The following is a 70,895-nucleotide window of genomic DNA, read 5'->3' on the forward strand; positions in this document are numbered from 1 at the left end:
GGGCAAGTCACTTAACTCTCATTGCCTTGCAAAACAAAAACAAGAAACCCCCAAACCCACACCCAATGCTATGGGAGATATTTGCTCCTTTAAATTACACTCTATAATCTACCCAGATCACATGAGATAATATTGGTAAAGCACTTAGCACAGTGCCTGGCACATAGCAAGTACTATATAAATGTTAGATATCATTAGCAGCAGCAACAGCCATTATCATTGACAGGAGGGGGCTGAGGGATGTGGGAGACTCTGCCTCAGAGCATACACTGAGACATATGCTGCTTGGACATAGACTCTGTAAAGGCTAAAATTCTAGCTAAACTATCTAAAATATCTAATGAGTGGTCGCCAAATTAATTATAAGCTTTAGCAAGAGTTAGGCTTTTAAGCATTTATTAAGGAGAATAAGAATTTGGTAAAGAGAGAGAGAAAGGCCTACATTCATCTATCTCTTAAAGGCAGAGCACATTTCTAGCTCCCTTCTCCACCGGAGTCCTCAGGAAAGAGAGCGAGTCAGAGTGCCAGGCTCCTCCTTCTTCCTCCCACTAGCAAATGTCACTTCCTGATGCTAAAGAAAAGACGCATGGTCTTGCCCTCAGAGACCTTCACCTCATGGTGGAGCTTTTCTACAATAAGTCTCCAGCCGGCAGCATCATTCCAATCGTTACAACTGCCTTGCAATGGTATCATTTCCCACCGGGCTTATGAATTCTCCCATGTAGAGAGCTTCCAGTGTGGACATTCTCTCAAGCCATAGACATCAGCAATTTCTCAGTAACTTAATAGTTAGAGAGAATTAGTTGCCCAGGGCACAGAGAAGTTAAGGAACTTGGCCATAGTCACACCGGCCAGTCTGAATTAGAGGTAGGACCTGAACTCAGGTCTTCCTGACATATCCCAAGGCCTCCCTTCTCTCCTCTATGCCATGTGGACTTTTAGTGACATCATTAATAAGTAATAATACCAAGCCCTTCTGTAACATTATAAAACCATTCTGGTTTTAGAAGGCATCCCATACTGGGATGATTGATCACTTGGGACACAATGGATTGGCCAATAAGGAGCTGAGCTGATGCTTCAGTTCTGGTAGTGTTACTTTGCTGGATTCTATCTGATTGCTGCCTCCTTGTCTTTGTCTATTCACTCCTTGTACATTAACTTTTCTTATGGAATAGTAAAGAGGCTGTTTCCTTTGGTGCCAAGTTTTGCCAGATGTAGTTAATGACATTGCTTGGGTTATGCCTGAAACTGGAAGTTGCTGTGCCTAATATGTCATGATGGGGTCTCCCGAGCAGTTCCTAACCAAATCATGGCATTGGATGGGAAACTTTTCTGTAGTCTGGGGTGGGAGGCAGCTGTAGAGCCCCTGAAGGAAGCCCATTGTTGGTGGCAACCTTGTTTGATAGCTTTTAAAATTCTCTGAGCAGGTTTTTCCTATCTTGGATGTTGGGCTAGGGCTCATCAGTCCCAGGGAGGTTTTCTGTCTTCCATGCTGCCCTCAGGAGGCAGGGGAGGCTGCTACAAAGAGAATGACCTGTCTGACACTGACCATTCTGCTCTTCTGCCTCTCCAGGAAGTCCACAACCTGCAGTGCCAGCTGGGAGACAAGCTCCACATTGAGCTGGACACCGCTCCACCTGTGGACCTCAACCGGGTGCTGGGTGAGATGAGGTGCCAGTATGAGGCCATGGTGGAGACCAACCGGAATGATGTGGAGCAATGGTTCATGGCTCAGGTGAGGGTGGTGGGGCTCAAGGTGGGGAAGTGGCTGTTGGCTTCCTGAGGTACTTGTAACTGACCCTGTCCTTGTGACTCCACTGTGTTTCAGTGCGAGTGCATCAGTCTCCAGGAGATGTCCTGCTCAGAAGAGCTACAGTGCTGCCAGTCGGAGATCCTGGAGCTAAAGCGCTCAGTGGATGCTCTGGAGGTTGAGTTGCAGGCTCAGCATAAACTGGTAGGTTTTTTCCTCTTTCTAACTCCTATATGGTCACTTCAATACATTTTCCCTGCCAGCTGTCTTGCACTGACTAATTCGCCAATTTAAAAACAGGTAAGCACTTTAAACCTCACATCCATCTCCTTTAGAATAATGTTCTCAAAAAATGTCTGTAGAATGTATCCAATTCAATCAGTTGTTAAGTAACAGGCACAATGTTAAACACAGAGGAAACAAAAAAGAAGCAAGAGACAGTGCTTGCCCTCAAGGGACTTTCGATCCAATGGAGAAAATCGTTGTTGTTCTGGAAGAAGACCATAAATGACATTGGGGCAATGTCATGACTTACATCAAATTGGATTTAAGTGAGGAAGGGCTGTGCAAGGTCACCAACCTCACTCTCTCCTCCACAGCCAGAGACAAGATATACATCAGGATGACAGGAGATGGCTCTGGATGTTTAAGGCAATGGGGGTTAAGTGACTTACCCAGGGTCACTCAGTTAGTAAGTGTCTGAGGTGAGATTTGAACTCAAGTGCTCTTAGACTCCAGGGCCAGTACTCTATTCACTTTACCATCTAGCTGCTCCAATGGAAGAGATCATAAGCAAAGGGATATATACCAACAAGCTATTTATTAAGTGCCTGCTAGGTGAAGGTACTTGTGCTAGGAACAGAGAAAAAAATGAAGAAATTAAGGAAATGGTATCTGCATTCAAGGAACTGTGTTCCTCTAGAATAATTGGCATATTTCAAGCAAGTTAAGGCTTGTAATGTACTTTGCATCCATTAGCTCATTTGATCAGCAGCTAGTTGGAGGCAGAGGATAGAGTGGTGAGCATGGAGTTAGGAAGTTGAATTCAAATCCCACCCCTGGATACCCCACTTAACCTCTCTGCCTCAGTTTCTTCAACTGTAAACTGGGATCACAATAGCACCTACCTCCCAGGGTTGTTGTGAGGATCAAATGAAATCATGTTTGTAAAGGACTTAGCACAAAGCCTGGCTTATAGCAGATGCTTAATTAACACTCGTTCCATTCCATTTCATCCTCTTGTCATATAGGTGTTACAATACCCATTTTATGGATGACAAAACTGAGATTGAGCAAGTAAAAGTGTCAGAGGCTAGAATGTAAACTTAGATCTTTCCTTCCTAAATCCAGCATTTCATGCACTTCCTCACTACACCATGCTGCCTCTAATGAATAAACATGCCTGCTTTGAAGTAATATTTATTGGCAGGGTGCTATGAAGCATTATCTTAAAAGTCTATGATGAAAGGCAAGTTCAGACACAGGGTTCTTCCAACTGAATTATAGAGGAGACATTTATAGAACACCTCCAGGTCTACAAAGCACTTTGCCCACATTATGTCATTTGGTCTTCATAACAAGCTGGAGAGAATCAGAAACCACATTGCTTCAGGGTTACCTTCATAAAACTAGAGATTTAGTTATAGAAGGGACTGCAGAAGCCATCCAAAACAGCTTCCTCATTTTGCAGATGAGGAAAATGAGGGCCTGTGGTTAAATGACTTGTCCAGGGTCAAACAGATGATTAAGTCGTGGAGGTAAAACTTGAACCCAGGTCTTCTGACTCCAAATGCATTGCCCTTTCCCCATGTACAAACACTGTTTCTTAATCCCCTATACCTTTGCTAATATTTGGGGATTGGATGGGGGTTACCACAGAAACAGAGTGTGGGAGTAGATGGCTTCTACTAATGACTTCCTTCTCCCTCTCTGTGGCTAAAACGTTGCCTGAGATTTTGGCTGAATCAGACTGCTTTTTTTTTTAATTGGAAATTCAGTGTGTGGTGTGGTGGATTGAGTCCTCAACTTGGAGTCAGGAAGAACTGAGTTCAAATCTTACTTTTTACATCTTGTGTATTAAGTCACTTAATGGATCTGAACTTTCCTCACCTGAGAAATGGGGAGAATCATGCTTCTAGTATCTATCTCATGGGAGTAAGGCGGGGATAAAGCGTATGAAGTGGCGTGTGAAAATTTTCACCTCTCATTGTTCCTTCTCATTTCAGAAAGAGTGTTTGGAAAACTCCTTGTGTGAATCTGAGGCCCGCTATAGCACCGAGCTGGCCCAGATGCAGTATCTGATCGGCAACGTGGAGGAACAGCTGGCTGAGATCCGGGCTGACCTGGAGCGGCAGAACCACGAGTATGAGGTGCTCCTGGACGCCAAAGCCCGGCTGGAGTGTGAGATCTCCACCTACCGAAACCTGCTGGAGAGTGAAGACTGCAAGTAAGTGTCCTACTGTGCAGAGAGTGGCCCTCTCAAAGCAATATTCACAAATGTGGGCATGTTTGTACCTTCCTTCCTTCCTTCCTTCCTTCCTTCCTTCCTTCCTTCCTTCCTTCCTTCCTTCCTTCCTTCCTTCCTTCCTTCCTTCCTTCCTTCCTTCCTTCCTTCCTTCCTTCCTTCCTCAGTCTCTCTTTGTCTCTTTTTGTCTATGTCTGCGTCTGTCTGTCTGCCTTTGTCCTTGCCTTTCTTTCTTTGTCTCTCTCTACCTCTCTATCTATCTCTGACTCTGTCTCTGTCTCTCTTCACATCACACTAGATTGGAAGTCAGGATGCTTGGGTTGTCTGTTTGGCTCTTCCACTATTTAGCCATAAGACTCTCTGTCTCTCTATGTTGGTGTCTGTCTCTGTTGCGTTCTCTCTCTCTCTCTCTCTCTCTCTCTCTCTCTCTCTCTCTCTCTCTCTCTCTCTCTCTCTCTCTCTCTCTCCCCCTCTCTCTCTCCCTGCCCCCCTCCCTCTTTCCCTGTCTGTCTGCCTGACAATGTTTCTCTTCACATTTTATTTCCCTACTCAGATTCCAGACTGGGTGTCAGGACATTTGGTTTCTAGGCTTGACTCTGCCATTCTTTATCTATAAGACCTGGGGCAAATCACTTCCCCATCTCTTTGTCTTAGTTTCCTCCTCTGTAAAATGAGGGGGTTGGATGAGCTGTTCTCTAAAGTCTCTTCCAGCCCTGAAGTTCTAGGATTTCTAAATGTTTTAACTTTCCATTTGTTTCACAACTAAATGTCTAAAACCACTTCTTCTCCCTACAGGCTTCCCTGCAACCCATGTGCTAACCCTGTATCCTGTGTCCCTTGTCCACCTCCTGCTGCCTGCACACCCTGTAAGCCTTGCCTTCCCAGTGCCCCACGACCTATCTGTGGTCCCTGCTCATCATCTCGATGCTGAAGTTCTGACCAGCCTAACACACTGCCCTATGGAAGAATCTTCATCTCCTGAGATATTTTTCCATGGACCAATAAAAGAACCACTTTATGCCTTCTAACTTATGGAACCTCTAAGACTCCAGCCTTCCCTTCAACCTGAATGAGTAAACACATGCAACTCATGTTTTAAAGTCTGGAATCTTCTCTCCCTTAATATGGGATACCTTCATCCCAGGCTACATGTATATGCATGTTTACTTTCAGGATATATCCAGCCTCCTATTTTCTATCTTTTGCTATTTCCCCACCTTCTGTTATACAAACAAAAATCTTTATTTATTAATAAACTTCTTTTCCACAGCATAATTACATTAGTCCTCATTGACCATAAGTAATCAATTGCTTGTGTGAGCCTCTGAGGTGCTTTATGGGGATTGGTGGATTGTTTCCATAAACTTAGCATTTGTTTGTTTGTTTGTTTGGTATAGGGCACTAGAATACAGGTGCCAAAGTTTGTCAGAAATAATCAGGAGAAAGACGTGAGGCTATATTATGCAGAGGGCACACATTTTCCTTTAGGACTTAACTAAAATGAATCCTGGCAGAGGGAACTTCAAGTCAGGCCAGTGGAAATACAAACTCAGGATTGTCATAGTAAGGCTGGGAGCTTTTGGCAAACTGAGTCTCAGCATGACCCTATTTGGGATTTTCTTGGCAAAGATACTGGAGGGGTTTGCCATTTTATTTTCCAGCTCATGTTGCAGATGAGGAAACCAACACAAACAGGGTTAAGTGACATGCCCAGGGTCTCACAAGCCAAATTTGAACTCAGGAAGATGTGTGTTCCTTATTCCAGGCCCGGAATTCTATCCACTGCAGTGCCACCTAGCTGCCATTTGTTTCCATAGGTCAGAACTAATAGCAATAGGTGGTCATTACAAAGATGCAAATTTAAATTTGATTTAAGGAAAATCTTCCTTACAATTGGAATGATCTAAAAGTCCAATAGATTTCCTTAAAAGGTGATGGACTTCAAAAAAGAAAAAAAAGAGGTGATGGGCTTCTCTTCACTTGAGATGTTTAAGCAAAAGCTTTTTCATGTATTTTATACAGGAGATTCTTGTATACACATGGGTATAGACTGCAGCTCTGAAATTCAGTGATTTTGTAAACTAGTCTTTGCCATTTGACCAGACCAAATAGGCCCACTCAATACCACTTTCCCATGGCTGTCATGCTTTTTCAGGCCACACATTAAAACAGGCGAGTCAGAAGGCCCCAAAGGTTCTGCTGATACCTGCTATGAATCAGGTGTTCTTGCTGTATGGTCACAGTTGTGTTTGAAACAATGGCTTTCAAGGGGTGAATGGTCCAGAAAAAATTCTCCTGGAAGTTCCTTTTGTTCACCATTGCTTTTTGTGCCTTCTAGTCACAGTGTCTTGCTTAGAAATTCCCATCCCTGTGGGATTATGATTGATTGAATATCTTCCATGTGCAAGACCAGCCACTGTGACTATAGGTGAACACACAGAATCATAGAGAAGTGTCTATGGGAGACTCTTAAGTGTTATCCAGGTTTTTCTTTCCAGCTCCAAACATCAGAATTCTCTCTGGCCAATGGACATAGGACATGGCTGATTTGGGAGGCTTTGGGACTGGTGTTCAGGACTTGCTGGCCTTTTGGGAAAGCTATGGCAGGGTCCCGGGCCTTGCCACTTATTTGGCTTTTGCTTAGTTTAGAACAGTGATGACACATCCCTGAAGCTCCCACCAAGAATGAACAATTGCAAATAGTCTTAATTTAGCATCCAATTTAACCACTCCTCTTCCTTTGTACTTAAATAGCTCCTTTAATCTGAGTTCAAAGCTTTTACCCAAAAGAACCCACTCATCCTCCCAGCTTCATGACTGAGCTGTTAGGTAAACATGATTATTCTCATTTAAGGGAGAGAGTGAGTCAATGGAGGAACGAGGAGCTTCCCATGTCGCCCTAAAATGAGTCAGTATTAGAGTAGTGACTGAGCTATATTTCTCCAGGTCAAGTCAATGCTCTCACTACAGTTTTTTTTTAAATACAACCCCATAACATTTAAATTGGAGTTTTGATGACACACCTCAGGAAGTGGATTAGAAGAAAGGTCCAGCATAGGCCTAGGGGATTTCCCTGGCATCAAAACAACACAGAGAGGGACCTTTCCATGGAATTTTGCATGCATTTTCACTTACTGCCCATGCTTGCTCCATGGATTTTCAGTCTTGTAGAAGGAGAGTATGCTGTTTTCAGAAAGGATCTGACAGACCATCTAGTCCAATATCTTAATTTTACAGAGAAGGAAACATAGGTCATAAGGGGAAGGGACTTGCCCAGAGTCAGACATATGCACGGGGGGGGGGGGGGGGGGGGGGCTGAGAGCTAGGTGAGGTAATAGGATTATAGATTTAGAGTTAGAAGGCACACTAGAAATCTAGACCATTTTACAGAGCTGGAAAGTGAAACCCACAGAGGGCTGACTCGCCCAAGGGAAGATAGTAAGTGAATGGCAGAGCCCAGATAAGAACTCAACTGTAGGTGCAAAATTACAAGCAAGAAACAAATGAATTCCTCGTTGTCTAAAGTCTCTCTGGCAGGAAGATGGGGTCATAAGCATTTAATCTCCAGACTCTAGTTGACAGCCCAAGGTTTCTTCACCTCTTTTGTGTCATGGACCACTTTGGTAGTCTGGTGAAGCCTATGGACCCCTTTTCAGAATAATGTTTTCAAATCCATAAAACAAAACATATAAGATTATAAAGAAGCCAAGAATATATGTGTATATATATTTTTTCCCCATGCAATTTCGGGGATCCTCTGAAATCTATTTACAGACTCTTTAGGAGTTTGTGGATCCCACAAGGCTAGAAAGCTCTGCTCTAGAGAGAGGTACAGCTTTTTTTTTTTTTAAATGAGAGAAGCGGGACTTGGGTAGTTGTACAGCAAAGAAAGATATAACAAATGAAAATTCGATACTCTCATGGGGGCTCAGAGCTCTGTTGTTAATAACCAAGAAATCACAAAATCACAGAATCTGAGCTGGAAGGGACCTCATAGACCATCAGTTTTAACCCTTGATAGAACAAGAATTCCCTCTACTATATACTTAAGAAGTGGTTATCCAGTCTTTACTTGAATATTTCTGATAAGAGCAGGAATCAACAACCTCTTGTGGCAGTTTGTTCCATTTTGGGGCAGCTGTAATTATTAAATTTTTCAACCTCCCCAATCCATGTACTATTATACATGGTGTGATATGATCCAGGGAGTCAAAAAGAGTTGGACACGACTGAACAACTGGACAAATTCTTTAAAAGTTTTTTTCTTATACCAATCCCAAATCGACCTTTAGACAATGCTTACTGATACTGGTTTTATTTTCTGTGCCCAAGCAAGACAAATTTAATCCTTTTTACACATGATAGCTCTTCAAATACTTCTCTTTTCTCCATTTTTTTTTTGCGGGGTAATGGGGGTTAAGTGACTTGCCCAGGGTCACACAGATAGTTAAGTGCCAAGTGTCTGAGGCCAGATTTGAACTCAGGTACTCCTGAATCCAGGGCCGGTGCTTTATCCACTGCGCCACCTAGCCGCCCCCCCAAATACTTCTCTTTTCCAGGATCAATGTTTTTGGTTCCTTCAACCATTCTCATATGGCAAGATGTTGTCTTTCTTCAAATAAGATAGTATTTGTAAATACTGTAAAGCACAGGGGCTGGCAGATAATAGGCATTATATAAATTCTCATTCCCTTCCCTCAGCCTTGCCTTATTAGACTATGAGCTCCCTGAGGGTAGAGCCTGTCTTTTGCCTTTTTTTTTTTTGTATCCCCAGCACTTAGCACAATGCCTGAAATACAGCAGGTGCTTAATAAATAATTGTCAACTGATTGACTGTTTGATGTCCTCTGCATACTCTCCAGCTAGTATCTGATGATGGTACCAAATGGCCAAAGATGATAACTCTACCCCTGACTTCTGCTGAAAATGTGGTGAAAATGGGGGGAGGGGGAAGAGTAGGAGAAAAAGGGTAAGAAATTCACTTATAGGGAAGCTAAGTATTATTCCATTTTTAGACCTATTCTCAGATTCTGGGATATTGTGGCTCTGGCAAATTTTACAGGGATAAGGAAAGGTTTAAGGATCTCACCAATAAAAGTGCTAGTAAGTCATATAACCTTTGCTGGGCCTTAATTTTCTCTTTGAAATTATGGACTAGGGGCAGCTAGATGGTGCAGTGGCAAAGCATGGGCCCTGGATTCAGGAGTACCTTGAGTTCAAATCCGGCCTCAGACACTTAACACTTACTAGCTGTGTGACCCTGGGCAAGTAACCCTCATTGTCCTGCAAAACAAACCAAAAAAACCCAACAACAACAAAAACTGAAATTATGGACTAGAGAGTCTCTAAGTACATCTGCTAAAATCCTGACTGATTTTGAGTTCAAAAGGTCTTCTCAGTTCTTCATCATTCCCATCATTGCCATTATCATTACCCTCATCACCATTATAAACATCACCATCATCATTATCATGATAGCAGATATTTGTTTTGCATCTGCAAAGCACTTTATATTCATGATCTCATTTGACCCCATGTGAAATTGATACTACAGGTCTCTCTATTTACTCTATTTTCCAGATGGAGAAACTGAGGCCTCAGTTAAGTGACTTGCCCAGGGTCACACAGCTAATAAGCACCCAAGGCAAGATGTAAACCCAAGTTTTCCTGATTTGAAGTTCAGCATTGTCCCCTTCCCATACCAACAATGAAATCCCAGGATGAGGACATGGACATTTAATTTCTATAATACAGATTCTTTACATATCACTGACTATTCACCTTTCTGTCTTTCAACCAATATGATGCACCTATCTACACTGAGTAGGAAGTCATTTTCTTTGGCTACAACTATAACCAAACTGCCCCAGCCTTCTACAGTCTCCCCACCTACCTCTGAAACATGTGTGCAGTCATTTCTGATCATTCACTCTAAGCTACTCTGTCAGATCGCTTCTGATTCTAGGTAGGATTCAGTCCTTAGAGACCATCTTAATCCATCACTCTCATTTTTATAGAAAAGGAAACTGAGGGCCAGAGAAGTTCAGTGACATTGCCCAAAGTTACAAGGTAGTAAGTAAGTAGTGGAGCTGAGATTCATATCTTAATAACAAGAAGAACTGGGATTCATATCTAGGTTGCCTAATTACATTTCTCTATCCCTCATGCATCCCTCATCTCTGACAGCTAGGTGGCGCAGTAGTTAGAGCACTGGGCCCGGAGTCAGGAAGACCTGAATTCAAACCCAGTTTCTGACACTTAAAAACTGTGTGACTCTGGACAAATCACTTAACTGCTGTTTGCCTCAGTTTCCTTCATTGTAAAATGGGGATAATAATAGCACCTACCTCCAGAGGTTTTTGAAACCTTTTTTTAATTTATCAAATAAGGTATTATTTAGTGTTTAACATAGTAATTTTTCCCTTCCCCTTGCTCCAGTTAGCAGATCTCTAATGTTCTTTGACCATTTCTATGGCCATAATCTCTTCTATCCCATACCATATTCTGGATGCTCTTTCCTTTATTCTAAACTAATTTTCATGTTCAAAAATCAAAGAGGGGTTACAACAACAATCCTAAAGTATGGCAGATAGCACTCTCTTCTCTTTCTTTTATATATATATATATATATATATATATATAAAATAAAAGTAGCAGAAAAACCTTAATATTGGACATTATTATATTTTGGATTCCTTGAAGTGTGGAGCTAAGAAAGGTTGTTTTTCTTAGCATGGTTTTATTGTCAGTTCCTTTAAACTTATCAGTAAGCTATCTAGAGAGTTGGACAAAAAAGAAAAAAAAATCCCATTGGGATGCTATTAAATAATCTTAAATGTCATAAAAAGAAGCCAGGTCCTTGACCAAATGTATGGGAACTTATTTATATTAAAATGATCCAATTAATTAGAATGTGATTCAAACCCTACCTCTGAGACATACTCTCTTTGTTACCTTGGAAAAGTCACTTAAACTCTCAGTTAAGTTAACTGAGTGCTCAATTCTCTGGGCAACTGTGTAAGATCATAATTTGCAAGAAAAGGCACCACCCTTCATGGGTTGAGGGAGTTTTATCCCCTTGGAATTTCTTATGCCAATGAAATCAAAGGTTCAGTTTCTATTCTTATATAAATACATACGTTACATTGTTTTCTAGAGTACATGATATAAATATACACTTTCAAATGTTTATTGAGCATTCCCTTAGTTCAAATAATATCCTGTTCCTTCCTCTAAGTTCCTCTCACTTCCTATATCCCTTGGAGGTTTCCCCCTTGTTTGTTTGTTCATTTGGAAACATGAGCTATTCAGAGCCCCTGATCTCTCAACCACTGCAGCAGTCAATGTTTGTATGTATGGATGTGGAGTTGGGGCTGATAGTTGAGCTTTAGTCTCAGCTCAGAGACAACTCTTGACTCTTTCATGCCCAAGTTTTCTCAATTATTAAAGGAGCAAAAGAACATGATTCATTTGGCATTTTGAGCATCTTAGGGAAAAAAGGACGAGATACCCAGAAAATGTTGGAATTATATCTACTTACCATTGAGATGTTGAAAGCTTTGGGTCGGTCTTTTCCTCCCCTCTGTATCACTTGCTTTTTGTTGTCATCCTAGCAATGCAAGGAGTCCAGAAAGCAGCAAGCTCTTTCTTCTCTTCTGTCCAGCATCAGTAAAGATTGTTTCCAAGAGGTTGCTAATCACTTTTCACTTTAGCAGACCCAGTTGCCCCTATGCCTGGCACTCCATGTCTCATTTAGCTATTCCTCTGCTTAGTTCTCACTCCTTTCTGCCCACAAGTATTAAAAAAAATGACAATGAGGTTCTGAAAGAACTCTTAGTTCCCAATAACTGCTTGGCTGGAGACACTAGCATATTTTCATCTTCCAAATCCCCTCCTAACTATTCTACTGAGATCTTTAACCTTGGCTGGACTAACTTTTACAACCTTGGACTCCCTGGAACTTCTGTTAGCATCTTCTCCCAGAGGCCACAGACATTCTGTGGTTTCTATGATCTCAAATCCTTTCAAGAGATGGCTCCACTCTTCTCTCCCTTGGGGCACTTAGCAGCTTGGACCACCCTGCTTGCAATCGATAGATACTCTTTTGGATTTCTTCTTCTTTCACTTCTCCAACAGAATATATGTTTGTCGATGGTCCAGTTTTACTGTAGCATTGGTTTCCTTTTGCCAATTGAAAATCCTCAGAAGAACTTTTCATCTTAGTTTTTTCTGGATGTCTTCATTTCCATCTTCTCCTTCTTCCTGGCTTATCCAATATTTTGTTCAAATACATATATATTTGAATATATATGATATATATTTGGCATTTTAAGCATCTTGGGAAAAAAGGATAAGATACATACACATATATGTATACATTGCTTCTTGTCAGTACAGTCTTGTAATCTTATTGTTCTGGCTCCACACATTTCCAGCCGACCAAGGTTTTCCTGAAGCTACAGATGCTGATGCATAGTTAAGATAAGAGATATCCCCATGCAAGCGATGCCAACTAGAAGGAAACTTGAGACATTTTGTCCAAACATCTTGTTCATCATTGCCCATCCTGTCACCCCTCAAGCAGAAAGGTGAGTGCTGGACAGAGTTCTCCTTTTTGGAAAGTAAATGCTCTGGAGTACATTTGGGTGGGTGGAGGGAGCTGTTGAAGTGCCAGACTTGGACTCTTCACCTCATGTGGAGTTCTCCCTTTTCTGAAGCAGCTGCCACTCGGCAGATCTCTCCATACCACATAATTGTAGGTGGTTACAGATTCCTGAAGGAGTTGGGATGGCTTGGAGCCCCTCTTCAAGTTGGATGCTTTCAAGTCAAACAATCTCCTATCCTTGTTTTGAAAAGTCTAGGGAGCATTTCATTCAGAACCAAGTCATTTCCCACCCTTTAATTGTCTTGGGGGAGAAACACAGAAATAGCAATTCTGTCGTAACTACAGGTACTCTTTGTAGTTCCATTTGTCTTTAATCTGAAGTGTATGCCAACAATCAACGATAATGACACTGACCTGCATGGAGAGAGAACCTTTTAACTGAGGAACAGACAACTTAATGAGGATAACAACATGAATGCTTGTTTGCCATGGAGACAGGCAAAGTGCAAGAAGTACAGGTTTATATCGTAAACCTGGCAGAAAGCTAAAGTTGAAATCAGGGTGCCTGTGAAGTAAAATAGGTGTGTGGCAATCAGACATAGATACTATCTAGTCAAGCAGTAGTTTTCCTAAATGTGCTCAGAATTTGGATCTCTGAATTAAAAAAAAAAACATCTCCAATTTATCTTGTGTTTTTTCTTCTTTGTACATACTTGTTTGCATCTTGTCTATCCCATTAGATTGGGAGCTTCTTGAAGGCAGGGACTGAGTTTTTGCTTTTCCTTATAATTCTCAACACATAGCAAAGTGCTCGTTGACTTGACTTCGATCCTAGAATCTGAGAGTTAGAAGGGCATCTCGTCCAACTCATACATATAATCCTCACCAAAGAAATGCCTGAAAAATGAGGTCCTATCATCCCCTACAGTGACTTCAAATGCCTTCAGTCCCTTGTCCTGCTTGACTTCTTAAGAACCCCAGCTACTTTCAAGGCTTGCTTTGGTGCTACTTTCTACATGAGACCTTTGCTGTTTTCCCCAGTTGTCATCACCCTTCTTCTCTTTTTGTGTTTATTTATTTATTTTGCAGGGCAGTGAGGGTTAAGTGACTTGCCCAGGGTCCCACAGCTAGTAAGTGTCAAGTGTCTGAGGTTGGATTTGAACTCAGGTCCTCCTGAATCCAGGGCCAGTGCTTTATCCACTGTGCCATCTAGCTGCCCCCTCTTTGTGTTTATTCTTATCTATACTTTATTTCTGTATATCTGTGTATATATTATATCATTCCAGCAGATCATAAGCTCCTTGAGACCAGAAACTCCTTAACTTGGGTCTTTGTATCTCCAGTGCCTTGGAAATAGGCAGATCTTAATAAAGGCTTATTGTAAGAATTCTATTACTTCCCTCAGTTTCCCTTTCTCTGGTGAGGATCTTACATTCAAACAAGTTAATTGCTTAGCCTGGATATTCCTTTGACCCCTTTTCTGCCTTCTCTTTTGCTTTTCCCCAGGACATTCCACTTACCTGGACAGTCTCCATGTCTTACATTCACCAAGTTGCCTTTTGCCCCCTATTTCAAAATGAGTGTGTTACAATCTAAATATAGCTAGATTTAGAAACAGGGAACCTGGGCTGGAATCCCAGCAATGCTCCTTGTTACATTTGTGATTGTGGGCAAGTCACAACCTATCTGGGTCTTAGTTTCCTCACCTTTAAAAATGGGGGCATTGCCCTCAATGACCTTGGAGAAATCAATCAATAAATCCTTACTAAGAACCTAACATTTTCTAGGTGCTCTACTAGGTACTAGAGATACAAAGATAAACATTAAATAATCCCTGCATTCAAGAAGTTCATAGTCTGCTAGTCTTTTCTGGCTTTAACTCTATGAATCTAAAATGTTATGAACTCAGATCTCAAGTTCTCAGTCTTTTTGAGCCCCTAACTTACCTTCCAAGTGCCCACTTTTAAACTATTCTCTTCCTCAAATACCAGTATTTTTAGAAGTTTACAGAGGAAACCATACCTGTTCTAAATCCTCACCAGTACACTATGGTCTTCTTGCATATTCCCTTCAAATGTCAACATACACATGCCCATGGAATATGGTGGGCTCAGTGCTCAAGCCTCTCAAGATTGTGGATCTAATGATTGATTTGAAAAACAACTGGGGCAAATGCCCATCACTGTCACTTCATACAAATTCATTCCCCCTTCCAAGTGACACAAATGGAATGCCACCTGAGGGAACAACACCTATTTAATGAGGGCAGGTATTTGGGTATGGAGAGTATTTTCTCTTTGAAGGTGTACCACAAAACTCTTATTTCATGGGTGTACAGGAGTCCTGACTTAGCAAGAAGCCCAAGTAAAGTCTTTTTATGAGGTGAGGGACTCTTCCAAGGAAGGTAAAGAACAGACTGATGGGAAGGGCTTTTGAAAATCAGTGAAGAAGTAAAAAAAAACACAACACATTGGCTACTCTGTCCACACCCATTGCTAGGGAACTATAAAGGTTCCTTGGTAAACAGAGGTCCCACAACCCTGTTGGCTCTGGAGACAAGGCTTCTGTATCCAACTGAACTACCAGTCACCCTACTCACCACCATGCCTTACAACTGCTGCCTGCCCAGCATCAGCTGTCGCACCAGCTGCTCCTCCAGGCCCTGCCTGCCCCCCAGCTGCCACGGCTGCACCCTCCCCGGGGCCTGCAACATCCCTGCCAATGTGGGCACCTGTGGCTGGTTCTGTGAAGGCTCCTTCAATGGCAATGAGAAGGAGACCATGCAGTTCCTGAATGACCGTCTGGCCAACTACCTGGAGAAGGTGCGCCAGCTGGAGAGGGAGAATGCCGAGCTGGAGAGTAGGATCCGGGAGTGGTGCCAAGAGCAGGTGCCCTACGTGTGCCCTGACTACCAGTCCTACTTCAGGGTCATTGAGGAGCTCCAGCAGAAGGTAAAGACACAGAGCTTAAAATATGGTGATTAAGATGAGGGTATTTTGTAAATCTTTTAGTCTGTGTCTGAGAAGCTGTTTATTGATTTCAGAACATGGAGCTTGGGGCAATGTCTAGACTTATTTCTTGGCCATTTTCAACTGAAAAATTTTTTGTTCAAAATTAAGATTGCATCTATATTTTAAAATCTTGCTCACTGTGTAACTTTTCATTCCAAAGATCCTGTGCACCAAGGCAGAGAATGCCAGGCTAGTGGTTCAGATTGACAATGCCAAGCTGGCTGCTGATGACTTCAGAACCAAGTGAGTTGATCAGAAGGGGTCCCTTGTCTTCCCTCTTTCCCATTTAGTCAATAGACATAGATGCCTTAGATATCAGATGGCAAGCCAGGAATGCTCCTGCCTAGTGTAAAGGGACTGAACAATGTCCTCAAAAGTTGGGATCCCACCTTCCAGGTTAGAAAGAGTCCATTAAAAAATATCCTGGTTCAGAATTGCATATCGACCTATTGACTAACAAGGGATCTTGAGTATTCTCTGCCTCTTCTGCATAATCTGCACAAAGGGGGAAGCATGTAACTCTTGCATATTTTGGTTACAAGTGTATCCTGTGGTCATAGGTATGAGACTGAGTTGTCCCTACGCCAGCTGGTAGAATCTGACATCAATAGCCTACGCAAGATCCTGGATGAACTGACCCTGTGCAAGTCTGACCTGGAGGCCCAAGTGGAGTCCCTGAAGGAAGAGCTGATCTGTCTCAAGAGGAATCATGAGGAGGTTAGGATTATTTTTAGAACCAAAAAAGGCTGGTTATCCATCACTGCAAAGAATGGGCTTAGGGATAGGGAGGGGAGACGGATTACTTTTAAATAAGGTCAATGAACAAATTAAGAGTCCCAAAGATCTTCTTCATTTGGAGGCAGATAGTCATGAGATTATAGTTTTCCATACGAGTCAAGAATTTTGGTGATGTTGCCAAATTATTTCCATCCCAAAATCTTGTGCGAATGACTCTTACAGAAGCTTCTTCCAGGCTTATCCACCCAGTTTCTGAAAAGGGAGATAGAATAATCTCTTTTCAATCTGATTCTGAGACATTCAAAGGACAAATTGGTAGGTTCTTTGATACAATCTACAAGTTGAATTCAGTCAATCATTATCAATGTATTCAGAACCTCTTTTGTGCCATGCACTGTGAAAGATGAGGGGGATACAAAGAAAAAAATGGAAAATGTCCCTTCCCTCAAGGAACTTATATTTTATTGGGAAAGAAAGCATGCTTATGTCAAAATATATGCAACATCTACACAAGTCAAGAGGTAGATTGTATTTAGTAGCATTCAAGAGATAAAAAATCCTCCAGCAGCTACTCATTGCCATTCCAAAAACAAGGGCAATGTAAGGGTGATAGGGCTTCCAACATGGAGAGATGAAACATGACCTTCTCTTAGATACTCTGTATTTGCATGGTTCTGAAAGTGTTATATTTTGCAAAATGTGTCAGCAGAAAGCAGTTTCCAAGAGCTAAGGCGTTTTTCCAGAGACTAATCTTTTTCTGAGCTTGTTTGCCCTAATGATTTCTGTGTCCACAGGAAGTCAACACCCTGCGCTGCCAGATTGGAGACCGTCTGAATGTGGAGGTGGACGCTGCCCCAACTGTGGACCTGAACAGGGTGCTGAATGAGACCAGGTGTCAGTATGAGACCTTGGTGGAGAACAACCGCAGAGATGTGGAGGAATGGTTCACCACTCAGGTGAGGGTCTTACTCATGGCAACTCTAGAAACTGAGGCTTCCTGATGATCACATTCTCACCTCTTGGCTCTCCCCTTGGAACATTTCAGACAGAAGAACTGAACAAGCAGGTGGTGTCTAGCTCTGAACAGCTGCAGAACTGCCAGGCAGAGATCATTGAGTTGAGACGCACCGTCAATGCCCTGGAGATTGAGCTGCAGGCCCAGCACAACCTGGTGGGTTCTCTTTGAGTTCTACCTTAGTTGATTGCTTTAATCCTAACTGGAAGGATTTAAAAATGTGATAGGGAAGGGGAGAAAACCAGAATCCTTTTGTATTTATCACATATCCTTTAATATTTACAAAGGCTAAGAAGTGATGATGGTAGAGACATTCTTGGGATTTAGAAAACCATAAAGTCATCTCTCTCTGTAACATTTCTTTCTCTTCTTCATGGCAGAGAGATTCTCTGGAAAATACCCTGACAGAGACTGAGGCCCGTTATAGCTCTCAGTTGTCCCAGGTACAGTGTATGATAACCAATGTTGAAGACCAGCTGGCTGAGATCCGAGGTGACCTAGAGAGGCAGAACCAAGAGTACCAAGTACTTCTGGATGTCCGGGCCCGGCTGGAGTGTGAGATCGCCACATACCGGGGTCTGTTAGAGAGTGAGGATTGCAAGTAAGTACTGGCCAGGTATCACAGGTATATATACATGGGTATATACACACATACACCCAAACTTATGCAAACATATTGTTCAATTCAATTGCAAGGAAATCTCTGGTTTAAGAGTATGCTTTCCAGACAGGAACCACCCCAACTTAACTCAATAGGAGCAGTACTATTTTCATTGGAGAATATAAAATAATCAGTGACAAGCATGTCCCTGAAGTCACCTGGCTTGTGCTCTCCAATTCTAATGTTATGACTTTTGCTTTTCTGAATAAAGCCAAGAAACCGGGCTTGACATGAGGAGGAACTTTTTCTGTATAAATGGAAGTTGGATTTTTCTAGCATGCTCATACATTGACTTTACTAAGTAGTGGTAACAAGCAGTGGAAAGGCTCTTGGCCAAGCCTCCATCTTTCTTTTCCATAAGACACGTTATGCTGGATACTTGTGCCATATTATCAGACTGGTCTATACTTTCTGGCTTCTGGACTGATGTCCCTCATAGGAATTCACCTCTGCTTATTTTGTCTTCCTAGGCTTCCCTGCAACCCTTGTGCCACAACCAACGCGTGCGGCAAACCCATCGGCCCCTGCCCAGTCAGCAATCCCTGTGTCCCATGTGTCCCCTGTGCCCCCTGCACACCCTGTGTCCCTCGTTCACGTTGTGGCCCCTGCAACTTTGTGCGCTAAGGGTGTCATAGTAAGGAGGTGAAAGGAGAAAAGGGTTAAGTGCTTCTAACCTTCGCATAGCCCTGCTCATATCAGTGGGATGCTGGGAGACAGGGAAGAAACACATTGGAAATATTTACACCCCTAAAGTGGACCATTCAGTGCTACTCCCAAGGGTGCTGGAAACTCAAAAAACATCTTCTGCCCCCTTTTAAAAAATTGAGTTTGCTTTTCTCTCTGTTGCCTCAGAATCTTCCCAAAACATAAGAGGCACTCCTTTGTAACTTCCTAATAAACTGACTTTCTTTTGGCAAAGCAAACACGTTTCTCATTGCTATTCATTTGCTGCAATCTGCTCATCATTTGGGTGCTCTATAAAAAGCCACTTGAAAACCAGGTCATTACATGGTTCCTCCCTCAGCTGTCAAAGTCTTGCTAGAGATGAGTCATACTGTTAGTCAGTCCAGTGTAAAACTGACCACATAGCCAGTGGGGTCTGATTCCTGAAAGGTTATTCCTCTTGTCTGTGGCCTCCTTTTGACTGGTTTATGTAAGAGTGTGAGAGAGAAGTCCAAGAGAAGCATTTATCCACTTGTGAAATAGAATCCAAAAGACTGGAGCCAGGGACCTTAGAATGTAGGATGTTGGGCCACAGATTGTGACAGCTGGCAGAGACCATGGAGAGCCTCTAGTCCAGGGGTCCCTAACCATTTTTTTGTGTCCTGGATGCCCTTTGTCAATTTGATGAAATCCATGGAGCCCTTCTCAGAATCGTGTTTTTAAAGAGATAAAACAACATATATGATTACAAAGGAAACCAATTATTTAGTGAAATATAATTATAAAATATATTTTTAAAAATAATGGACCTCAGGTTAATAACCTCTGCTCTAGTCTAGCCCTTTCATTTTACATATGGGAAACTGAGGCCCAAAGAAATGAATGTGCCTGGCCCAGTTGGCTCGTTAGTTCCTGGATCCCTTATTACATGTTTGGAGATAGGGGATCAGAGATTCAGAGCTAGAAGGAACCACTAAGGCCATCTTTTCCAACCTCCTCATTTTACAGATGAGGAAACGGAGGCCCTAGGAGGTGAAGAGACTTGTCTCAAGGTACACAGAAAGAACACATCAGAGGTGGGATTTGAACCGAGGTTCTGTGACTCCACTATACCACTCTGACTCCCATAGATCGACCATAGCTACTTGGAATAATAGATGATGTTAATAAACCTGAACGGGTGGGTATTTGGAAAGATTTCTTCTTAAGATCATTGGCTATGAATGTGAATAATTTTGGCCAGGACTTTTCAGGTGGATTTTGGCAGTGTTTACCTTTTTGGCTATAGCTCTGCAGATATCAGGGAGGATTTTAGCCTGTTTGCCTTATGCTAGCTTTATTTTGGCTAACATGGACATGGACAAGTCCAGCCTTTTCAATCGCACTCTAGCTATTTTATTTTTTAGTCTGACACAGACCTCTCCTAGACCAAGAAACTCTTGATTCTGACATTCTAGCTTTCTCCACAGCCCCAAAGAGCTGCTATAGGCTACACAATGGACACAAAGCTGTTACACATATGATGGAACAATTGCATCCATTCTCAGCTACACAAAGGGGAATAGCCTAGAGTTACTGATGGGAATAGGACTTTGGGAACTGGTTAAGACAAAGTCCTGGGTCAAAGAGCATCAGCTGTGGTTGTTGATGTTAGCTGATTCCACTCCTTAGGACTGAAGTTGGGCTACAGGTCTAGCCTTCCCCAAGAAATAACATCCTTTTCTAAGTCTAATGGAAAATGTACAGGAAGGGTCTTGATCTACTATTGTAGATTTCCTCCTCTTCTTTCAGTTAAGGGGTTTTTCTATTCATTCAACAAATATTAAACACTTATCATGAGCAAGGAAACATGCTAAACATTGTGGATACAATGGCAAAACCAAAATTCTCCCCAATGAGGAATTCCTATTCTCCTAAGTATGTAGAGGGAATTTGTGGAGGGAAAAGAGCACTCACAACTAGGGAGATTAGGTCAGGAAATGATTCCAATCAGAGGAGGCACCTGGGTTGATAAGGATTCTTCTGACAGGTGGGTGAAAGGAATGAGTACATTCTAGGCATGTGGGAATAGACTCCAAAGGCGTGGAGGGGTGAGGTGAGATGTTGAGTTTGGGCAATAGAAAATTCTTTTAAAAAAATTTTTTTGGAGGGGCAATGAGGGTTAAGTGACTTGCCCAGGGTCACACAGCTAGTAAGTGTCAAGTGTCTGAGGTCAGATTTGAACTCAGGTCCTCCTGAATCCAAGGCTGGTGCTTTATCCACTGCACCACCTAGTTTCCCCAGGAAATTCTTTAAAGATATTTGGAACAGAGATAATTTAAGTTGGCATGAATATAATGCAACTTCTAAGTAATATATTCGCTATTTATCTTATAATTAAAAAAATGAATATCTTTTCTTTTTATAGTATGTTTATTTTTGGATATATCCTTTCTTCCAACACACTGATCCTACCTTTGTAATGAAGATTCAAAAGAAAAGAAAAGAAAAGAAAAGAAAAGAAAAAAAAAGACCAGCAAAACCAACTAACATATTAGTTGTGACATTTTATGAAATATTCTATAATACAGTCTTCTACTTCTGAAAATAAGGGAAGGAGATACATTTTTCTCTACTCATCTCTGAGGCCAAGCTTGTTTATTATAGTTTTACAGCATTCAATTTTGTTTTATTATTTTTTCCACTTACATTGCTGTAGTCATTATGTATGGTTGTCTTCCTGGTTCTGCTTACTTCATTTTGCTTCAGTTCATTTAAGTCTTTTCATGTTTTCTGAATTCTTCATTTTCTTCCTGTCCTATGGTACAGTAATATTTTGTTGCATTAATTTACTACAATTTGCTTAGATATTCTCTAGTCAATGGACATATCCATTTTTCCAGGGGTTTTTTTTTTTTTTTTTTTTGCTGCCACAAAAGTGGTAGTGTTTATACTCATGCTGCTAAAAGAAGAGAATCCCACAACTGTTTTGACTGGGTCCACTACAAATATATGTTACATAGCCTCCACTAGGTCCTCATTGCTGCTAGGTGATGCTACTATACCTCTCTAATCAATTCACTGTCCTGTTCTCCAGTGACTCTTCCAAACATTTTCATCTCTCCTCAAACCTCTCCCTCACCTCACTCTCTCAGCATAGAACCTTGCCTCATATTTCACAAAAAAATTGAGGCTATTTCCTGTGAACTCCCTTTCTTCTCTTTTCCTTATTTCCTAATATTCAGATGCCCTCTGCCAGTCTCTCCTCCTTCACCCCTTTCTTGTATGATGAAATCTCCTTACCAAGGGTAACCTCTCTATTTGTTCGTGATCCCATTCCATCCCATCTTTTCCAACAAATTGCTCCCTCTGTTATCCCCACTTTTTTATATTCAATATCTCCCTCTCTACTAGCTCCCTTCCTATTGCCTACAAATATGCCCCATGTTTCCCCAATTCTGAAAAAATCCTCACTTGATCCTTTTATCCCTGTGATATATCATCCTGTATCTCTCCTGCCCTTTGTAGCTGAACTCCTGGAAAGGGCTTAGGTACTTTCACCTTCCTTTCCTCTCACTCTTCCTAACCCCCTTATAATCTGGCTTCCGACCTGATTACACTCAAATGGTGCTCTACAAAGTTACTGATGATCTCTTAGTTGCCAAATCCAACAACCTTTTCTCAATCCTCATTCTCCCTGACCTCTCTGCATCCTTTGATACTGTTGATCATTCTCTCCTCCTTGTTATACTCTTTCCCCTAGGTTTTCAGTACACCATTCTCCTGATTTCCTTCCTACCTGTTTGCTCACACCTTTTCTGTAGCCTTTGCTAGATTCTCTTTCAGCTCATATCCTTTAACTGGAGGTTTCCCTCAGGGTTCTGTCCTGGGAGCTTTCCTCTTCTCCCCCTATTCTACTTCACTCAGTGGATTTAATTACCATCTTTATGCTGATAATTCTTAAATCTACCGTTTTTGCCCCAATCTTTCTGCTAACCTTTAATCTCTCATCTCCAATTGCCTTTCAGAAATCTTGAATTGGATGTACAATAGACATCTTAAATTCAATATATCCAAAACAGGTCTAACTTTCCTCTTAAACCCTCTCCCACTCCTACCTTTCCTATTACTGTAGAGGGTAACACCATCCTCTTAGGCCCTCAGGCTCACAAGCTAGGAGTCATTCTGGACTCCTCACTCTCTCTCACCTTCCTGCCCCAAGAGCTATTGATTTCACCTTTGCAAAATCTCTCATATATGTTCCCTTCTTTCCTCCGACACTGTCACCACTCTACTGCAGGCCTTCATCCCCTCACACCTTGATTACTGCAATAACCTGCTTGTGGGTCTGCCTGTTTCAAGTTTCTATTTATTCCAATGTATTCTCCATTTTGATCACCTAGATGCAATATTTGACAGCATATGTCATTGAGAATGGCCTTTTTGGTGTTATATATCTATAATGATTCCCTATATAGCTTTGATATCAGAGCTATTTGACACAACCCCCCCCCCCCAATCAGCAGTTTCCCTTCTTATCCTAGTTGCTTTGATTTTGTTAGTTCCCAAATTTTTCAATTTCATGTTATTTAAAGTATCTATTTCTTTTGTGAACTCCTCTATTGTATTTTTTTATGAGGCAATTGGGGTTAATTGACTTGCCCAATAAAAGGTATTTTACTTTGGAAAGATTTCTTCTTAAGATCATTGGCTATGAATGTGAATAATTTTGGCCAGGACTTTTCAGGTGGATTTAGGCAGTTTACCTTTTTGGCTATAGCTCTGCAGATATCAGGGAGGATTTCAGCCTGTTTGCCTTATGTAAGTGTCAAGTGTTTGAGGTCGGATTTGAACTCAGGTCCTCCTGAATCCAGGGCCAGTGCTCTATCCACTGTGCCACCTAGCTGCCCATCTATTGCATTTTTGGTTAAGAATTCTCTACTTAGCCATAGCTGTGATTTACATGAGTTCACTTTTTTATTTTTCTCTTTCTTTTTTTCCTTTTCCTCCTCCTCCTCTCCTTCTCTCCCTCCTCCTTCTCTTCCTTCTCCTTCCTCTCCTCCTCCATCTTTTCTTTTCTCTTTTCTCCCTTCTTCTTCTTTTCCCTCTCCTCCTCCTCTTCCTCCTTCTTCTTTTATGTTAAGGTCTTCCCCTATTTCTACTTCGATTCCATAAATACATATTAATCACCTACTATATGGAAGACAGCATGGATAATCAATGGAGGGCCAACCTTGGAAATCAGAAAAACCTGCAATCAAGCCCTGTTTCTGGCATACACTAGATTTATGATGAGGGTCAAGGTACACTCTCATGGACAGCATAACTCTTTAAGACTCTTAAGTTATAGCTAAGTTGTTGATCTTCATTAGTGAAGGAAGTTTTCACACCAATGAAATTAAATGTCAGAATAAGAGAAAAAAATTGAGGAAAGCCAGAGGATCAGGTTAGGTTACATCCTTTCATCCTTATACTGGCTTGAGCTTATAAAAGACAGATTCTTGGAATGCCAGAAAAATATAATTATTTAATTGTGAATAGAATCCTTGGTTCCAGCTGCCTTTTCAGACCTGAGGCACTTGTAATGTATCACCCGCCTTAACTCTCAAAGGAAGTCCCATAGGGTATTATAGGCTCACATATAATACCCCATTGGGTATTATAGACCAAGGGCCTCCTAATTATTTCTATTATTTATTCCTCACTACAAGCCCATGAAATTGGTCATGTTTATTATCCCTAATTTTCTCGGCTCAGTCAACTGAGGGGGTAGCCTATCTGTGACTATAGTCAGAGCTTGGATCAGAGCTCATAAGAACCAATTTATGCTTTTTCTTAAATTTATTTCTTCAATGTTGCCTTTCTATAATATTGGGTTGCTGAGTGATTTTTAAAAATGCAGCAGAAAATCATTTTCAGAATCAGGCTGATTGTCTTACCCAGTAGTGCTTACTTCATTAACCAGAAAAGACCAAAATAAAAATCCAGATCTTTCCATTTTTGGGGGTGACAATCAGAACAAAATCATTGGGTTTTGAGGTGGAAGGGATCTTAGAGGTCATCCAAATTTCTACTTGGATGAAGAAATGAAGATTCAGGAAAGTAAAATGATTTGTGTAAGGTCATACAGGTAATAAGGAGCAAAGCATGGATTCAAACTGAAGCCCTCTGACTCTAAATTCACTGCTTTTTCCATTTCACTTCTTATTCCATCAACCTTTTTTTTTTTTTTTTTTTTTTGGTGAGGCAATTGAGGTTAAGGGACTTGCCCAGGGTCACACAGCTAGTAAGTGTCAAGTGTCTGAGGCTGGATTTGAACTCAGGTCCTCCTGACTCCAGGGCCGGTGCTCTATCTACTGTGCCACTTAGCTGCCCTTCCATCAACATTAATTAAGTGTTTACTATAAGCTATGTGTTGTGCCAGGCACTGGAGATACTTGATACAAAACCAAAAATTCCTACCTCAAGCAGCTTACAAAGAGCTATTAGAGATTACATCAAGCAGTATATTCCCAAGTCATCACATATTGGGATTTAAATTTGTAAATAAATAACAGAAAGTGTCCAGTTAGATCCAACTTTTGTTATAGGGCAAGAAAGGGAAAAAGCTTCTCTGTGTGGTGGAGTTAGAAAACTTGGGTTTGAATCCTGGTTCTGCGACCTGTGGGGCCTTGGTCAAATACCTTTTTTTGACCTCAGTTTCCTTATATGTAAGATGAACAGCATCCTATCAGATTCATTCTGACTCTAATTTTCTGTTATCCTATGAACCTTCCCTAGCATTAATTCATGCCCTATTTGTGCATAGCATATAGAACTGTTAAATGTTTGTATTTTCCTGAAAATTTGGAAGATTGGAAATCACTTTGGTATTTCCCAATTAACTCCAAATATGGGATTTTGTTAGTAGGTAATCTGATTAAGAGGAAAGCAAATGCATACTGATATTTCATATTTTATATATCCAAATAGGCTTAGAATCTGTGGTTTTATTAGTATGAGGCACTTCCTTAGATCCCAACCCATCAACTTAGTTGATAAGTCCTAGCGAGTTGTCTGAGGCACAGGGAAGTTAAATGAGTTTTCTAGGGTCATATAGCTGATAACTTTCCAGAGGTGGAATTTGAACCCCAGGGCTTTCTGACTCTAAGCCTTGCACTCTATCCACTACGCCAATGGTGTTAAACTCCAGTAGAAACTGGGGACTAAACTGTACATAAAATACTTGTGGGCCACATATTGACTTAACCACATATTAACATTATCTATGCTCTATTTTATTTTTTAAAAAATTGTACAATTTAATCTGTATAGGGCTCACTCTAGAGTATTATGGGCTGCAATTCAAGTCTCCTGGACTGTATTTGATACCTTTGTACCATAGCAAGTTGTCTTTTTGATACTTGATGGTAAAGATCCAAACATCCAAAAAGGCCTTCTATGGAGGTCACTTCAATCTTGGCCTCTACTATGGAATTTCTGCTATGCTAGATTTCCAGGGATCATCCAGTTTTGCTTCCACGCTTATACATGGATGAGGTAAAGGTTGTCTCATTTTCAGCATATATTTTCAGCACATGAGAAAATGAAATGCAGAACTGAAAAAAGATATTGGGAAGGAAGATCTCTGCAGGGCTCTGGACATAATCCCTATTAAGAACTTGAGTAGGAGCATGGTAAAGAACTTCTTTGAATTTAGCTAGGTGGGTCTTTGGAGAGAAAGATGGAAGGAAAGAGGAAAGGGAAGAAAGAAAAAATGAAGGAAGAGGGGTAGCTAGGTGGTATAGTGGATAAAGCACCAGCCCTGGATTCAGGAGGACCTGAGTTCAAATCTGGCTTCAGACACTTGCCACTTACTAGCTTTGTGACCTTGGGCAAGTCACTTAACCCACATTGCCGCACAAAAAAAAATGAAGGAAGGAGGAAGGGAATAAATAAATAAATAAATATAGATATAGAAAGCATTTATTAAGCATTTATTATGAGCTAGGCATTGTACTAAGCACTGAGAATACAAATTCAAGCCAAAAAGAAAGACATTCTCTATCTTCAATGAGTTTTTTTCCTAATAGGGGAATTGGAAGAAGTGTATATGTATATGTATATGTATATGTATGTGTATGTGTATGTGTATGTGTATGTGTATGTGTATGTGTATGTGTATGTGTATGTGTATGTGTATGTGTATGTATATGTATATGTATATGTATATATGTATGTGTAAGTATACATATACACATATATATCTATACATACACACATATATCTATACACACACACATATATGTATATATATATTGGGCAGGTAAGTCAAAGTCTTTACTAAACACTTATCGTGTGCCCAGCACTGTGCTAAGTGCTGAGGATACAAGAACAAAAACAGTCTTAGCCTTCAAGGAGTGAACATCCTACTGGTGAAAAGATTGATGGGCCATGTATGGTCAGGGATGAGGGGGACATTTGTGACCTTCTGTCTTGAGAGATGTTCCTGTTGTCACTAACCTGATCCTAAGAGTTTGCAAGAGTGAATGCAGTTCCTGGAGCTTACAATTCCATCACCACAGAGAGCAGAAAGCAACCCTTTCTATCAGAATCTACTCTCTTTTGCACTAGAGACAGTTTTGATATATTGGATTATTTATATCACTAGATATATCATACTTTGAAGTCCTGTGATTTTATTGATGTGGGAGATTTCTCTGTTGAATCAGATCCAAATCCCTTCACATGTAGAAGACAGTCTTTGAGAGATGCTGTAATTGACCTAAAGACTACTTGATAACTCTGAATTTAACCAAGCTGATTCTTCAATGATGGTCTCTCCCCATCATTGGTCTCTCCCCATCAATACATAGGCTTTCTATCTTGGTAGTATATATAAGAATTAGTACTCTGTTGGCATTGCCATTGAGAACCCAGAGTTGACTCCATGCTACAATATTATGTAAGAGAACACTCTAGAATGTAAGCTTCTTGAGGGTAGGGACTGTTTTTAATTTTGTTTCTGTATCCCCAATACCTTCTCTTGCTTGTTGGATTGAACTGAATTGGAGGGCAAAGATTTTTGAGTACACGTAACTTTTTGCTGGTGTCAATTTCCCAAAGATCCCAGAGTCAAGAATTCATCCCAGTGCTTATAGAGATACTTTCCCCCAAGATCTATCTAGTTTCTATACTTATTATCAACACTAGTGGTGTTATTCTCAATATTAGCACTCAGAGAAGAACTAGAAAGAGAAGAGTATACAAAAGACTCCTCAGTTTCCAAACTTTTCACTGACATTAATTCCAGAACTTGAATAAAATAAAGGGAACATATGATCCACACATATGTCCAACCCAGGCTGGGAAGTCATAGTCCCTTGCTGTCCTTAGTCTGAGTCATGAGGACTGCCATTTAGGTCTGTCATGATATTGTATCTTTGAAGACCACAAATGAGACACTTATTTTTTCCAGCCAATAGCATCTGTGAAGAGTCCTGACCCAGCACAAACCAGAGTAGAGACTTTTATGAGATGAGGCAGGACTCTTTGAAGGTCTCTAACTAGATTATTTTTGGAAAAAAATTGGCTGAAAGTGAAGGAAGGAAACAATGCTCTATGATGAGCTCACACCCACTTCTTGGGGTATAAAAGGCCTAGGGAGGCAGGTAGACCTCAGACACCTTGATCATCCTCCCAACCCTCCAACCACCCTACTCACTACCATGCCTTACAACTGCTGCTTGCCCAGCATCAGCTGCCACACCAGCTGTGCTTCCAGGCCCTGCCTGCCCTCCAGCTGCTATGGCTGCACCCTGCCTGGAGCTTGTGACATCCCTGCCAATGTGAGCACCTGTGGCTGGTTCTGTGAAGGCTCCTTCAATGGCAAAGAGAAGGAGACCATGCAGTTTCTGAATGACCGTCTAGCCAACTACCTGGAGAAGGTGCGCCAGCTGGAGGTGGAGAATGCTGAGCTGGAGAGTAGGATCCGGGAGTGGTGCCAACAGCAGGTGCCCTATGTGTGCCCTGATTACCAATCCTACTTCCAGACCATTGAGGAGCTTCAGCAGAAGGTAAAGTCTTGAGATATCTAACAGCTGAAGATTCAGGTGCTTCCAGATAACGAACCATTCATTTAAAAGGTAGTAGGAGATTCTCAATTCTAAGGGATACTCAATGTTCGCTCATTCATTTCCAGATCCTGTGCACTAAGTCTGAGAACACCAGGCTAGTGGTGTGTGTTGACAATGCCAAGCTGGCCTCTGATGACTTCAGAACCAAGTGAGTTTGGGTAGAAGGAGGAAAGGAAATCATGTCAACCATGTTTTCTTTTTTTAAACTCTCAACATTAGATATGTGTTAAAAATGGAATCTAGAAGAAACAATTAGAGATATGGAAATATAGAGAAGGAAATCATCTTTTTTTTTAGGTGACAAAATAGTTTTGACCAATGCTGTCCAGAGGAGGCTCAGACAATTATATTCTAATTCAACTTTTTATCACTGGGCTGATTTTGTCTCCTTTCTAACCCCTCTTTATAGAGATGGAAAGAAAGAAATTGAAAAAAAAATTCCCAGTACAATGCAAACTCCTTGAGTACAGAACCTGTCTCATTTTTGTTCTTGAGTCCCTAGCATTTTCACAACACCTGGCACAGGTAGATGCTTAATAAAATGTGGGATTATTTGCCCCTTCATATAGCTGCTGATTAAAATATGTCTGTCAAAGGGTCAGCTAGGTGGCACAGTGGATAGAGCACTGGCCCTGGATTCAGGAGTACCTGAGTTCAAATCTGGCCTCAGACACTTGATGCTTACTAGCTGTGTGACCCTGGGCAAGTCACTTAACCCCAATTGCCTCATCAAAAAATATATGTCTGTCAAACTGAAATGAAATAGACTCTCAAACAAAAACTACAAAGTTAAAAAAAAAGCCAAGACAGTGCCATCCAACTTGTATAATACAGAGGTGTTCTTCGTTTTCCTATCACCTGCACTTAAAGGTATGAGACTGAGCTGTCCCTGCGTCAGCTGGTGGAGGCTGACATCAACAGCCTTCGCAGAATCCTGGACAATCTGACCCTGTGCAAGTCTGACCTGGAGGCCCAAGTGGAGTCCCTCAGGGAGGAGCTTGTTTGCCTGAAGAAGAACCATGAGGAGGTGAGAAAAGAAATCCCCACTTTTGAGTGTAGTAAATAGGCAGTCAATCTGCTGGATGACAGAAAAGGGACCATTTTCCTGGTTACTCAGTTGTAGGTGCTAGAGGCTGATGGGAAATTTACTTGGAGATGTGGGACTAGATAGGTAGATAGAGAGATAGATAGGCATTCTCCTAAACAGTGAGGATACAAATAAAACCAAGTCAGACAGTTCTGCCCTCAAGGAACTTAAATTCTAATAGGAAAAAGACAAGAGGAACTGAAAAATGAGACATAGGAAAGAGATCACAGGATTTGGCACTCATGTGGTTCCTAGAAAGATGAGGCAAAAGGCTTATGTATTGGGGTGGGAGGGAGGTGATGGAGCCTGGGGTGCAAATGTTTGAATAGTGGGAGCTAGCCATTTATTTTCTGAGGAAAAGGTGTTTAAGGGACAAGGATGAGGATCTGGGTTAAGTAAATCTCTCTCTCTTTTATTCCTCCACTGAGTACATAGCATCTCAGGGAAACAATTTGTATATTTAGCTTTTTAAAGTGTTGCTTTGGAAGGCTGTTTCTTTCCAGGAAAAGAAATGTACTCATGCCTTCCATTTTTTTTTGTTTGTTTGTTTAGGAGGTCAACTCCCTGCGCTGCCAGATTGGTGACCGACTCAATGTGGAGGTGGATGCTGCCCCAACTGTGGACCTGAACAGGATCCTGAATGAGACTCGGGCTGAGTATGAGGCCGTGGTGGAGAACAACCGCAGAGATGTGGAGGAATGGTTCAACACTCAGGTGGGGGTCTAGCTCATGCCCACTGCAGAACTTGAGTCTTCCTGGGTCCCTGTTGACCACATTCTCACCTGTTGGCTTTTCCTCTTGGACATTGCAGACAGAGGAACTGAACAAGCAGGTGGTGTCCAGCTCTGAGCAGCTGCAGAACTGCCAGGCAGAGATCATTGAGTTGAGGCGCACCGTCAGTTCCCTGGAGATTGAGTTGCAGGCCCAGCACAACCTGGTGGGTAACTTTCAGCCTTCATATTTGCTCTTTGAAGTTAAACTGTGTCACTTATCAACCATGTAGTCACTGAAATGCTGAGCATGGAACTATATGACATTTTCTTCTTTTCTTCATTACAGAGAGATTCTTTGGAAAATACACTGACCGAGTCTGAGGCCCGTTACAGCTCCCAGCTGTCCCAGATCCAGTGTATGATCACCAATGTAGAGTCCCAGCTGGCTGAAATCCGTGGTGACCTGGAGCGACAGAACCAAGAGTACCAGGTTCTCCTCGATGTTAGGTCTCGGCTAGAGTGTGAGATTGCTACATACCGTAACCTGCTGGAGTGTGAGGATTCCAAGTGAGTGTCATGCCAGAGATTCCTGGTAAAAGTCTGTCTCTGTCTCTGTTTCTCTCTGTCTCTTTCTCATACACATATACAGAGATTAAAATATTGTGCAGATTTCCCCCTTTAACATTAAGAATAACCAGATATCGGGGCAGCTAGGTGGCGCAGCAGATAAAGCACCGGACCTGGAGTCAGGAGTACCTGAGTTCAAATCTGGCCTCAGACACTTAACACTTACTAGCTGTGTGACCCTGGGCAAGTCACTTAACCCCAATTGCCTCACTAAAAAAAAAAAAGAAAAAAGAAAAAAAAAAGAATAACCAGATATCACAATTCTTTTTCTACTCATTTAACTCATATAACTTTCTAGGAGGGGTATTTGGCAATAATCTGAGTTTTCTCTGACTTGATTCTGCCACTCAAAACCCACTGGTGGCTGAACCCAAGCTTGAATGGAATTTGTGGGCTATGGTCTTGAAGGCATCTTTGCATAGACCACTCCCATTCTCAACCTAATGCAAACAATTGTGTTTTTCCAGGTTGCCCTGCAATCCATGCGCCACCACCAATGCCTGTGGTAACTCCTGTGGACCCTGTGGCAATTCCTGTGGCAACTCCTGTGGGCCCTGTGTCAGGTCTTGTTCCCGTACCTGTTAAGTTCCCATCTCTCAGTTTCACCATGTAAACTTAGGATGGGAAAAGTCATTTGATCTTGACTTCTGACTTAACTCAGTTCTCAAAGCCAATAGCAATATTTTGGTTCTTTTCCCATCATCCCCATTTCTGTCAACTATGCCACCATTTTCAGGATCTCCCATATACTTCAGTGAGTTTCAGAGCCAACAAGCCAAGAATGACATCATCAACTCTCAACTGTTTGGAAAAAACCTTAATGGGAAGCATTAAAAGCTCTTAATTTCTGGTGATGCTCAACTCCCTATAACTCAGTTACATGCTATTACTTTGGGGTGTTTCCTGTACAGATGGTGTTTCCTCCTTCCTTGCTCCTTCAGCTTCTTCTGGAATGCAAGGAGGTACCTTCACTTACCTTCCAATAAACTTTATTTCTTTGGCATTGTAAATGTCATTCTCATTCATTTACTCCCTGCAATGCATTCTTCATTTATGTCTCATAAAGTCAGGAGAATGAAATGAATTAGATGTTTGGCTATTATATATGATGGACAAACACTGATCAAAGGTTAAGGGGTAACCCCCAAAAGAAACCCATGACTTAGGGTGACTGCCCCAGAAAACAGCCTACAAAAGTCTATTCCATCCTAGCCTTGAGTCCAAGATCCTTGGTATCTTCTTGCTCCTTACCAGAAGATGGAACTCAAATCAGGCCTAGATTCTTCATCATCCATTTCCTTCTCATATTTAGCTTCTCTTCCTGATCACTCCACCGAAACAGCTGTAAGGCCACTAATAACATCCTCTAGTCAAGTCAAATAATCTCTTCTCCATTCCCAACCTCTTCTACTTCTCTGGCGTTTTGACATGGCAAATATTTGACCTTTATCATTCTCCTTCCTCAAATCCACCTCAGCTACACATGGGGATGGCTTTATCTTGATCTTCTCATCACCCACAAGTTCTTTAGTGGAGCATAATCTCCTATCATTTACTTGCTCTCTATGCTTTATTTCATGCTTACTGTGACCCAGAATACTCTTTGTACTTTCCCAAGTCTCCGTCCTTGCTTTGACTTCTTTCCCTTCTCAATCTCCATCCATTGGTGAGCTTGTTCAATTCTAGACTGTCCGCTATTCTTCAGTCTCTTGCTCCCTGGTCTTATTCTGCCCTATTCTGCTCTGCTGTTTTGCTGAACTCCAATCTTGTATTACTTCTATCATCCACCTCCTCCATTCCTACTTGTGTGCTACACAATGGAGCCGGAGAAAACCATATAACTCAGCTGACCGGCTCCACTAGAAATTTGTTAATTAATCTCAACAAGGCATTTACTGCTGCAAGGAAATCTTTTACTTTTTTTCTAGTTGATTTTCTATCACACTCACCACATTGACTGGTCCAAATATTCTTTTTTCTATACTTTTAACACTACCTTCCAGTCCCCCTGTCAGTGTACCACCCATTAGCATTAAGTTTCAGTGTATAGACTCTATTAACTCATAACCATTTCTTATTGAAATGACATAGGAAGAATGATGATCCCAAAGTATTCCTCTCTTAAATCCAGGCCACACTCTCCCATTAACACACCAGCATCTGTAGGGGAGAGCAGGCACAAACTGAAAATACAATGATAGTGAGGCATATATGTAAGGGAAGACATGTAGCCAAGGCAGCTCACAATTCTGGAACATTCCCAGTGTCCCATCTCCTTCTGGAAATATAGGGCATCAATGTCTCAATATTCCTCTGTCTGTCTGTCTGTCTGCCTCTGTCTCTATCGTTGTCTCTGTCTCTTGCACATAGAATTCACAGCTGGGAGTGGTATCTGGTCTAGACGGGTGGCTTTGCTGACAGTCTAGGCTGCTCTGTTTTTGGGCTTGGGGTGCTCTGCTTGTGGGTTTGGTTGACTTCTTATAGATGAATGGGTTGCTGTGGTGGATTACTGTAATTGGGTTGTCCTGCTGACAGGTTGGGTTATTCCTTTTCTCAGCTGGGTTTTCTCTCTCTTTTTTTGTGGGGCAATGAGGGTCAAGTGACTTGCCCAGGGTCACACAGCTAGTAAGTGTCAAGTGTCTGAGGCTGGATTTGAACTCATGTCCTCTTGAATTCAGTGAAAGTACTTTATCCACTGTACCACCTAGCTGCCCCATGGGTTTTCTCTTTAAATTTTTCTGTTGCTTCCCATTTTAAGCTCACCTGAAGCCCTCAGCTGGTGGGGCAGTGTACTCTTTCAGAAAAGGCAGAGACCCTTAGTCTAGGATTAGAAGAAGCCTTTCTGGGCAGCTAGGTGGCGCAGTGGATAGAGCACCGGCCCTGGAGTCAGGAGTACCTGAGTTCAAATCCGGCCTCAGACACTTGACACTTACTAGCTGTGTGACCTTGGGCAAGTCACTTAACCCCAATTGCCTCACTAAAAAAAAAAAAAAAAAAGAAGACGAAGAAGCCTTTCTAATTCTGAGGCAGGAGAGGGAACAAACATTTATTAAGTGCATACTATGTGCCATGTCCTGTGCTAAGCACTTTACAAATATTATCTATTTTGACAGAAAAGGAATATGACAAATGTTGGAGGGAATGTGGGAAAATAGGTGCACTAATGTACTGTTGGTGGAGTTGTGAACTCATCCAACCATTTTGGAGATCAATTTGGCACTATGACCAGACTCATCAATACTGCTACTAGATCAGTACTTTAAGGAGGTCAAAGAAAAAGGAAAAAGGCCATATGTACAAAAACATTTATTTTAGCTCTTTTTGTGGCTGCAAAGAATTGGAAATATAGGGGAAGCTTATCAATTGGGGAAAGGCTGAATGAGTTATGGTATATGAATGTGATGTAATATTTTTCTGTTATAAGAACCAATGAAGGGGATGGTTTTAGAGAAGCCTAGGAAGACTTGTATAAGCTGATGTAAAGTCAAGTGAGTAGAACCAGGAGAATGATGTACATAGTAATAGTAATATTGTAAAGATAGTCAACTTTGAAAGACTTAAAAACTGATCAATACAATGACCTACCATGATTCTAAAGGACTCATGATAAAATGTACTATTCATTTTAAGAACAAATTGATATACTCAGTGCAGATTGAAGCTTATTTTGTCTCTTTTTCTTTCCTTTTCTTGTTTTTCCCATCTGGATCATGGTTAATATAGATTACTGTAGTAATATGCATTACTACATAATTGTAATGGGTCTTATTTTTCTTGCCTTATTTAATGGGTGGGAATATGGTGGAAGGAGAGAATTTGGAAGTGAAAATGAAATTGAATTTAAAATATTACATTTTGAAGGATGGAGTTGAAAAAGATCATTCTAGGTGTATGGAACAGATTTTGTGAATGCAGTGACATGAAAGATGGGGAGTGTATCTAAAGTTTGGCTAGAATGTAGAGTCTGGAAATGATGTAAGAAAAGTCTAGGAAGATAGAATGGATTCTGATTGCGGAAGACCTTAAATACCTGACTGGATGTGTTTGTATTTTATTTTAGAGGAAACAGGGAACCAATGAAGGTTTTTTGATTAGAGGAGTGACATAGTCAGACTTGTTCCTTATAAAGATAATGTTGGCACCTTGTAGAGGATGGATTGGTTAGGAGAAAAGGCTACATCCAGGCTATTATAATAGTCTAGTCAATATACTATGCATCAGTGGCTGAACTTAGATAGTTGTTAACATATTAGAGTCAGGGGGACGAAAATGAAGGAGGTTGAGGAGGCAGAATCCACAAGACTTGTCCAGTGATTGGAAACATGGGGTGAAGAAGAGATGAGAGTCTTCTAGGTCAGTGACCCTTATCCTTCACCTAATGTTATTCCTTCTACACTATGTGAACCTGGGGCCTGGCAGTATTATTTCTTCACTTCTCCAACCCCATCTCATAAAACTACATCAGAGTTATTACCTTATTTGAAAGAATCTGAGAGTAACAACCAATGCTTATATAATGTGTAAGGTTTACAAAGCATTTTCCCCACACTGACTCTTTGAGATAAGTAGTACAAGTATTATTGTGTCCATAATGATAACTCATGTTTCTGTAATATAGAAGGTTTATAAATCATTTTCCTTGCACTGACTTTTGGAGACGAACAGTTCAAGTATCATTATGACCATTTTCTTGGCAAGAAAACTGAGGCTAAACAAGGTGAAATGATCCCAGGACCACATGGGTATCAGGGATGGAATTTGAATGCAGGTCTCCCAACTTCAAGCCCAGAATTCTTTATAGCTGGAACTCATTCATCCTACGGTGTAAAGAATTGACAGCCTCTACTAGAGGTACTTACTATCTTATTATTTAGTTATTTAAAGTTTTGAGTTCCAAATTCTATCCCTCTCTCACTCCCTCCCTCCTCTTCCCCCCTCCCCGAGGTTGCAAGCAATCAGTATAGGTTATCCATGTGCAATTATGTAAAACACTGCCATATTCTTACTATCTTATTAAAGGCAATCACAAAGAAATTTCTAATGGTGACTTTTTCAGGTATTAGCAGGTAGAAAGAAGGGTTGTTTGGAAGAGCAGGGAATGAAGCTTTTCTGAATTTATATGGAGGTGGCTGCCTAGTCTGCCTATATAGAAGCCCTGCCCTGACTCAGCTCTGATGCTAAGTGCCACTGCCACTTCTACTAAATGACAAGTATGGGTGTCATCTTATCCTTTGAGATAGCTTTTACTTCTCTGAAAAGATTCCTTAAACCTCAAGAACAGTTTACCCATCACATTGAGAACACGTCCTATATTATGGTTTTGGCCACAATGGCTTAACCTTATGTTGGTTAATATTTTGTTTACTCATGATGTTTACCCAAAACCCACTGAACGAAGACAATGTCTTCACCCAATTAAAGTTTGATATGGGTTGATGTTGACTATAAACAGAATACATGAAAAGCCATGGAAACAAGGAGAGGTTAATAACTTTGTTATGCCCTTCCTCATCCTAAGCTCACTCAGCTAGAACTATATGATAGAATTATAATTCTATAATAACAATAATTAAGCATTGCTTAACATCTCTGGAGTAGGCATGGCATCTTAGATACTGGGTACAGATCATAGAAAGTTGTGGTTCTTCACTTCTTTTATTGAGATGGAATAAATACCTATAGATGCATAGCAGCTTGGCAGCATTAACTAGAGACCAAAAACATTTCATTTCTTCTTCCCTCCCTCCCTCCCTCCCTTCCTTCCTTCTTGAAATTTGGAAACTAAAAAAAGGAAAGCTGAGAAAAAAGGGGAATCTAGTTATTCACCATTTGAAAAGTGACTTTTATCATTTGTATCCATCTCCATTTTAATTTAATGTTATTTTTAATACATATTTTAATTCTTTAAAAAATTTCTTTACTTCTCAATGAATTACCCTTTCAACTCTGCCCTTCCCCCCACATCCCCATCAATAGAAACCTCCTTTACAACAAAACATCTAGTTAAGCAAAATAAATCAATATGTTGGCCCGAAAAGGAATGCCACATTCCACATCTGTAGTCTACCACTTCTATGCTAAGAACAGAAACATCTATTTCATCATTAGTCCCTGGAAATCAAGGCTGTCTTGCCTTTTGATTAGAGTGAATATTCTTTAAAATGTTTTCTTTAGGGGGCTGCTAGGTGGCACAGTGGATATAGCACCAGGCATGGTTTCAGGAGGACCCAAGTTCAAATCTGGCCTCAGACACTTGACACTTACTAGCTGTGTGACCCTGGGCAAGTCACTTTTGCTCTGCAAAAAAAAAAGGAGGCAAATTTTTTTTCCTTTAAATTTCTGTATCCACTATATAAATTATTCTCTTGATTCTGGGTACTTTGCTCTGCCTCTCTTTCATATGTCTTTCCTTCAGCCTCCCATTCTAACTCACTATTATGCTACTCCCCTCAAAACACTCTATGTACATCAGCCTAATTGGTTTATATACAACTGTGCTGGAATGTACTCCTTATGACCAAGTACCAGATCAAATACTCTTTCTTCTACAAAGTTGTCTCTTGTCCTAACAGCCAGAAATGATCTTTCCAAGCACTAAACTCTTCTGGTACTTTCTTTGTACCCCCTTTATGACATTGCACTAGTTACATTATATCTTGTGTTATTTATTCCTGATTCTCCCTGACAAACTTCTCAGATTCTAAATCCAATCCTCTTTCCATTGCATGATGTGGACACTTCCCCCACAGTCCCTTGGGTAGGAATCAATGGAATTCAGGAATCATAAAGAGAAACTTGGAATTCTAGTCTTGGCTCAGCTACCAACTAGATGTGAGACCTTGGACAAATCATTTTCCATTCTCTTTTCTCATCTGTAAACAAGGTTAGATCAAATGATCTTCCAACTCTAAAATTCTTTGACAAAGCAATCACTCAACAACAAATTGTTGAATCAATATCCTCTGACCTCAACTTACTGGCCTTCAGTAAGTTTGAGCTGAATCTGATGTAGGGATTGGTCCCAGCAAGGTTCAGTTGTAGGAGAATCATTTTACAAGTCACACAGGAAAGCTAATCTCAATATTTTATAATCACTCAAGTCTTGAACCAAAGTAATATTCCCCTAGCTTGACTTCTTTTTCTTTTTGTTTAGTGAGGCAATTGGGGTTAAATGACTTTCCCAGGGTCACACAGCTAGTAAGTGTTAAGTGTCTGAGGCCGGATTTGAACTCAGGTACTCCTGACTCCAGGGCCAGTGCTCTATCCATTTCGCCATCTAGCTGCCCCTTGATTTCTTATTTTATTTATAAGGATTGGCTCTAAATGACTGGTTGTAGAAAATCCAATCCATTCTCAGAGGGTAGAGCTTTGTCACTTCTGAGCATATGTCTTCTAGTAGAGTGGAAGCCCTTTGAGAACAGGAACCAGTATTCATATTGCCTTTCTCTCCCCAGCACTAACAGGTTTTATTTTTAAATTTAAATTTAATTTTTATTTTCAGTTTGACATTCTCTCCTACTCCTCCCAATTATTGAGAATGCAAGAAATATCCATTTATACATATACAGTCATATAAAACATATTTCTACATTAGCCATGTCCTGAAAAAAAAAAACACAAGAAAAATAAAGGAAAAAACATCGTGCTTTGAGATGTACTCTGAGTCTACTACTTCTCTCTCTGGAGGTGAATAACATTTTACATCATGTGTCCTTTGGAACTAATAGGTTTATGCTTGTTAAACGTTTCTTGAGTTGGATCAAATGCACCATATGCTCTGGATGGCATTTTAAGAGAGAAAGTGTAAATATGACTTGGGCAATGGCAGCATCATTAGAATCAGAGTCCAATGTCCCAAAGGCATTATTTTGAAGAGGATCGCACTCATTTGCATAGATGGGGCGGTATGTGTTTGTTAAAAAAAATCAGCCATATTATTTCAAACTTTTGCACTGGTATTTGCGTGGTGCTGCCAAAAATGGGCCAGAGAAGAGTAAGTTTCCTTCTGCTCTAATGGTATCAAGGATAGTCTGGGAAAAAGAGTAGATTGAATGCTGGACTTGATATTAGGAGTCCTGGTTCCAAGTCTGCCTCAAATATTATCTGTGTAATTTATAGGTTAAGTTCCTTGAGCTCTCAAATCACCAATTTCTTCATCACTAAAATGGAGATAATATATTACCTACTTTACAGAGTTACGGTGAGATTATTGTTGTTTTTTATTATTATTGTTATTGAGGCAGTTGAGTGGCCCCATGGATAGAATGCTGGGCTTGGAGCGAGGAAGACTCATTTTCACGAGTTCAAATCTGGCCTTAGATATAAGTATCTATATATAGCTAGTAAGCTAGCTGTGTGACTCTGAGCAAGTCACTTAACCGTATTTGCCTCAGTTTCCTCATCTGTCAAATGAGCTGGAAAAGGAAATGACAAACCACTCCAGTATCTTTGCCAGAAACACCCCAAATGGGGTCATGAGGGGTCAGACATGACTAAAAACCAAATTATTATTGTTATTCTCCCTTTGAAGAACTGAGGTCAGCCTTTTCTCCTCTGGAAGAATGAGAAAGATTATTGCTAAACCTTCCAATTAGTAGGGAGCTTTATTTGTATAAATTATATATTACACATGCATGTAGATTATAGTACATTTTATTCTATTACATTCTATCCTATTATATTACATTAGACACTAGAATTTTATTCTGTTGGAGCAGAACCAACCTTTGTCTTTGACAAGAGATGGCATTATCTCTGTTGACAAAATTAGTTTGGGTTTTAAATTTATCTTGTCCATTCATATTTGAGATGATATATAGCTTATTTCCATAGAGTGATAGTTTTCTATCATTCCTTCTTAGTTCTGGTCTGGAGAAGACAGGTAGCTGAAAGACAGTGGAAAGAGCAGTGGTTGTGAAATCAAGTGACCTTGGTTTAAATCTTGTCCCTGCCCTGGGTGACCTTGGTTAAGTTGCTCAACCTTTGTGAAGCTCAGTTTCCTCATTTGTAGAATGAGGAGGTTGGACCACATGATAACTGAATTGTTTTCCAGCTATTACTTACTACCTGTGTGACCTTGGGCAAGTCAATTAACCTTTCTGAGTCTCAGTTTCCTTATTTGTGAAATGAGGATGGTTGGGTTACAGGACCTCAAGGTCATTTTCAGCTACGTACATTTAGAATTTACACCACAGACTCCTGGAATAGGCACCAAGGACAATTGTATAATCTTTAAAAGTCAGAGGGCCATAGATACAGAACCAAGAGACACTTCAGAGATTATCTTGTCCAGCTCCTTCATTATATAGTTGAGGAAACTGAGACTATGAAAGATTAAGTGACTTGTCCAAGATTACACTGGTAGTGAGTGACAGCTGGAAAACAATTTAGAAATCATCTAGTCTAATCCCTTCAATTTATAATTGAAGAAACTGAGGTTTAACAAGTTGCGTGAGGTAATAGGGCAATAACTGGCAGAACTAAGATTCAAACTCAGGTGCCACAATTCCATGTCCAGTGTATCACCCTTCCTCAGAGTATAGCTTCCAGTCTGACCTTACCTGGAGGTAGAGGGATGGACTAGATGATCTTAACAAGTCATACGATCTTAGGATACAGTAATTTCCCCAGCAGTGCATTCCAGTATCTATTTATGCTTTCTCAGGCAGCCTCATCTCAAAGACTCTTCCAAGTTTCAACCTGATAATGCTTTAACTTCTTAAAATAGAGAAGAAGGGTCAAGAGAGGTCAGCCCAGAGTCTGTATGTGGCAGAGTGAAAAGCCAGAGGCTCTGACCCTAGTCCCTGGGGACACCATGAGATAGAACTGTCCCTCTGGGTCCCCACACCCAGTGAATAAGGGGAAGTGCTGGGCTGGCCACTTTGAAGATGAACCATAAAGCTCTTACTTCACCTAGAAGTACAATTGGTGAGGAGTCCTGACTTAGCAAGAAGCCCAAGTAAAACCTTTTATGAGGTGAAGGACTCTTGTGAGGTCATTAAATAACAGACTGAGAAGTGCTTCAGAAACATTGCTAAAGGAGAAAAAAGGGGGAAATGCTCTATACTGGAACCACACCCATTGATGAGAGAATATAAGAACAGCCCAGCATAGGAAGAGGATCCACACAACAGGAAACAGGCAGACTTTGCAGTTCATCAGGGGACATTGCTGAATTCACCATGCCTTACAACTTTTGCCTGCCCAGCATCAGCTGCCGCACCAGCTGCTCCTCCAGGCCCTGCTTGCCTCCCAGCTGCCATGGCTGCACCCTCCCCGGGGCCTGCAACATCCCCGCCAACGTGGGCACCTGTGGCTGGTTCTGTGAAGGCTCCTTCAATGGCAACGAGAAGGAGACCATGCAGTTCCTGAATGACCGTCTGGCCAACTACCTGGAGAAGGTGCGCCAGCTGGAGAGGGAGAATGCCGAGCTCGAGAGTAGGATCCGGGAGTGGTGCCAACAGCAGGTGCCCTACGTGTGCCCTGACTACCAATCCTACTTCAGGATCATTGAGGAGCTCCAGCAGAAGGTCAGTAGGATGGGGCATCTCAGCTCATTCATGTATCAGTGGCATAGAGAAGGGAGGCAGGCAGAATTATCCAAACTACTGCATTTAAGAGTGTCCGAGAGAAGCTTTTGAGGTACTGAAAAAGGAAGGTAGGGTCTGTAGAGTCAAGTGAATGGCCCAAGGTCTTAAAATCATAGTCAACTTCACATTGTTCCTAAAGGTATTTTCTAAAAACCCCAAGGAATTTCTCCTTTATCTTGGCCCTTCTAAATTTTATAGCAGTTTTATAGCAGTGTTACCTTCTGAATTTTATAGCAGTTTCATTAATAAAAGGTGATCAAAGTCAGTGGTACCTGAACAAATACCCAAATAATCCGCCCCTTGTAAATTGTCAGCTACCGTTTAAGAGGCACTAGATGATGGGTTCTTAACTTGAGTTCTATGAATTTGTTTTATTAGCATTTTGCTTAATACATTTCTGTAGAATTGGTATCCTTGGTAATCCTATGTGTTTTGTTTTATGCATTTAAGAACATTATTCTGGGAATAGGTTCATAGGTTTCATTAGACTTCCACAGGGGGCCACGACACAGAAAAGGTTCAGAACCACCAAAGCCTTAGCAGAATCAAGGGTTTGTAGTTCCACTGTAGCTGTTGTGCATAGAACTTTAAAGCTGGTAAAGCTTGGTTTGGACATATGGTTCTTGCAATATCCTTGGAATATTGCAAATACTATTATCTCCATTTAATAGATGAGGAAACTAGGTTTCAGAGTGGCTAAGTGACTTTCCACTGGTTACATAACTACTAAGGTTCAGGAGTGGGATTCAAACCCAGATCTTTCTTCATGACTGATCATCTATGCTGTCTTTGACAATCAGTCATTTAACTCTTCTGGGTCTTAGTTTCCTTTTCTTGAAATGTTAGGAGGTTGGACTAGATGACTTTGACGGCCTTTTCTGGCCCTAAGTATTTGATCTGAAGATGATCTTTCTACTATGCCACACCGCCTTTTTAATATGTCCTATCTTCTGAGGCCCTGTTTCCTTTAACTCCTTGGGGGGGCAGGGCAGACTTTTCTCCAGTGTCAGAAATGAATGATAGAAAACATGGTGGAATTTAAGCATTATCCAAAGTTACCTCCAAGAGGTTGGATACATGAGGCTAGAGGTAACCTAGTTAGAGAAAAAAAAGATGATTAAAGACTATTTCCACCTGCATGATATATTTTTTTTATGAAAGCTTTGGTTCTGAGCCTGAAGAATAGTAATAGGGTACTGGCTCAGCTGAGCCCCAATAAATATGTGTGACATGGGTTATTGATGCCATCCCCAAGTTGAATTTGGAGCTCATGCAGATATTCCATATCTGTAGATCTGGTCTACTAAGCATATGACAAAAGCTAAACTTCTGATTGGCTACTGTGTTGGAACCAGGGTACATTCAACAGACACTAGTTACTAGAGTGAGTTTTCTTTTTTCTCTCTGGTGGTATAAGAGTGAGAGAGACATGCTGTAAGCCTCTGGATGGGAAGAGGACTTGGATCTTCTGTTCAATTTTTATTGAATTTCACCTCATTATGCAGCTAAAAAAACACCACCAAACAAACTGAAACCCAGAAAAGTTAAGAAACATGCTCAAAGTCATAGAATTATCTAGTATCAAAGTCAGGAATAGAACACAGGGTTCCAGATTCTTAGTGAAGTGTATCCTTTCCATTCTATCATATTGCTTTTTATCTTGAAGCTGAACAATCAATCAATCGAATATTTATTAAGCACCTACTATGAGCAAGGCACTGGGGATATAGAAGAAAGTTCTTGACCTTAAAGAACTTGCAATCTAATGGATTATGAAAAATAGAGGATTCGAACTGGAAATGTGGCATTAAATTCCTCATCATTTATGCAAATGACAAGAGGACAATAGTCTCTTTTTTTACTTCAAGAAACAAAGTATTATTTATTTTTTTTCCATAAAAGTATTTTATTATTTTCCAGTTACATGTAGAGACAATTTGCAACATTTGTTTTCATAAGATTTCTAGTTTCAATTTTTTTCTCCCTCCCTCTCCTCTCCCCCCTCACCAAGACAGCAAGCAATCCAATAAAGGTTACATATGTACAATCACATTAAACACATTTCTGCATTAGTCATACTGTGCTAGAAGAATCAGAGCAAAAAGGAAAAACCTCAAAAAAGAAAAACAAAAAAAATAGAGATAGTATGATTCAATCTGTATCTAGATTCCATAATTTTTTTTTGTATTTGGAAAGCATTTTCCATCATGAGTCCACAAAATATTATTTCTAAGCATAATTAAGCTTACAGACGTTCATTCCCACAGATCCTGTGCACCAAGGCAGAGAATACTAGACTGGTGGTGCAGATCGACAATGCCAAGCTGGCTGCTGATGATTTCAGAACGAAGTAAGAACTTTTGAACACTATGCTCTTCCTATCAACAAAATGAGTGGCCTCAACATGTAGTGACCTCCCCATCCCTAGAAGTATTCAGAGACAGGGTGGTTGATTCCTATTGAGGGTTTTTAATCTCGGCTTTATACACTTCCTTAAAATTTTTTTTTTTGCTAACTATCTCAATATACTTGGTTTCCTTCATAATCTTACACATTTTATCTGAAACATTTAAAAAACATGATAGCTAGGTCCTGATTAGTGAGAATGAATCCTCTGTAAAGTGGTCAAATTATTTAAATTCACATTGCACATTTCCGCTGGGCTTAAACCAATGACCATATTTTACATAATTATAGCTTTGGATAGTGTGAATTTGAGAGCTCTTTATGAGATTCATTATTCACTCTAATTGGGACAAAGCTACATTCTAAGAAGGAGGTTTATTGGCCTCTACAGACTGCCAACGAGATGTACAACCTCCCCCCTCCAAGGGGGGTCCTTGGCCTAGGGGATCTCTAAGTATCTTCTGGTTCTTCATCCTAGGATCCCACGAGACTTAGAAGATGGTTTGTGAGAGATGGGAATGTTCTCTTTATATTTTTGCTTTCTTTGCATGTCCTTTGACTTCCTGTGACATTTTAAAGGTACCAGACAGAACTGTCCCTGCGCCAGCTGGTGGAGGCTGACATCAACAGTCTGCGCAGGATCCTGGATAATCTGACCCTGTGCAAGTCTGACCTGGAGGCTAAGGTGGAGTCCCTGAAAGAAGAGCTGCTATGTCTCAAACAGAACCATGAGCAGGTAAGGGAAAATCTCCAGACCTTGTCTAATGAGAAAAGACCCAATATTTCAGACTATATAGGGGATAGAAGGCAACAAATAAGCTATGGCCAAGAAAGTGAATATTTCTTGCCCAAGAAATCAGCCTTGCTTTAGTCAGTCAGTCAATAAACATTCGTTAAGCACCTACTATATGCCAGACACTGTGTTAAGTTCTAGGGATACAAAGAAAGGAAAAGGACAGTAGATGGTGTTGAGGAGCTCATTAGAGAATGGCCAATTCATGTTGCTCTGTTGGCATAAAGGCACGTGGTCATGAAATGTAGTTGGCCAGAACTTTGCCAATAGTTTCATTGTAGCCATTACACGTGGCATCAGTACCAATTCAGAGACCAGCTAGACTTCTTTGAGGAGATAGGCAAGTGTTTTACACTCTGACCAAACAAATGTAATCATGAAATTTTGGTCCTGAAGTCCCTAGCTAAAAATCATGGCTAAAAATGGGGCCTGTGGTCTCATGAAGAAAAGAAACTAGAAAAGCATTCTCAAGCCACATAGGAGGCAGTAAATATTTGCTACTGAAGGCAATGATAAAAGCTGACCCCAAGATAGTCCTGTAAGATTGGCAAAGTGTTTGATATTTGAAAGGTAGGTACTAGAAACATTATTGGCCCCTTACAGATGAAGAAACCACAATTCAGAGAGGTGAAGAGACTTGCCCGGGATTAGTCACACAAGAAACATTTATTAATAGAATACTATGAGTCAGGAAGGGCAGCTAGGTGGCACTGTGGATAGAGTTAGGAAGACCTGAGTTCAAATCTAGCCTCAGACACTTACTAGATGTATGACCCTGGCCAAGTCACTTAACCCTATTTGCCTCAGTTTCCTCAACTGTAAAATGATCTGGAGAAGGAAATGACAAACCACTCCAGTATCTCTGCCAAGAACACCCCAAATGGGATAACAGAGCAAGATACAACTGAAAAATAACTGATCAAAAAACATTTCTGTAAAAAAGTCAGGAAGAGGGGGCAGTTAGGTAGTGCAGTGGATAAAGAACCAGCCCTGGGTTCAGAAGGATCTGAGTTCAGATCCGACCTCAGACACTTGACACTTACTAGCTGTGTGACCCTGGGCAAGTCACTTAACTCTCATTGCCCTGCAAAAAAAAACAAGTCAGGAAGAGCTGAGTTCAAATCCCACTTTAGATACTTACTAGCTGTGTAACCCTGGGCAAGTGACTTAACCTATCTCCCCATCTGTAAAATGGGGGACAATAATAGCATCCATCTTGTAGGGTATCATATTGTATGAAAAATGCTTTGCCAACCTTAAATGGTTATTCAATTGCTAATTATTAGTATTTTCCTCAAGTGCTACATCCCCACAGAACTGAAAAGCTTAATTACTGATTCAAGGGAAAAACTTGGATGTGTCTTCTAATAATGCTCCTACAAGAGACTTTATGAGCAGACTCATTCCTGCTGGGTGCCTCCCTCCTTTTTCTTCCTCAGGAAGTCAACACCCTGCGATGCCAGATTGGGGAGAGACTCAATGTGGAGGTGGATGCTGCCCCAACTGTGGACCTGAACAGAGTGTTGAATGAGACCCGGTGTCAGTATGAGACCCTGGTGGAGAACAACCGCAGAGATGTGGAGGAGTGGTTCACCACTCAGGTGAGGCTTTGTCTCATTTCCTCTCACTCACTCACACACTCACCAGAACGTCAGGCAGTATTTGTCAGCCCCTCTTCCTTGGTTGCCTCACCACCTCTTGATCTATATTGACTTCTTTTTTCAGACGGAGGAACTGAACAAGCAGGTGGTGTCCAGCTCTGAGCAGCTGCAGAACTGCCAAGCTGAGATCATCGAGCTGAGACGTACAGTCAACGCCCTGGAGATTGAGCTGCAGGCCCAGCACAACCTGGTGGGTAGGGCCTCAGCTCTGGGTTCATCGTGTGGCTCCAGATGAATCAATCAATTAGCCAATGAATCCACAATCATTTATTAAGCACCTCCAATTCACCAGGCACTCTGCTAGAGGCTGAGAATAAGAAAAAAGACAAAGAATGAAGTAGTTCCTTCTCTCAAGTATCTTACATTCTATTAGAGGAAATATCATGTCCACATATAAGTAGATAAAAAGTAATTTTTTTTTGAAGAAGTGAAAGTGCTAGCAATTGGAAGTGATCAGGAAAGACTTCCTTTAGAACAGAGAACTAGACTTGGGAATAGATTTCAAGGGTCTTTGAGCTTAGACATTTTAATTTTCACTCATCTCTAACTGAAATTTATCATTTCCTTCCATTATTTAAAGACCCAGTTCTGAAAAAGGGTCCATAGGCTTCACCTGGCACACACACACACAAAATTAAGAACCCTGGATGTAGAAAAGGTGGGGCTTGAGCTGAATCTTGTAGGATGCTCAGGATTTTAAGAGATACAGCTAAGGAGGGATGGTAGTCCAGGCAAAGGGAGCAGCCAGATGGAGTATCATGTATTGAGACAGCAAAAAGATCCAGGCTGGCTGGATCAGACAGTGGGTGAATATTAGGTGATGAGGTTGGAGAAGTGGGTGGGGGGCCAGGTTGTGAAGGGCATTAAATGCCAAACAGAAGGGGCTTTTATTTGATTTTTAAAAAGTAAGGCAATTGGGGTTAAGTGACTTACCCAGGGTCACACAGCTAGTAAGTGTTAAGTGTCTGAGGCAGGATTTGAACTCAGGTACTCCTGACTCCAGGTCCGGTGCTCTATCCATTGCACCACCTAGCTGCCCCTGTATTTGATCTTAAAGAGAATAGAGAGGCACTGAATGAAGATAGAAGTATAATGTTAAAAGGTAGATGTCTGATTTATTATTTATTTGTCACGATTATGAGGTGATAGTAAAACTCAGGGAGACATTCTTGGAAGTATCTTACACATCCCTGAAAAAAAGTGACATGTCTGGGGTTCTTTTCTCTCCTCTATCATAGAGAAATTCTCTTGAAAACACCCTGACAGAGACCGAGGCCCGTTACAGCTCCCAGCTGTCCCAGGTGCAGTGTTTGATCACCAATGTAGAATCCCAGCTGGCTGAGATCCGAGGTGACCTGGAGCGGCAGAATCAAGAGTACCAAGTCCTTCTGGATGTCAGAGCACGGTTAGAGTGTGAGATCTCCACGTACCGTGGCCTGCTGGAGAGTGAGGACTGCAAGTAAGTCATCCTGGGGATTTTGGGCCAAGCCACATGTATGGGTCTTCCAAATCAGGTCTTCTCTACTTTAAGACCAGCTCTCTAAACTGAAGGTTATAATAGGAGTTTGATGTATACCTAGACTGTATAAAATGGTACCTTCCAAGCGAATGAAGCCATCTTAGGTAACGAGGCAGGTGCCAAACTCCCATTGCAGAGGGAAAACAGTGGTAAATTCAGTAGAGAGAAAAGTCTGGATTATTAGTGCTCTGCCTTGATTTTTCTGTGACGAACACTGACAATACTGACAATATAGTCTTGTTTATTGTGTTTGTGTTCACATTGTACTTGTCAGTGAGAAAATGACCTTCATATTTACATTTCCATGATTTTCTCTCCTCAGGCTCCCCTGCAATCCCTGCGCTACCACCAATGCCTGCGGCAAGCCCATCGGACCCTGCCCAGTCAGTAACCCCTGTGCCCCCTGCACACCTTGTATCCCTCGACCTCGTTGTGGCCCTTGTAATTCCTTTGTGCGCTAAATTTCCCAGCATCCCTCAGAGGATGAAGGACAGAGGACCATTTGTTTCCAACCTCTGGACCAGCTTCCATCTCTCACAGTGATTGTATCCTGTCATCAGAAGAGGCCAGGGGAAGAATAGGAAGAAATGTATACGAATTTTCACAAATATAGTCAATGCTCCCAGGGGTCTAGGATTTGCTGGTTCTCCGCATGCAAGTCCTATGTTCCTGGAGCTGTTTGAGCATTATTCCCCTCAGAAAGTGTGACTTACTGGGTCCTAGGGTCCCCTCTCTGCTTCAACCTCTCCTTCTCTCCTTGTATTTCCCTTGTCATCCTCCTAATAAACTCCTACCCTTGCAAAGCACTGATGATTCTCACGTCTATTCATTCCTTCCAAAGTGTGTGATGTTTGTATTTCATAAAAACCCTCTCGGAAGCAGAGGGTTACTCACCGCTCTGGGTCTACAAGCAATACTCATTAACAGGACAGGCTTATGTACTGCATGGAATGGGCAGGAGGCTTCCTGATCTGAACAGGGCTGGTACTTCAGACAAGTGTAGCTTCTCTTGGAGAGAAGCACTGGTCATAGTTTCTGGACAAGCTTGTTGCTTTCCCCCACTCTGAACAAGGAGACTCTGTAATGCTAGTCAAATAGTCATAGTGTGACCTTAGCAATCACTCCCAACATCATCAGTCCAAATGAGTGTTGTAGTTGGGTAGTTTTTAGTCATGTCTGACTCTTTGTAACCCCATTTGGGAGTTTCATGGCAGAAATACTGGACTGGTTTACCATTTCCTTCTCCAGGTCATTTTAAATATGAGAAAATTGACGCAAACAGGGTTGGTGACTTGCCTTGAACCACATACCTACTAAGTATCTAAGGCCGAATTTGAACTCAGGAAGATGAATATTCCTGACTCTAGGCCCTGGCACTCTATCCACTGAGACACTTTGATGCCCAAATGAGTAGACCCCCTTCATAGTAGTCTCCATGGGAAGCTAGACACTTATTCCAAGGGTGATGCCATTATACAAAATGTGCTGGAAATGTCTTTTGGGGAAATCTTTTCAGAGTCTATGGTTGGTCCATAGTACAAATCTGTGCTCCTCTGAGCTGGATTTAACCCTTTGGAGCAACTAGAATTCATGGAAAACCATGAAGAACCATGGATAAGTCTACTGAATGAGGCAGGTGATCAAGCTGTGGAGCCTCACTTTGGGTCTAAAGTGGGGTATTACAAGAAGGTAATAAGGAGATCTCTTACATGGGGGAATAAAGGGTCTTTGAAGGTCATTTCAGAAGAGTTTCAAGTGTGGTGGTAACAGAATTCCAGAATTGTGAGGGTCCTCAGTTACCATCTTGATTAACCTGTAAACTATGAGCCATTAAAAAAATTGATAACTATATGTCAACATATTGATTTTCTTTTTGATCCTTTGCATTTTATCTTATGCCTTTAAAAAATTCTTCTGAGGAGTCCATAGGCTTCACTAGACTTCTAAATGGACCCACAACACAAAAAGGTTAAGAAATCTTGATCTAGATCAACCTAGAACTGACCAAGAATTACCTCTATGGTATCCCTGATAAGTGATTATCCAGCTTCTCCTTGAAGACTTCAAATAAGGGGGAACCTATTGCTTCCCAGGGTAGCCCACTCCACTTTTGAACAGCTCTTGGTTTTAGGAAGTTCTTCCTTATAGCAAGTCCAAATTAATGTCTTTGCAACTTCCACTTCATTCACCCTAGTTCTGCCCTCTTGGGCCAAGAACAAGTTGAATCTTTTTTCTACCTGACAGTCTTTCAGATACTTAAATATAACTTTCTGTCTCAACTCTCCCCATCTCCCCTTCCTCCTCCCCTTTTCTATTCTTCCGTCCCCTCCCCTCCCCTCCCCTCTCCTCCCCTCCCCTCTCCTCTCCTCTCTTCTCCTCTCCTCTCCTCTCCTCTCCTCTCCTCTCCTCTCCTCTCCTCTCCTCTCCTCTCCTCTCCTCTCCTCGCCTCGCCTCGCCTCGCCTCGCCTCGCCTCGCCTCGCCTCGCCTCGCCTCGCCTCGCCTCTCCTCTCCTCTCCTCTCCTCTCCTCTCCTCTCCTCTCCTCTCCTCTCCTCTCCTCTCCTCTCCTCTCCTCTCCTCTCCTCTCCTCTCCTCCTTTCCCCTCCTCTCTTGTTCTCTTTAGTCCTGTCTTGTATTCTCATTTCCTCTTCTATCTTCTCTTCTCTTTTACTCTCCTCTCTTATTCTCTTCTGTCTTGTCCTGTCCTCTCATTTTCTCTTTTCTCACCTTCTCTCCCCATCAAATCCCCTTGTTTCTTGAATCAACCCTCATTTCCAGTATTGTTGGAATAACTTTATAGCTTCTCAAGGTGATTACTTCAGTATTAACCTCGCTTCTTAAATGTTTCCACCTAATTGATATCTGAAATTCCACCTTAAGAAACTTATTCCTTCCTTTTTCTTTTTTTTTTGGGAGTGTCTGAATTTAGAATTTTATTTTCCCAAATTACATGTAAAATAAAAATTTTGACATCAATTTTTTTGCAGGGCAATGAGGATTAAGTGACTTTCCCAGGGTCACACAGCTAGTGAGTGTAAAGTGTATGAGGCTGGATTTGAACTCAGGTCTTCCTGAATCCAGGGCCAGTGCTTTATCCACTGTGCCACCTAGCTGCCCCAACATCAATTTATTTTTATTTACTTTTCATTTATTTTTTTAAGTGAGGCAATTGGGGTCAAGTGACCTGTCCAGGGTCACACAGCTAGTAAGTGTTAAGTGTCCGAGGCAGGATCTCAACTCAGGTACTCCTGACCCCAGGGCTGGCGCTCCATCCACTGTGCCATCTAGCTGACCCTCGACATCAATTTTTAAAAAAAACTTTGTGTTCCAAATTCTTTTCCTCCCTCCCTCCCCACCCCCAAGAACTCAAGCAATTCACTATAAGCTATACATGAGCAGTCATGCAAAACATTTTCACATTAGCCAGGTTGTGAAAGAAAACAGACAAAAACAAAACTTCAGATAAAGGAACTAACAAAAAATTATGCTTGAATCTGTATTCAGATACCACCAGTTCTCTCTCTGTAGAGGGATTGCATTTTTCATAAGACCTTTGGAGTTATCTTGGATCATCGTATTGCTGAACATAAACAAGTCATTCACAGCAAATCATCTTATAATATTGCTATTATTTTGTATACAGTACATTTCACTTTTCATCAGCTCATGTAGGTCTTTCCAGGTTTTTCTGATAGCATCCTGATCATCATTTTTAATAGTAAACTACATTTATATAGTACTTTAAAGACAGATTTCCTTATAATAAACCCATGAGGTTCACTATTGCAACAACAATAATAGATAGCATTTATATAGTACTTTATACCTGACAGAATTTTCTTCACAATAGCCCAGCAAATTAAGTACCAAATGTTTTGTCACCGTCATCATCAATCACCACCAATCAATTATCACCCATCAATCCTCATCATCTTCAATCAATCAATATTCATCTTCATCCAATCATCATCAATCCATCAATCAATTATCATCACCACCACCACCACCATCTTACATTACTCTTGCCTCTGCTTCAGAATTTTTTCACAGTTACTATTGTTAACTATTGCCCTCCATCCTATTCCCTCCCCATGATATTTACTCTATTTTCTATCTTCTTTTACCCTATCCCTCCTAAAAAGTGTTTTGCTTCTGACTTCCCCCTCCTCCACTCTGCCCTCTCTTCTTTGGCTACTCCATCCTTATCTCCTTCCCCTCCTATTTTCCTGAAAGGTTAGATAGATTACTTCACCCAATTGAGTGTATATGTTATTCCCTCTTTGATCCAATTCTGATGAGCGTAAGGCTCATTCACTGGCTCACTCCTCCCCCATCTCTCCCCCCACTCCATAAGCCCTTTCCTGCTTTTTTCATGTGAGATTTCACCCCATTCTACCCCCTCCCCCAGTGCAATCCTCTCACTCCTCAATTTTACCCTAAATATGTCATCATGGGGCAGCTAGGTGACACAGTGGACAAAGTACCCACTCTAGACCCAGGAGGACCTGAGCCCAAATCTGGCCTCAGACATAAGACACTCACCAACTCCACAACACCAGGCATGCCACCCAACCCTGACTGCCCCCCCCAAAAAAGATCAACAAAAATAAATGCTTTACAGATATCATCGCTTTATAATCAATTCCCACCTGTGCACTCTCTCTACATTTATTCCTATCATCTGCCCTAATACTGAGAAAGTTCTTATGAGTTAGATGTATCATATTCCAATGTAGGAATGTAAACAGTTTAACCTTTTAACATCCCTCATGATTTTTTCCCCCTGTTTACCTTTTTATTATTCTCTAGGGTCTTGCATTTTAAGGTAAAATTTTCTATTCAGTTTAGGTCTTTTCATCACAAATACTTGAACGTCCTCTTTTTCATTGAAGTCCCATTTTCCCCCTGAAATATTGTACTCAGTTTTGCTGGGCAGGTCATTTTTGGTTGTAATCCCAATTCCTTTGCCCCCTGGAATATCATATTCCATGCCCTCTAATCCTTTAATGTAGAAGCTGCTAGATCTTGTGCTATCCTGACTATGGCTTCGCAGTACTTGAAGTATTTCTTTCTGGCTGCTTGCAATATTTTCTCCTTGACCTAGGAGCTCTGGAATTTGGCTACAATATTCCTGGAAGTTTTCATTTTGGGATCTCTTTCAGGAGGTGATCAGTGGATTCTTTCAATTTCTATTTTACCTTCTGTTTCTAGAATATTGGGGCAATTTCCCCTGACAATCTCTTGGAAGATGATGTCTAAGCTCTTTTTTTGTTCATTATTTTCAGGTAGTTCAATAATTTTCTTTTCTCATGACTTTCTTGCATCACTCTCATTTTTTCCTTTACATGTCTTACTTTATCATCAGAGTCCTTTTTGCGCGCCTCTATGGCCTGAGACCAATTAACATTTTTCTTGGAAGCTTTGTATATAGGAGCCCTGATGTTGCTATCCTCTTCTGAGGGTGCACCTTGATCTCCATTGTCACTAAAGAAACTTTCTATGGTCTGCATCTTTCTCTGTCTGCTCATCTTGCCCACCTATTTCTTGACTTTTAACTCCTTCTTTAAGTGGGGCACTGCTTCCAGGCTGCACTATCCCAAGTTTCAGGGGGTCCCAGGTGGTATAATTTAAGAATGGGAAGGGTCTTCACTAGCCTGGCCTGTGCTCAGGTCTGTAAATAAACCCAACCCTCCTTGCTATCCAACCAGGAAAGAAAAGTTTTGCTGGGTTAATAGCTCCAGTGAGCCTGTGCCTCTTCCCAACCTGGGCTGCACCAATCCAGATTTCTTCCTAGTTCCAGCTGGGGTAGACCAACCTAATTCTGCCTCAGCTCCAGCAGAGACCCATGTATTCTCCCTCTGGCCAACTGCTCAGCCCTCTCACCAGACTGTGAGCTTGGTTCCAGAAGATGCTGGTGCTGCAGCCGATTTGGAGGCCCTGGAAGTTTCTTTCTCTGGTGTGACCTGGGCTCCACTCCCACCCTGGTTCAGCAGACCCCTCCTATTGAACTTCTAAGCTGTCTTTTACTGGCAAATGGTCTCAGCCTGTCCTTTTGTGGGTTCTGCTGCTCCAGGAATTGTCTTATGGCATTATTTGGAGTTTTTTGGAGTGATTGTGTCAGGAGCTCCAAGAGCTTACCACCTTTCCTCTGCCATCTTGGCTCTACCCCAACTCTCAACTTATTCCTTTCTTAGTTTGTTCTCCCACCCTGAATCTCATTTGAACACACAGGTTATGGAATGCTTGTAAATAAAATTAGCTTCACTACTCCTGAGTCCCAACTCCTATATACCAAAGTATGAGAGGCTGATAGTATGATATAATTTCTTTAGCCACAAGAATGTGTCTTCCCTTCTGTCATTAGTCAGGCACAGAACCTCAGGATGAAGCCTGTAAGGCCTATTAGTTGTAAGCTTTTTGGTGTTCATTGTAATTCTAATTTAGGATGATGTCATTTGCAATGAGAGACATGGATTAAAGCTCCCATTTTCTGTAGGAACCAGATAGCAGGAGGAGAACCTTACTCTCCAACTCTGGTTTCTTCACTCATCTACTTTTCCACCCTTGAATCTCCTTCCATGGCAACATGAAATGCTGGTGCTAATGGAAAGAAGGAAATTTTGGACTCTACCATTCCCCACAACTTACTCCTGGCCCCTAAATCCCTTTTATATCCTTAATGCTTGTGATTTCATAATATCATTTGATATTATGCATGGAATAGTGGATGAATAGCTGGCCTCAGACCTAGGAAGACCTGAGTTCCAGTCCTGCTTCTGACATACCTTGGTTATGTGACCCTGGGCAAATCACTTAACTTCTCAGTGCCCTAGGCAGCTCTTGAAGATTATAAGTTGCAGAGATAGTGCTCACTCATATTGGTAGAGGGAGTTTCCTTATCTGGAAGTTCCCTCTACCAATAAAATCACATGTCCAGACTCTATGCTTATTAGGTATTTAACTCAGAAGGGACCCTAGGGGCCACACCCAAATCATGAATCCAATTTATAATACTTCCAGTAGCCATTTATATGCTTCCTGTCTATCTTATAGTCAAGATGGTGGTCTGAAAGGTCACTAGGGGACTTCAGCTCTCCTAATACACCCCAGTAAATGTTTTTTCTTAAGAAGCTTATATTTTTTTTAATAAATATTTTTTATTTAAAGTTTTGAGTTCTAAATTCTAACCCTCCTTCCCTCTCTCCCCTCCCTCTTCCTGAGGCAGTAAGCAATAAGATATAGCTTATACATTTGCAATTATGTAAAATATTAACATATTCATCCACCCCAGTAAATATTTTAAAAAATGTTAGTTTGATATTTCAAAGGGCATGCAACGAGAGCCTTTACAATTAGGCCCTCCTGTGATTTATCTAGGTTATACACTGGATGTGCTCTCATTATCTGTTTTGGTTAAGACTGATTCTCTTCGGGGCAGCTAGGTGGTGCAGTGGATAGAGCACCGGCCCTGGATTCAGGAGGACCTGAGTTCAAATCCGGCCTCAGACACTTAACACTTACTAGTTGTGTGACCCTGGGCAAGTCACTTAATTCCAATTACCTCGTCCCACCCCCCCAAAAAAAAGTAAAAAAAAAAGACTGATTCTCTTCATCAGTGGTCTCTGGGAAGAGCCTTCTGATAATTGTTTAAAATTATATTCTCTCCCTATACTCTCTTTTCTATGACAAAGTCCTCTGGTGAGCCTGTCAACCAGTGCTCAATCAGCAATGTTTTTTTCTCCTGTCCCTCCTGCATACCCTTGTATCCCTCACTCAAGTCATGGTTCCTATAATAGCTTTGGGCAGTATTACTAATTCCCAGTATCATCATGAATCTCAAGTCCTTGAGGGGAATGTACCATTGGGGAAACTGGGTCACATAGGAGCAATAATGATCCCCTAGGCTCTGACAGGGTATTTTTCAGAGAAATTCTCTGTGATAAGGGTGATAAAGGAACATCAGAGATTGGGCTCCTTCATAGCTTTGTATAAGGCAGTTGGGGACATCTCTTGACTTGACTTATGTCTTGCCACTAGACTCAGATAACTCTGGAGGAGAGAGTAAGGTTAATGACTTTGCCCAGCTCTGCCTCACTTAAACCCAATTCACTTGCAAGTCAAGACATCACCCTTCTGATGTCATTGATCCTCTTCGAGAACAATGACAGATGATCAACAAGAAGTCAGTTACACGATTGTTTCTGGGAGATTTCAATGAATCAATGAATCAATGAATCAGTCACTCTACCAATTAGCAAGCATTTAAAAAGTACCTACCTCATGCCAGGTGCTGTGGAAGGTGCTAGGGATACAAAGACAAAAACGAAACAGGATCTGCCCTCAAGGAGCTTACAGTCTAGCCAGGCATATACAAAAAAGATACAAAATAGATAAAATATTACATGAGGGGAAGGTGCCATTGACTTGGGGCGGGGGGAGAATTCAGTCTTGAGACCGATCTTCATCTAGCATGTGTAGTACATAGAAATGATTTTTTTGTGCTATTTATAAAGCATAGGTGTGACTTGTCTCTGCCTTGCTCAATAAACCTTAATGGTGCCCTTACTGCCTCTAGGATAAAATACAAACTCCTTTGTTAGGTACATAAGCCTTACACAACCTGAATTTCCAACGTCTCTTTCTATTCTAAATTACTCCCCTTCACACTTTCTATGGTTCAATCAAACTGACTTTTTTGATGTTCCTCACAGAAGATACTTTAATTCCTGTCTTGAAAACCCTCCATGGATTGAAGGAACTCCGTCCTCACCTACATCTTTTAGTATCCCTAGCTTTCTTCAGAGCTCAAGTATCATTTCTTAAATAAGTCACTCCCATGAGCTAGTTCCCCTCCCCCAAATTTCCTCACATTTATTCTGTATGTGTTTTGTATATGAGAGGTAGTACAGCATAGAGCATGAGGACCTGGCTGCAAGACCTACCTCTGACAATTACTAACCATGTGACGGCGGATGAACCACTGGATGTCTCAAAGCTCTGGGCAACATTCTAAGACTACAAGCTGGGTCTTGATTAGAATAAATAGTGTATCCTGTGAAGTGGGCTCATATATTCAAATTCATACTATTCAAAGTTATAATTATGTAAAATATGATAATTGGCTGCAGCTCAGTGGAAATATATAATGAGAATTTGAATAATATGACCACTTCAGGGATGCATTATTCAAACTAATGGGGCCTTTGCTGTAGAAGATAGCCTGCAGGCGTAGAGGAAGTTTTTTTCTTCAGGAGGTACCTATATCAGTGAAATCACAGTCACGATATTTTTATACTCCTCTAGAGAAAGAACTGATATTATCTAAATACAAACTGGAGCATGGTTTTTCTTTTCGTTCCTTCTTTCTTTTCTATTTTCTTTTCCTTTCCTTTTGTTTCCTTTCATTTCCTTTTGCTTCATTTCGTTTCCTTTCATTTCCTTTCATTTTGTTTCCTCTCCTCTCCTCTCCTTTCCTTTTCTCTTTCTTTGTTTCTTCATTCTTTCCTTCCTTCCTTCCTCCCTTCCTTCCTTCCTTCCACCCTCTCTTTCATCTTTTTTTGTTCAAGTCATTTTGTATAAAATGACTAATATGAAAGTGTTTTATGTTACTGTACATGTATAAACTATATTAGATTGCTCACCATCTCAAGGAGGATGGAAGGCAGCAAGGGAGGAAGGGATAGAATTTGAAGCTCAAAACTTAAAAAAAAAGGGGCAGCTAGGTGGCGCAGTGGATAGAGCACCGGCCCTAGAGTCAGGAAGACCTGAGTTCAAATCTGGCCTCAGACACTTGACACATACTAGCTGTGTGACCCTGGGCAAGTCACTTAACCCCAATTGCCTCACCCCACAAAAAACCTTTAAACCCCCCAAATGTTAATGTTTTAATGTGTAATTAGGGAAAATATTATTAAAATGGATAGATCAACATGTATACATGTTGTTTCCTCTGTCAGAAATGATTTGGTAAATGTTTCATAACCAGCTGTCAAAAAATTATAGCACACTTTTAAGTTTAATCTATATTATTAACATTTTTTTACCTCTATCACTTTCTTAAGACTAGACAATCAACAAAACAATAAATCAAGCCCTGATTTGTATCTTGCCAGTTTTTGGAGATGTAAATGATCACACTGGCAATTTAGCAATCCTTTCTTGGACTGGTTTGAGCTGGCTCCAGCACACCCCTGGTATATGATATCCTTGAGAGCAGAGATAATTTTTTCCCCTTTGTAATCTCAGTGCTTAGCATTGCCTGTCACATAGATGGTGCATGATAAATGCTTGTTGATTGTTGCTGCTGACATTATTTATCAGTCTTGTCTTTAAATTTACCAGTAACCACAAATGAACACGATTATTTCTTGGGGGTCATCTCCTCTGTTTCTGAACTTAACCCTGCCACTAGTTCTCTGTGTGGTCTTATGCACATCACTTCCCTTTTCTATGACCCACTTTCCTCATCAGTTAAATGAGGGTTTTGACCTAGGTCTTCTCTAAATTTCCTTCCAGTTCTGGCATTCCATGATTCTTTGTAAAATGGCTTTTGCAGAGATACTTCAAAGCAGGTGTCCTATGCTCTATGCTTTCAATTGAGATGATGATAGGCTCACAGTTCAAAAATTAGAAGAGACCTCAAGGCCATTTAGTGCAACCCCCTCATTTTACAGTGGAGGAAAGGGAAGTTGAGAGAGAGGGTAAGTGACTTGTCCAAGGTCACAAAGCTGGTAAGTTAGAAATCAGAATTTGAAACTAGGCTGATTGACTGAAAAGCCATTATTTTTTAAAGAATGGAAATTCCAATGTAATGAATTCTTTTCAATCCCCACTCATATTGCATCTTATATAGTATTCTCTTCAATGCCTCTTCAGATGGAATATAATATTATAGTACCATCTCTTTCTGATCCTTCCTCAAATGATGTAATGTACTTGTCTGTTAACATGTCACATACCCCTTGCTCCTGTCCCTAGTACAATGTGAGCTCCTTGAGGGCAGGGAAATGTTTATTATTTCATCTTCCTATTCCCTAGTGCCTACCATAGTGCCTCCAACAAGTACATGTTTAACAAGTGCCTGTTGGATTGGGTTGGACCAGTTTAGACATTTTTCTTATCACTTCTATTGATATTTTTTTGACCTTCTCTCATCAGCAGCTTAGCCTAGACATCCATCTGCTGATTAACAATACATTATCTGAGCCCGGAAGGGTTCCTGATTTCCTTGGTGCTCCTCCTAGAGTTACCACATAGGTTAAAGAGAGCTCAGGGAGGGCACAGGGGACGAACACCCATCAGTCTATAGCCTTTGTTTCTGTAATGACAGGTGTCTTCAGTGCTAGGGCTATTTAATTAGCACATTGCAACAATGGCCTTTGCTTGGCTTCTTTTGAAATCTTCTTTTAATGTCTATTTTTTTCCTGCCCATTCCGGTGCCAGTTATTAGCTAATGAGGGGGATTAGCTCTCTTGGTCTAATAAGTTCAACTATACCAGCTGTACAAAATAATGAAAGTCAGAAAGAAAACAAAGGGAGTCTATAGGCATCTTAAGTAGCAGTTTAAATCAGCTCAGTGATTTTAGAAAAAACATGGAAGGATTTGCACAAAATAAGGAAGAGTGAAATGAGCAGAACCAAAAGAACATTATATATAGTAACAGCAATATTGTTTTAAGAATGACTTTAAGTGACTAAGTTATTTTGGATATTACAAATACCCAAATTAATTATAAAGGCCATATGGAGAGAGATGCTATCTTCATCCAGAGGAAAAAATTGATAGGAATATGTATAGAATAATTCTACATATATATTTACCTATTTGGGTCTAATGGTAGCCATATCTAGGGTGGGGAGGGTGAAGGAAGGGAAAAAAAGAAATGTACACAATAATTTTATTGTATATATATTTATATTTTTGTTGTAGTTGTTTGTTTGTTTTTTTTAGTGAGGCATTTGAGGTTAAGTGACTTGCCCATGGTCACACAGCTAGTAAGTGTTAAGTGTCTGAGGCCGGATTTGAACTCAGGTACTCTTGACTCCAGGGCCGGTGTTCTATCCACTGCACTATCTAGCTGCCCCGATTTTGTTGTATATTTGAAAGGAATTGGAAGCCCTGCATAGTAGATTTGCAGTTTTACATGCAATCATCTTTTTTATTATTCTATGTTATGGAAATGCTTGTTTTATTCCATAATTTCTGGAACTAAAAATAAAATTAAAAAAGCTGTTTCAATTTCTAAAGCATAGGTTCCATCTATGGGTGACGATTTTTTTTTCTGGTTTGACCTTTGCAACATAATTCATAAGATAACATAAATAAGGCTGGAAATAATCTTAGAGGTTATCTAGTCCAGGGCCTCTTAAACTTTTCCCACTCGTGATCCCTTTCCACCTGAGAAATTTTTATGTGACCCCAGATATATAGGTATATAAAATAGGTATATATAATCTTTCACTGATTCCAAAGTTTTCATGACCCCCACATTCAGTTTTTTTGGTTTTTTTGGTGAGGCAATTGAGGTTAAGTGACTTGCCCAGGGTCACACAGCTAATAAGTGTCAAGTATCTGAGGCTGGATTTGAACTCAGGTCCTCCTGAATCCAGGGCTGGTGCTCTATCCACTGCGCCACTAGCTTTCCCCCATTTAGTTATACGACCCCTTATGGGTCTCAGCCCACAGTTTAAAAGGCTTTGATCTAGTCCAACTCCCTCATTTAAAAAATCTATTTATTTATTTGTTTGTTTTTGGTGGGGCAATGAGGGTTAAGTGCCTTGTCCAGGGTCACACGGCTAGTAAGTGTCAAGTGTCTAAGGCAGGATTTGAATTCAGGTCCTCCTGAATCCAGGGCCAGTGGAAAGTGAGACCCAGAGAAGTTGTGACTTACCTAGGATCACACAGCCAGTAAGTATCTGAGACTACATTTGAACCTAGTCCTTTCATGTCCACTTTCACCAGTGGTGTTAAACTCAAATAGAAATGGGTTACTAAACTGTGGGCCCCTAAATATAAGGATCCCTATGAACCACATATTGATTTAGAAAAGTACATATTAATATTATCTATGTTTTATTGCATTTTTATTTTGTTAACGATTTTCCAATCACATTTTAATGTTTTGGGTTGTACTGGAGAGAGCTGTGTGCCATATGTGGCCTGCAGGCTTTGTGTTTGTATGCAGTACTCTGCCAAGGTGAACTGAGACATTGTTCAATACTCCCTTCGCTTATTCTCCTTTCTGATCATTAATACAGCCAATGGTACTTACATCAGTGATGGAAGGTACAAGGGAAGAAGCACAGATTTTCAGAGTAGGAAGGCACCTCTGAGCTCCTCTAGCCCAGGAGCCTAGAAACTTGGACAATGGATGTCCAGTCTGCTTCAAAGCTTCTAGTGAGGAGGGGCCTACCACCTCTGCCAGTGAGCCAGCCCCTTTAACATTTGGATAGCCCTGGTTATTCAGAAACTGTTTTGTTAAATCAAGTTGAAAACTGCCTCACTGAAACTTCTACCCATGGATCCTAGATCGATTCTCTGGATCCAAGCAGAAAAAGTATAACCCCTCCTCCAAATATTTAAAGACAGCTATCATGTCTCCTCAAACCTTCTCTTCTCTGGGCTAAAAATCCTTACTTTCTTAAACCACCTTATGCATTCAACTATTTATTTATTCATCCATTTGTCTATCCACTTCTTTATTCATCCACTTATTTGCTTGCCCATTTATCTATTAATTAGCTCTCTATGTATCCATTCATTCGTCTGTCCATTTTTCTATCTGACACTCTAGCTGTTCTTTCACATATTTATGTATGTATATATGTATGCATGCATCAATCTATCACCTCAGTCTATCATCTATCTATCTATCATATATCAATCTATCATCTATCATCTCTATCCATACATCCACCCATCCATCCATCCATCTATCCATCCATCCATCCATCCATCCATCCATCCATCCATCCATCCATCTATCCATCTATCATCTATCTATCTATCTATCTATCTATCTATCTATCTATCTATCTATCTATCTATCTATCTTCTACCTTTGCATATCCTCCTGTCCTCTCAACATGTTACTTGTCTTTATTGGGGTGTGCTCCAGTTTGTTAATATCTTTCCTAAAATGTGGCACCCAGAACTCAACACAATATCTTATATGTGGCCAACCAGGGTAGAATGCAGAAAGCTATGTATTGCACACCTTGTTCTAGAGATAATGTCTCTTTTAGTACAGTCTAGGGCAGCTAGGTGGCACAGTGGATCGAGTGCTGGGCCTGAAGTCAGGAAGACTCATCTTTATGAGATCAAATCCAACTTCAGACACTTATCAGCTGCAAATCAATTCACCTTGTTTGCCTCAGTTTCCTCATCTATAAAATGAGCTGGAGAAAGAAATGGCAAACCACTCCAGGATCTTTGCCAAGAAAACCCCAAATGGAGTCACAATGAATCCAAAATGACTGAATAACAACAAGCCTAACATTAACTGATGTGGCTGCCAAAGAAGGAAGCCATGTTCAGACTTATCCAGCTAGTAGTACTTTTGTAGTTTTTATAAGGCTGGGTTGAAACAGGACTTGATGTCAGTTGTCCAGGTGGGGTTAGGAATAATATTGGTTATCACTTCTTTTTGCTCTATTTCACCTCCATTAGAATAGGCAATAAAGAATTCCTCAGTTGCCAAGGATGTTTTCTTCAGGCAAGAGATTGGATTTTCTGTTCATTGCTTTGCTATGGAAACGTGTTGTATCTTACTAATAGAATATAAATTCCTTGAGGTCAAGGGACTGTCTCACTTTTACACTCCAATCTCTAATGTCTGATGTGATAGGTTGCTTCAGGATTGATGAATAAATGAGTAGTTTATGCCTAGTTGGGCAACTAGGTGATGCAGTGGATAGAGTGCTGGGCTTGAAGTCAGGAAGACTCATATTCTTGAGTTTTAATTTGGCTTCAGACACTTTTTAGCTCTGTGACCCTGGCCAAATCATTTAATCCTGCTTGGCTCAGTTCCTCACCTGCAAAATGAGCTGGAGAAGGAAATAGCAAACCACCAGCTGTGTGACCCTGGGCAAGTCACTTCATCTTGTTGGTTTCAGTTTCCTCAACTATAAAATGGCTGGAGAAGGAAATGGCAAACCACTCCGGTATTTTTGCCAAGAAAATCCCAAATGGGGTCACAAAAAGTTGACCACATCTGAAAAATGACTGAATAATGACAACAAAGTATCTGACTTCTTTATTCCTGGTTATGGATTCTTTTCTTCCTGGTTTTGTCTTTGCCATACCCAAAAGAAATTAATAGAATTGTACGGCTTTTTAGTAAATCCCATTTATGAACCTCCATATTTATAAAATGATTGAATTAAGCAGGGATGTTAATTTTTAAAATAGCATTTAAATAGTGAGCTCTCTTCACCCATCAACGAACACTAGATTTATTAAAATTCTGTTTAGACACATTTTCCCTGAATCTCTCCTGGGCAGCTTTCAAAGGTCAATCCCTCCTCATCCCCCTTCCTCCCCAGAATCCCCTCACCAAATGCACTCTCTTTGTCTACCCTGAAGCATTTGGCATTAGTGAATACCCTCTCTGATCTTGAATTCTTTTTCCTTTCCATACTACTTTGAGCTCCCTTTCCTCTTCCTGCTAAATCTCATCCACTTCTCTGACATATCTCCTCTTCCACTTTGAATGTTTCCCAGGGTTTGGTTCTCATTTACTCTTTACTCCCCATCTTCTCTCCCTTGCAATTATCATCTACTTCTGTTGCTTCATCTTTTATATTGATGCTGAAGCCCTGATGTTTCTCCTTACCTCTAAATCTCACATCTCCAATTACTAATAGGAGAAGATGCCTAAAATTCAACTCTTCCCTTTCCCTCCCGTGATGATTCTTGTTTGTATTTTATTTGTTTATGTCATTCTCCTGGTCAATTATTCAAATTAATTATTAATTATTCAAATTAATAAGCATTTATTAAATGCCTACTATGTGTGAAGTGAGGCGGATGCAAGGGTGAACATGAAATGATTCCTAAACTTAAAGTGCTTTTTGTGGTGAAGGGGAAAGGAAGGGAGGTGACAATATGCATAAAGGTAAGTGAAAATAAAACAGAAAAATTATGTAAAATAAATAAAATTTTACATATTTAAAAATGAAATACAGAAACACTGGTGGAGGTGATAGAATGGAGAGAAACAGGGAACAGGCTGGCAGTAATGGCTGGCTGGTGTGTGTGTGTGTGTGTGTGTGTGTGTGTGTGTGTGTGTGTGTGTGTGTGTGTGTGAGGAATCAGGAAAGATGGCAGTGAGTCGAGCTTTTAAGGGAGATGGAGATACAAAGAGGCAGAAGTGAAGAAGGAGGGATCTGGGAGGTGGAATGTCAGGAATAGGAAACACCAACTAGGCCAGTTTGACTGGAATGTGGCTCATATGAGGAGGAGTAACATGAAATATGTAGCAAGCTCAAACTTTGTGGCTCTCCTGTTCTTTCCCTTTTTACCACTCCAATAGCCAACTGGGTACTGAGTTTTGTTGATTCTTCAAAATATTTGAATCTGCCCATTCTTTTCCTTGCCAAATGTAACTAAGCCTTTATCTCCTCATTACTATGCATTTGTAAAAGCCTCCTAATTGTCTTCATGGCTCTAGTCTGACCTCTCCAATCCAGTCTGAACAATGCAACCAGATAAATCCTTCAAAAATTTGTCTCTGATCATATTACTTTCCTGCTTAAGAACCATTGATAGGTACCCATGGCTTATACATACATACACACACACACACACACACACACACATATTTATTTATTTAATTTTTTCTGTGTGTGAGGCAATTGGGGTTAAGTGACTTGCCCAGGGTCACACAGCTAGTAAGTGTCAAGTATCTGAGGCTGGATTTGAACTCAGGTCCTCCTGAATCTAGGGCCGGTGCTCTATCCACCATGCCACCCATCTGCCCCAGCTTATATTTTTAAACACCAACACTCAAGCCTTACATTCAAGGCCCTTTAGTGTTTAGTCTCAATGTACCTTGCCAGCTTGTTCTCCCATCACTTTCCTACATTTGTTCTTGTTGTTGTTCATTTGTGTTGGACTCTTCATGAATCCATTTGGGTTTTCTTTGGCAAAAATCCTGGAGTGGTTTGCCATTTCTTTCTCCAGCTCATTTTACAGATGAGGAAATGGAGGCATAGTTAAATGACTTGCCCAGGGTCACACAGCTAGGAAGCATTTGAACTCAGGTCCTCCTGACTTGAGGCCTGGCACTCTGTCCACTGTGCCACCTATCTTCCCTAACATTACTCTCCTTCCAGTTCCAAACAGATTGCTTTATTGTCTCCTGAACATGTACCTTGGGCTTTCTTCTTTCACATTATGTTGAAACCACCTCTTCTGTGAAAAAGCACTAGTTCTTAAGTTCAAATCTCACTTCTACCTGTGTGACCTTGGGGAAATCCTTTACTTTCCCTTACCTCATTTTCTTCATCTGAAAAACGAGGTGTCTGGGCTGTCCCTCCCAGCTCCAGGTCTACTATCCCATGGAATGTCCTCCTTCTGTCTTTCTACCTGTGGACACCATTGCCATGGAAACATAAAATTTCAGAGCTAGAAGGGACATCAGAGGCCAGAGAGCTCTGCTCCCTCTTCCTATCCATCAGTTAAGGACCAAGTCAAGACTCATCTTCTCCATGACCATGCCAGCTCATGGTGGGCTCTCCCTTATCCACACCATCTACATTGCATCTACACTGAGCATCTACTACTAACACTTCAACTTCCTAATGAACAGAGTGCTTCTTACACCATAATGTATGAAAGAAATGTGATAAGCTATCATTACTGCTACTGCTCCTGCATTGTGGAAGGACACAAAACCTGATTATTTTTGGTCTTGATCACTCAGTGTCTAACACAACCCCTGTCACATAGGGGTAGAGATTAGACCTGGGCTTTTGTTGGGATAGGTAACTCCCCAATGAGGAAACTCCTACCAACACAAGATGGCACCTTCTTTGCAACTTAGGGTCTTAGAGTTGGGGGAGGCTGTCACTTGTCTGGAGTTATCCAGCCATTATGTGTAAGAGACAGGATTCAAATCTAGGTCTTTCTGGCTCCAAGGCCAGCTCTCTATTCACAGCATCTCAGTGCTTCACAATCTGGTACACAATTGTTGTTTGGTCATTAAGTCACATCTAACTCTTTGTGATCTTATGGACCATACAGCGCCAATACTGTTCATGGGGTTTTCTTGACAAAGACACTGAAGTGGTTTTCCATTTCCTTCTCCCTTGGCATACAATGGGTACTTAATAAATATTCAATTGAATGATATTATGAGTTATTTTTTCAAGACTCATGTCTTAAATCGACACTGGACTAAAAGCTTTCTGAGGGCAAGAATAATGCCTATACTTCCTTGTATCTCATGTTTAGTGCCCACCACAATTCATTGCATGGTGTAGGTGCTTAAAAATATTTGTTGATTAGTTGATAGATCTATTGAAGCTGCTCAATTTGGAATAGCAGATATGTGAGAAAGAGGGGGAAAAAGATCTTGTCTTTTACCACATGTAAAAGGAGTCAGAGAGAGAGTCAAGCTAATCCCCAGGAGTCAGGACACCAGAGCTAGGTGGCAAAGCAATATTGTCACCTTACCCACCAAGCCAAATTAACGACGGCTGGCATGAGGGCTTAATGATTCTATCTCTTTGAAGCTAGGCACATGAAGCTCTTACTTCACTGACAAAGAGCTCCAGAGAGGAGTCCTGACTTAGCAGGAAGCCCGAGTAAAGTCTTTTATGAGGTGAGGGACTTCTCTGAGGGATGTCAATAACAAGCTGAGGGGAAGGGCATTTGAAAATCTGCGGGATAGTGAAGTAAAAATAAAGGCGTGGTACTCTGCCCACACCCTCTGCTGAGGGGCTATAAAGGCTCCTGGGCGGACAGAGGCTCCATAACCTCATCGGCTCTGGAGACGAGGCTTCTGCACCCAACCGAACAACCAACCATCCTACTCACCACCATGCCTTACAACTGCTGCTTGCCCAGCATCAGCTGCCACACCAGCTGCGCTTCCAGGCCCTGCCTGCCCCCCAGCTGCCACGGCTGCACCCTCCCCGGGGCCTGCAACATCCCTGCCAATGTGGGCACCTGTGGCTGGTTCTGTGAAGGCTCCTTCAATGGCAACGAGAAGGAGACCATGCAGTTCCTGAATGACCGTCTGGCCAACTACCTGGAGAAGGTGCGCCAGCTGGAGAGGGAGAATGCCGAGCTGGAGAGTAGGATCCAAGAATGGTGTCAAGAGCAGGTGCCCTACGTGTGTCCCGACTACCAGTCCTACTTCAGGATCATTGAGGAGCTCCAGCAGAAGGTATTAGATGGGTGGGTGGGCACCTCAAAGCCTTTCTGAGACTTGATAGCAGAGATGAAAGGAATAAGAAATAGGAGAAACCACTTGTATTGTGAAACTAGGTAAGACAAATTCCATTCAAATTGAACACTTGAAATTTGGCAATGAAATTTCCCATCATTAAGGGGAAGGCTAAGTTTTTGCCCAGATCATTATCCATCTTTCAGCGACCTGTTAAGTATGAATATTTATTTACATAATGCTAATCATATAGAGGAATTAACAGAACTTTGCATAAGAGAGCTGTAATTATGAGTTGCTTCTGAGCAGTAACAATCTATCCACCAGAAGAACCAGTGGAATTTCTTAGTTGTTGGCCTGATAGATGAGAAATTATATGAAGAAAGAAGCTGGCAGAGTTTAATTTTTCTGAGTGGACCTCATTCATCTTTCTGGTTTCGGCTTCAGTCAACCCCTCAAATGAAAGAGTAAAATGGTCTATGACATTCTGCTACCTGTAAAAGGAGTCAGAGAAATAGTCACGCTAATAGTTAGGAGTCAGAACACCAGATGGAGGTGGCAAAGCAATATAGTCATCTTAGCCACCAAGCCAAATTAACAATGGCTGGTGTGAAGGCTTTAATGATTCTGTCTCTTTGAAGCTAGACACATGAAGCTCTTCACTAAAAAAACCAAAAAACCAAAAAACCAAAAAACCCAACCCCCAAAACTCTGGAGAGGAGACTTGTGTTAGCAGGAAGCAGTCATTTTTTGGGGGGGAGGTTATCTTCTTTAATCTCAGTTAATCAGTGTTTCTATTTCCTAATCAAGTCAATAAGCACTTATTAAGTGCCTATTATGTGTCAGGTACTATGACAATCAGTAGGGATACAAAGAAATATAAAATTCATAGCTTCTGCTCAGAAGTGGTTTCCAGTGGGTCTATCAGCTTTGAGGAACCAAGAGCAGGAATATGTACGTGTGTGTGTGTGTGTGTGTGTGTGTGTGTGTACTTTGGGAAAGGGTAAAAGGAGTTACTAAGAACTATATAGAATGGAAGGGGGCTATGACTATTTTCTTTTTTTTTTTTTTTGGTGAAGCAATTGGGGTTAAGTGACTTGCCCAGGGTCACACAGCTAGTAAGTGTCAAGTGTCTGAGGCTGGATTTGAACTCAGGTACACCTGATTCCAGGGCCAGTGCTCTATCCACTGCGCCACCTAGCAGCCACTATGATTGTTTTCAAGGAGAACAGTATGTTGGGGAGAGACTATTTACCTCACAACATTTTCGATGAATGATTTCTGAGTTTCTAGTACATGCCTATCAGCAACGCATGACCTTTTATAATCCAGTAAAGGACACTGTAGTCAACCAGCAGGCCACTTTCCTATTGTTCCAATCCAGCAGTTGAGGGGGTCTAGTAGTTTAAAGCTCATAGATGGCTGGCTGCTCTGACATCTTGTTCCCTGTGTGTCCTGTTGGAATATTCTAGATCTTGTGCACCAAGTCTGAGAACGCCAGGTTGGTGGTACAAATCGACAATGCCAAGTTGGCTGCTGATGACTTCAGGACCAAGTGAGTTGATGTGGTGAAGCAGAGGTTATTGATTGACTTATAGAAGTCAGGGCTGGAAGGGACCTCTGGGGTCTTCTAGTCCAACTTCATTTTATACTTGAGGAAAGAGATGATGAAAGATAAAGTTACTAGCCCAAAGTCCATGCAGGTAGCATTATAGAATCATAGATCTAGAATGGAAAGTGACCTTAGATCAAGTCATTGGGTCCTCTCCTCCTTTTGCAAATGAAGAAAGTGAGGCATAGAGAAGTGACTTGTCCAGGGTCACACAGGTAGTAAGCATCAGAGCCTCGATTAGAACTCAGACTTTCTTATCCTCTGGATTTGGAAATCCAATAATCTTTCCATTACGCCACAGCTGCCCCTCCTTTCCCATTAATTTCCATGGTCTGCTCCCTTCCCTTCCTGCACCCAAGGCTCTTTCCTCGCATTTCACCAGAGTATATTGGAGTATATTGGAATCACAGATCAATGCTAGAAGGGTCTTTGGGAGAGCTCTATGATGAGATCATTGAGGCTCAGAGGAGCTGAAGTGACTTGATCAAAATTCCATAGTGAGAAAAAGTCAGGTCATGAAAGTATCCAAATCTACTACATTCTGCTGTTTCCCTTGCTTCACCCAGAACAAACCTCAGACATGTTGGACATGGTTTTTCTTGGGAATACAAACGACTACTGAGCTTCCTTTTCCTAATATTAAGCTTCCCAGCTTTTGATGAGTTGTACAGACCTTACATAGTGCACTGCATGATGTTTAAGTTTTTGGGGGGAGGGGTGCACTGCAAGATATCCTGTGAAGGCTTAATGTAAGGTGTAGTTTTAAGCTAACTAAACTGAGACTTTTGGGATACCCTGGCTGAAGATGATTAAAGAAATGGACAGAAATGGCTTCTATAATCTTCAGATTCTAATGAGAAACAGTAGATGAAAACGAAAACAAACTGCAGAGTCTGAGTTAGGACTCGCTCCACCTCTCACTCCACTGATCATCACCTTCCTGCGGGGGTGTCACAGGTATGAGACTGAGCTGTCCCTGCGCCAGCTGGTGGAGGCTGACATCAACAGCCTGCGCAGGATCCTGGATAATCTGACCCTGTGCAAGTCTGACCTGGAGGCTAAAGTGGAGTCCCTGAAGGAGGAGCTGCTCTGTCTCAAGCAGAACCATGAGCAGGTAAGGCATGCTGAGCACCTGTGGGACCCAAACATGCTGGAACCTGCCTTAGTGTAATAAGTAGGGGTAGGAGGCAGAGAGGCCATTTGTTATGCCCCAAGGAGCTAGGGAAGTTATTTTAGTAACACAAAATCCTATTACATAAAATAGGAGAATGAGTAACATGTATATTGGATACATGATATGGAATCTGAAGTTTTTGCTTGAGGCCAGACACCTGAGCAAAGAAAAACTGTTGCTGTACAGTCATGAAATAAGGTCAGCAGCAGGGCAGCTTTCTATGGCTTCCTGTTCTGCATTAATGGTGGAAACCCTTATGGCTTCAGAAGGAATAGGAGAGAGAAAGAGAGAGAGAGAGAGAGAGAGAGAGAGAGAGAGAG

The 70,895-nt window shown here is 41.2% G+C and overlaps 5 protein-coding genes across 5 annotated transcripts in view; all 5 read left to right on the forward strand.

Annotated features, from left to right (window-relative positions):
* The window catches only part of LOC122754489 (keratin, type I cuticular Ha8-like), an 11,494-nt gene extending 6,290 nt beyond the window's left edge, over window positions 1-5,204 (forward strand). Inside the window, exons 4-7 of the mRNA XM_044002992.1 lie at window positions 1,577-1,738; window positions 1,832-1,957; window positions 3,979-4,199; window positions 5,013-5,204. Coding sequence (XP_043858927.1) covers window positions 1,577-1,738; window positions 1,832-1,957; window positions 3,979-4,199; window positions 5,013-5,148 — 645 coding nt within the window. The 3' untranslated portion in view covers window positions 5,149-5,204. The remainder of the gene's footprint in view (window positions 1-1,576; window positions 1,739-1,831; window positions 1,958-3,978; window positions 4,200-5,012) is intronic.
* Window positions 5,205-15,413: 10,209 nt separating this feature from the next.
* Window positions 15,414-19,151, forward strand: LOC122754280 (keratin, type I cuticular Ha1). The gene is made up of 7 exons (XM_044002555.1): window positions 15,414-15,773; window positions 15,994-16,076; window positions 16,394-16,550; window positions 17,366-17,527; window positions 17,617-17,742; window positions 17,967-18,187; window positions 18,718-19,151. Exons 1-7 carry the CDS (start codon window positions 15,426-15,428, stop codon window positions 18,869-18,871), a joined length of 1,251 nt encoding a protein of 416 aa, XP_043858490.1. The 5' UTR covers window positions 15,414-15,425; the 3' UTR covers window positions 18,872-19,151.
* A 9,331-nt stretch (window positions 19,152-28,482) lies between these two features.
* Window positions 28,483-32,321, forward strand: LOC122754333 (keratin, type I cuticular Ha4-like). The gene is made up of 7 exons (XM_044002652.1): window positions 28,483-28,944; window positions 29,070-29,152; window positions 29,875-30,031; window positions 30,644-30,805; window positions 30,903-31,028; window positions 31,151-31,371; window positions 31,899-32,321. The coding sequence occupies exons 1-7, from the start codon at window positions 28,483-28,485 to the stop codon at window positions 32,014-32,016; spliced, it is 1,329 nt and encodes a 442-aa protein (XP_043858587.1). The 3' UTR covers window positions 32,017-32,321.
* A 9,291-nt stretch (window positions 32,322-41,612) lies between these two features.
* Window positions 41,613-49,194, forward strand: LOC122754356 (keratin, type I cuticular Ha1-like). Its single transcript, XM_044002717.1, has 7 exons — window positions 41,613-41,960; window positions 44,288-44,370; window positions 45,006-45,162; window positions 46,659-46,820; window positions 46,945-47,070; window positions 48,119-48,339; window positions 48,722-49,194. Exons 1-7 carry the CDS (start codon window positions 41,613-41,615, stop codon window positions 48,858-48,860), a joined length of 1,236 nt encoding a protein of 411 aa, XP_043858652.1. The 3' UTR covers window positions 48,861-49,194.
* Window positions 49,195-67,441: 18,247 nt separating this feature from the next.
* Window positions 67,442-70,895, forward strand: part of LOC122754450 (keratin, type I cuticular Ha3-I-like) — a 6,962-nt gene continuing 3,508 nt past the window's right edge. The window contains exons 1-3 of the mRNA XM_044002880.1: window positions 67,442-67,789; window positions 69,262-69,344; window positions 70,359-70,515. Of these exons, the coding sequence (XP_043858815.1) occupies window positions 67,442-67,789; window positions 69,262-69,344; window positions 70,359-70,515 (588 nt within the window). The remainder of the gene's footprint in view (window positions 67,790-69,261; window positions 69,345-70,358; window positions 70,516-70,895) is intronic.

The sequence above is a fragment of the Dromiciops gliroides genome, chromosome 4, assembly GCF_019393635.1.
Source record: "Dromiciops gliroides isolate mDroGli1 chromosome 4, mDroGli1.pri, whole genome shotgun sequence".
NCBI lineage: Eukaryota > Metazoa > Chordata > Mammalia > Microbiotheria > Microbiotheriidae > Dromiciops > Dromiciops gliroides.

Bases quoted from the DNA above. Each gene is read 5' to 3' on its own strand.
- LOC122754280 (XM_044002555.1), top strand. From the start codon at position 15,426: ATGCCTTACAACTGCTGCCTGCCCAGCATCAGCTGTCGCACCAGCTGC. The intron at 16,077-16,393 runs GTGAGTTGATCA...CTGTGGTCATAG, and splicing joins GCTGATGACTTCAGAACCAA to GTATGAGACTGAGTTGTCCC. The intron at 17,743-17,966 runs GTGGGTTCTCTT...TCTTCATGGCAG, and splicing joins TGCAGGCCCAGCACAACCTG to AGAGATTCTCTGGAAAATAC.
- LOC122754333 (XM_044002652.1), top strand. From the start codon at position 28,483: ATGCTCTATGATGAGCTCACACCCACTTCTTGGGGTATAAAAGGCCTA. The intron at 30,806-30,902 runs GTGGGGGTCTAG...TGGACATTGCAG, and splicing joins AGGAATGGTTCAACACTCAG to ACAGAGGAACTGAACAAGCA. The intron at 31,372-31,898 runs GTGAGTGTCATG...GTGTTTTTCCAG, and splicing joins CTGGAGTGTGAGGATTCCAA to GTTGCCCTGCAATCCATGCG.
- LOC122754356 (XM_044002717.1), top strand. From the start codon at position 41,613: ATGCCTTACAACTTTTGCCTGCCCAGCATCAGCTGCCGCACCAGCTGC. The intron at 41,961-44,287 runs GTCAGTAGGATG...TCATTCCCACAG, and splicing joins TTGAGGAGCTCCAGCAGAAG to ATCCTGTGCACCAAGGCAGA. The intron at 44,371-45,005 runs GTAAGAACTTTT...GACATTTTAAAG, and splicing joins GCTGATGATTTCAGAACGAA to GTACCAGACAGAACTGTCCC.